This window comes from Ornithodoros turicata, chromosome 2 (assembly GCF_037126465.1).
Source record: "Ornithodoros turicata isolate Travis chromosome 2, ASM3712646v1, whole genome shotgun sequence".
NCBI classification, from domain to species: Eukaryota; Metazoa; Arthropoda; class Arachnida; order Ixodida; family Argasidae; genus Ornithodoros; species Ornithodoros turicata.
In genome coordinates this window covers 42,413,201-42,468,337 of record NC_088202.1, presented here as the reverse complement: position 1 = coordinate 42,468,337, position 55,137 = coordinate 42,413,201, and the positions used below count along the sequence as shown (strand labels likewise).

General features: G+C 47.0%; 1 protein-coding gene across 1 annotated transcript; it reads left to right on the top strand.

Annotated features, from left to right (window-relative positions):
* Nucleotides 1–1,870: 1,870 nt before the first annotated feature.
* LOC135383393 (sodium-coupled monocarboxylate transporter 2-like) lies at nucleotides 1,871–54,516 on the top strand. The gene is made up of 17 exons (XM_064612867.1): nucleotides 1,871–2,048; nucleotides 5,529–5,720; nucleotides 6,292–6,360; nucleotides 6,427–6,478; nucleotides 33,048–33,115; nucleotides 33,543–33,623; nucleotides 33,725–33,798; nucleotides 33,967–34,107; nucleotides 34,405–34,534; nucleotides 34,651–34,739; nucleotides 45,414–45,523; nucleotides 45,777–45,844; nucleotides 45,924–46,010; nucleotides 46,084–46,244; nucleotides 48,409–48,506; nucleotides 48,698–48,801; nucleotides 54,338–54,516. Exons 1-17 carry the CDS (start codon nucleotides 1,902–1,904, stop codon nucleotides 54,464–54,466), a joined length of 1,800 nt encoding a protein of 599 aa, XP_064468937.1. The 5' UTR covers nucleotides 1,871–1,901; the 3' UTR covers nucleotides 54,467–54,516.
* Nucleotides 54,517–55,137: the final 621 nt, after the last annotated feature.

Sequence of the window (55,137 nt, the reverse complement as noted above, 5' to 3'; positions counted from 1 at the left end):
AAGCTATATTCATTTGCACGTGTATCTGATCTGACACGTCTATCATGTATCTGACTCAACTGAAAGTCTGAAACTAAAGGGCTTACAGCGAACACATTTTAGTGTAGACAGCCTATGCTCACCGTACAAAAACATTTCTGCTACCTTGGTAATAGAAAAAGTTGCTCTCGGTGCCCTTTTAAGCCATCGCGCAATTGAAAATAGCCGCTCCACATCTCCCCAGCCTCCTTCGCAAACATTTTTTGTCACCTCACCTCACCTAACCCCAATCTCAATTTCGGAAAATTTTCCTCACTCACCCCACCTCAACTTCCTCGTCAAAAAATTTGCCTCACCTCATCTCAACCACCTTCTCAAAAATTTTCGTCATCTCACCTAGCCTCAACCTCCTTCTCGAAACATTTTCCTCGCCTCACCTCGCCTCAATTTCTCTTCTGAGAATTTTTCCTCATCTCACCTCAATATGCGTGAGGTGAGGGTGAGGGCACCCTCACCCTCATTTGCCCTCGTGAGGATACCCACCTCTGCAGTCGGCGCACACCTCTAGCTCGGCGGCGCGGCGCACGCCTCTATGGTGGTGATGGTGACGAAAACCGGCTTGCCTTTGTGCTGCAATGGCAGTAGAGGAGAAATGACCCAATCACAATACAAGATTGCCAGATTTTAGCACAAAATTTTGAAACAATACGGGACCTCCTTGTACAGTCATAAACATCTTTAGGTGGTTCCCGCAGCCCACGTATGAGTGCTGCATCATGGTGTATGTTAAGGTGTCTGAGTGGTATCTCCCTCTGTGTACAGAAGGAGGAAATATTCAAACATTCTAGTATGCTACATCTTTGGTCATTGCCTAACTCTAAATGGGGTAGCTTTATACGACTATCGCTGGCGGTCACGTGGTCGCTGTCACAAGCTACAGAAGGACAAACACGGCGGTTGGCCTTGTAAAGGTGGATCTTCTAGTTTCTCTTCTGATTATATATATATATTTTTTTTTTTTTGCGGGGGGGGGGGGAGGGGTAGTCGTTTTAGGAGTTTCCTCTCTGCCGTGGTGGGTGCAACAGCCTCCCTCTAAGGGCCAACGCTCTAAGTACTATATGCATTCAGTTAACACAAGTTCACAAATTTGTATTTGTCTATGTCGAGCAAATAGCTCAGTTAACGAGCAAAACAAATTCCGTCTTCTCCTACGGTCGCGCATCGCTCGCCTGAGGATTTCGGACTTTTCCCTAGCTACGCTGCTAGGCCCCACACAACATAGTCAGGTGACTAAGGCACTTGTTGAGTTTCTGCGGATCTGTGGCCTTCTGGGTGAACTGTGATCAATTTCGTGTTTGTTTTCCTTTTGTTTCTTTGTTTTTTCTTTTTGTTTGTCTTTCTTTTTCTTTTTTCCCTTTCTTTCCAGGGAATAGCAAGCCGCCGTAGCGGTGGCTAACCTTTCCCTCCTATTTTTTTTATATAATAAACATATCCCCCCCCCCAAATTCCTCAATATCTTATGGAGATTTACAATATCACAAGCACTTTTGACGAGGGAAGTATTTATGAATTGCGTGACGCATTCGTATTGACCGCATTCGTAGAGCGTGCAATTTGGCCAAGAACGCGGTTCTTGGGACATCAATGTTCAGCATATTCTTTGGTCTGCGCAAACAGAATGCGAAACGGAGCCCTTCCTGTAAGCGGTTTCAGAGTAACGAGAACCGGAGAAGCGAATCAGCCCAATGATGCTAACCTCTCCGTGACCCCATAACAAAGAAAGGACCGGAGCGTGCAATGCTCGTGGAGAGCAAGACGTGTAAAAGGGCAAGGGCGAAATAGCGCAGTTGTTGACACTATCAACACGCTCGGTGAAGGAGACCGCATTTTCTCCGGCACACAGACAGACGGATGAGCTTACGATGGCCGTCAAGCTGTTTTCCTTGGCCGATTATGCCGTTCTTGTGGCGCTTCTTGGAGCATCAGCTTTGATTGGGATCTTTTTCGCGTGGAAGGATCGCAGAAATGCCGACAGCAGACTGTTCCTCGTCGGAAATCGACAGCTGCAGGTAACATAGTTCCAGTTTGCGGATGAGATGTCACAGACAATAGTATAGTGTAAAGTAACTGTCGTGTGGTAACCCCGCTATACTTTCAATGCTTCGTGAAGTTCTTTCGCCATATCATCCGGTGGGTCTTCTAATCAGAAATGGAGCATGTGCCAAATCACAATGTTGCTGCTATAGCCTTCCTGTCAACTGTGTGTGTTTGAGGAAGGACTTGCTACTTGAGAATACATGTCCTTATTTGGCCCTTATGTCTTTGCGGAATAGCAAGCCGACGTCCCGTTTGGCTGACCTTTGCCCCGTTTTTTTCCCCTTTCGTCTAATAAATATACCCCCCCCCCCCTTATTTGGCTTTAGGGCAAGGACGGGTAGGCAAAGTATGGTGTTATGGACACATGAAGACCCTGCTCGTTTATAGCAGTGTGTGAAATACTTGATTACATCAGTCTTATCACGAACTACTTTGAAAAAAAAAAAAAAGAAAGAGGTAATTTTCTTAAATGTATAGCCATACCACGGTTCTACGAGCCAAGTTCTCGCAAGATCTTGATTGATCCAGGCGGGATCCGAACCGTGCAGGAAGGGTGGGGCACGAATAAATGTTCAACGTTCTAAGCATGTGCTGCGATGATACGTGAATACGTTTTGCACCCTGCCGCGTAGACACCACAGTAGACTTCCTTCGGAGACGGCTTTATGCCATGTAACCATGTTATTGTTTTCGGCCTTGAGTGTACAATGAAAACGTTCTGCAAGGCCGTTGCGTGTTCGTTGGTGGCAATGTTGCAAGCTGCAGTTCTCGGGAGCCTTCAGAGGTAGCAGAAGATGCAACGCAAATTGTTTTATTTTGACCGTTCAACTACCCATAGCTTATGGCTGTACACATATGGCAATACTATGCATACGCTATAGCTATACTACTACGGCATACGTTGTGCATATACCACACCATATAGAAGGCTTGAAGTGCCACTGCGGATAAAGCCTCATGTCTGCAGAGTCTACAGAATTAATCTCGTTGCAATGTGCGTGGTCTTACGTGATTCTCCAAAAATATTGTCTCTCCATGTGACACGGAAATATTACAAAATTAATCCGCCACTTGCGAAAAAGACACGGCGCATGCGCACATCCCCCTCTCCCCCGTGCTTCCCGCCAGGTTTCGAACTGGCTGGAAAACAAAGGCCATTTCGCCGCTGCTGCAAGCCATGCCTGTGAATTGCGTCTTTTACCGCTGTACGAATTGTTATATGCAGGGCAAGAAGTTGCGTTTTTTTAGGTTTCCGTGCGATATGTTATGTCCTCAAAAACCCGAATCGTGGGTTCGGGCTATGAAAAGACAGGAAGAATTGCGAGACATGACAGAATTTCCAGCCGTCCAGGAAACACAAGTTAATTTGCCCAAAGCTTTTCGCAAGCTTCCCAACACAAGATTAGTACTCGATGCGATTGAAGTCAGAATCGAAAGGCACAGAGACAAACTTTTTCGTGTCATCAACATTACAACACATATAAATCAGTTGTTGACTGTGACCCAGAAGGTTACATCAGCTTCGTTTCCCGGCTTCGGGGTGGATCCATATCTGATGTGGACATAATGCAGAGTAGAGGATTGTTAGATCGCCTCGAAGCTGGTGATGTCATATTGGTAGATAAGAGATTCAATGTTTGATGTCTCCCCCAAAGAATTGAAGTGTACAGTCCACCATTTAGGGTGAGAGGAGACGCCCAAATGTCCAAGGGCAATGTTCGAAGTACAAGAGAAATTGCCAGTGCAAAAGTGCATGTTGAACGCATGATCCGACGTGTGGAAGAATTACACATTCTTGATATTGCCTTTCCCATCATCATAGACATTGCCGAGCAGATATTTTATGTATGCTGTTACCTTAGTAATTTCAAAATCTCCTTAATAAATTAGGCCTAACATGACACGGGGAAGGAATTAAACAACTGTGCATGTGTTATCGTATTATCATAATGTAATATGTAAAGTTACCTTATGATGAACAAAGCAATATAAATGAGTCAGTCTTCATTGAGAACAGCATCCGGGAAAATGTTTGTAGCACTATATGCATTTACTACATTCATTATAAGCACTGACTATATACATTATATACATTCTGTACTTCATTATATTCTCATACTATATACATTACATTCTACACATTAAGACTATACGCATAAGACTAAGGCATTAAGGCTATATGTATTATATACATTCACTATATGCATTACAAGTTACATCATATACATTCATTTTGCACTTCACGACTGGCGCCTTCTTAGACGGAGCTTCAACTCCATGATACTGCCTACGACATTGTACCCATTTATATACTTTGTGTGTGGGATATAATTCGCCAAGGTTCCCAGGCGGCGAATGCGTTTGGTTTAGATCTTGGATGAGAGCATGCTAAAAAAAATAATGTCCAGCCGAACGCCAAGAACGGAAACGGGATGCCGTCCTCCTCGATGATGGAAAGAAATTCTCACTCTCCTCGATCAGACCGACAAACACCCAACGAAACAGTCAACAAGACGGCAAGAAACACACGAAACCGCTCGGATATTTCAAGAGCGTTCTAACCGAACACTCTCGGGCGAAGGGAGCCCTATAGTTCCTTCCGCATCCAACAGACGGCGCCAGTTTCTCCGCAAGTGGCGGATTTCTAGCTTTGAGCAGTACAACGCCATGGACGCCCAATCTACCTAAGCACACAAAAGAGCACACACAGCACACAGGTACGCAGGCACATCATAGGGTAGAGAGGAGACTAGTGTCCCGGAGAAAAATCTTGAAATACTCAAGAGCTTGGCGATGGTCGATCTGGTTAGACCAAGGGCCGAGAATGGTTGCCAATGTGAATGGTGCGGCCGTGATTGACTGCAGGTGACACTGTAGGGGGGTGGGGAGGGGGGTGGAGCTGCTCTTTGGGAGGTGTTAAGATTGCAGTCGTGAGCACATGCTTGGCATCCGAGCAAAACAGCACAACCCTGCGTTTGTATTTATGTTCTTTTCATTTTTACCTGTATTTGCATCCTTTCCATCACCCTGTTACCCTCTCATGCCGAAACTCCCCCGTCAACTGTATATATGCTTCTGTACCATGTTCATATTTTTGTAACCCGAAGAAGTGCTGTCTCGTGCAGGAAAGTCTCGTTACCATGTGTAAATAAATAAGTTGATCCTACCGTTTAATATCACTCATATCTCAAATGTAAAAATTTTCCCTTAACATCATCATTGCGGAGAGCCATTGAATTAGGGCTCCCTAACTGCCAGCGCGTGCGACCTAAGAAGGAAATAGCAGATCAAAGGGAAACTCGCGCTAGCTGTAGAATATTTACGCATTTTGGGTCACCTCTGGGGTGTGTTTAGGTTTTACAAAAAGAAAAAAAAAATGTACTGATATATGTATAATCCACTATGGTATCCTCCTCGAGTGCGTTCATATTCGATCTTGTTCGTCCTTGTAGTTGATACCAGTCACGCTGTCGATGATGTCCAACTTCCTGTCCTCTATCACAATCCTCGGCATTCCAGCAGAGACCTTCGTCCACGGCGCTCAGTTTACAGTCAGTACGTTTGCAGTCGCCGTGGCCATATTCCTGGCAGCTGAGGTTGTTCTGCCCGTGTTCTACAAAATGGACATGATCAGCGTAAATCAGGTAAATTCATACGCCTGCTGTGTGACAACCCACATAACATCCTGACGGTAAAGTTCCGGAAAAGCTATGCAGGGTGCCTGAATACTAGCTAGCTCCCTCTGTGTAGGGTGAAGACAACCGCGTCGTCTGTTACGAATTTCCGCGGTGACGCCCGTGCACAGCTCGCGATGCGCTCGCAAAAGTGTAGCTATATACTCGTAGCTACGCACTACATTTTGGAGCTAAGTAAATACATAGCAAAGGAGATTTGAAAAAGTGGGTAAAATCGGAACACAGCATTCATGCATGGTGAGAGTGGACTTCAAAATGGCGGCTTGGCGGCGTTCGCTTTCGCAAAGGGTAACTCCACTCTACACAGAGGCTGCTATAATATTTAGACACCCTTAGGAAACACTCGTTACCAGCGGCACCTTTTTGCTGGAAGATGGATTTAGTCGACTAATCTACATTACAAACTAACGGAGCATATTCACAACATTCACGACGTCTACTTAATGCTTGCTTTATATTTATGTTCGAGTGTTTACGTCCGAAGCGTGAACTAACGAAGCTTTCCACTGGGTTCTTACAGTATTTGCAGCAACGCTTCCAATCTGTACTCCTTCGTAAGGTTGCGTCGTGTCTAGTTATAATTCAAATGGTGAGCTATTTCTCAGATGATTTGATAATTGCCAACCTGTTTCTTTGATACGCCCATATTTGGCAGTGCTTTTTCCAGGGCGTTGTACTATATGGGCCGTCCTTAGCACTGGGTTCCGGTAAGTGAAAGAAAGTTGTATTTCACGCAGGTTAAATATAATCGTGCTGCTGCCTCTTTTCTTATTGCGAGAAAAACAATGTGACTTGCTCCTCGCATTAGCAAAAGATGCCACTAACAGCAATAAAAATCAACAAAGCGACCACCACGGCCGAAACAAAAAAGAGTGATATAACGCGCAAGTTTAATTGCTGACCTATATCACGAAAACGCACTGGTAATCACAGCAGGAAGCATCCTACCTCTCGCTAAACTTGAGCACCTTGCACTCTGGTGACATCTATATTTGTTGTTGGCGGTGTGACAAGTGCAGTTCCGCTTTTGTGCTTCATCCGAATATCTATCGCGGCTTTAAAAAATTTCTTTATTGCAACGGTTTGCGCGAGTTTAGTATATTCAAAGTAATATACCGGGAGAAGTCTCACGATCAATATTAATAGTTACAGAATAGAATAGAATAGAATAGAAATAGAAAAAAAAAAAAGGAAACGTAGGTCGCACTGGTGCGACCAGCTGTTCCAGTACGCTTGACGTGTGGAAGCACTGAATGAATTAAAATATTATACGAGGGGCGTTCAAGTCAAACCGGGACTTTTCATTTTTTTGCAAAAGTAAAATGAACTTACAGGCGAGAAATTAGTTTTATTTTTCAACGTAATTTCCAGCTGCACTAATGCACTTGTCCCAGCGTTTCACGAGGGCTTGGATGCCAGCAGCGTAGAAATCCTTACCGACGCGTAGCAGCCATGATCGGACCGCATTCGTGACCTCGTCGTCGCAGCTGAAGTGGCGGCCCCCAAGGAACGCCTTCAGTGGCCCGAAGAGTTAGAAATCGTTGGGGCCGAGGTCAGGACTGTAAGGGGGGTGTGGCAGCAACTCCCAGTCAAGTTCCTCTAAGGTGCGTATCGTGAGATGAGCGGTATGCGGGCGTGCATTGTCCTGTAGGAGGAGGACTCCTTTGGTGATGAGGCCCGGCCTTCCGAAACTGGAGGTGTTCATGAATGATAGTGTTCAACGTTCCCATGGAAAGGTCTGTCTTTCGAGCCAGTCCGAGACATGTTATCCGTCGGTCCTTGAGGATCAGGCGCTCCACAAGTTGGATGTTCTCAGGAACTCTGACACTGGGCCCTGAGCCGCCCAGGCCGGGATCGTCCTGCATTGATGTACGGCCGTCTCGGAACCGTTTGCACCACTCAAACGCTTTGCTGCGGCTAAGTGTATCGTGGCCATACTGAGCCTGAAGTCTTCTGTGAATTTCAGATGACTTTACGCCTTCATTCACGAGAAACTTCATGACAATTCGCTGTTCGATGTGCGCGCTCACCTCATTGTCGGCCATCTTGTCTAGTACCTGTCTTCTGTTTTGCACAAACTTTGGACCAATACGTGGTGAACGCGGAGGCCTGTCCCGTGTGAAAATGATGAAAAAGAAGTAGCGGGAGCCATTTGTACACTCAGGAGACAGAAAGTCCCGGTTTGACTTGAACGCACCTCGTATCAGCACGTATGTCCTTGATGTACACACGAAACTTTTTACACCCTTTTCAGTGTAAGGTGGGTGTACCATAACTCACACCCCTTTGAGTGTAAAGTTTGCAGATGTAATGAAATACACCTACTTCTGAGGGTGTATTTCACAACACACATACACATACACGCCTCTGAAAGGGTGTGACATCTACTTAGCGGGTGTGTGGCTTGTTGGTCTTCACTAGTAATTGGACGATACCCTATAACTGAAACTGATTCAATTTTTGGTGTGGTGTAATGTGTGCAGCGTTGGTTCCATAGTGAGTGTATCATGCATATCAACCAAAGTAAATGCATAACATGAACATGTAATGCATTGTGTTCCCTTAATATAGCAATTACGAACTGGTGCCATATTGGATCAATATACGGTGTGACGTACGGATAAGGATATACGCCCTTAAATTTAGATATAAATTTGAAAGATCACATAAATGAGATGACGAACCAAACGCTCACTTAGAAAGGCATTTCCTTTCTAAGAGCAAAACACATACTATATACATTAGAGAAAGAAGGGAGAGGGTGCAGGCAAGCTGGTATAGACTCATGGTAGGGGACCGAGAGACACGGAACAGGAAGGACGGACAACAAATTCTCAGACTCAGCAAAAGGTTTATTACAGAGACCCAACTATATACCCAAGAGTCGACGCAGAGGAGGGAGAAGACAAAACGACGGATTACTAATCACATTGCGACGTGTGGCTATCGCAACAGACTCTCGCAAAAGCCTCCGTCTTTTATCCCCTTCAACCGCAAGTACACTGGTCTCATGAAACAACGGGGCACACCCCCGTCCTTCTTGTTCCGTGTCTCTCGGTCCCCTACCATGAGACTATATACATTGCCTGTCTTGCGAGCGTCTGCAAGTTCGGTAGCCCTGCTCGCATTACAGTCAAAACCAAGGGTGAGATGTCTAAGTTTAATTTGATTATACACACACACACACACACACACACAAAATACAGTGAATTGAAGAATTTCTTGGTCTATCAACCCACCATGAAGATAACGCTTGTGTTTCTTACTTGTTTTGATATGAGGGAAAATGAAGAATCAGTGTACACGCCATTCATATTTCATGTGGCAATGTTAAACATCTTACAATAAGGCAAAACACCCTTGAACCATTGCACCCTTATTACACCCTCAGTACACCCTTAACACACCAATGTAGATGTGCACCCAATTCACACCCATCTATGAGAGGATGAGCCTCGAAGGGGTGTAATACGAGTGTGATCTGGGTGTATATTGCAAAATACACCCCTCTTACACTAACAGATGTGTAAAAGAGTTTAGTGCGTAGGTCGTCAGTGCACACAGCGCCTCTTGCTGGTGCTGCCTTGGCCAGCTCCCCAGTACCAATAGTTACAGTGGTGTACATAACGGCGTTATTAGTAGCGCCGCTACCGTATTCGCTACTTTTTTCGATAGCGGAGTAGCGATCCCGCTACATTTAAATTGATAACGGAAAAAATGTTTCCCCTATAAATATGGCTGGCGGCAGACTTTCTATCCGCTACTTCTCATAATATGGAAGACGTGGAACACTGAGAAAAAGCAGAAGCAGAATTTTTTCATTGTTGTTTCCTTCAGTTACTTGTTAGTCAGGCAGACGGATGTGACAATCTCCCTGAATTTCACTCTCATAAGCTAAGCGCAACAGGAAGTGGAACAGGAAACGAACGAAAATATATCAGAAGCGCAACGAGATATGGCCATAGTCATTGCACTCCAAACGTACCGCTGAGTTTGCTTTAAGGTGCTTGTGCCGTAGGTGAAGCACTGCCTGCAGAATAGAATTACCTTAGCTTACTTGCTTAGCTTAGCTTAGCTTAGCTTGCCTTGTTGTTAGCCTTGTTAGCTGCTTAGCTTGTTAGCTTAGTTATTTTCTCAGAGTAAATACGTTACACTGTAGGTATGTGAGCCACACAAAATGAAAAAGCAATAATATTATTCGGGAGTCAGTGTATACCAACATGTTTACGAATGCTCGTTGTACGCTTGCTTGGTGGTAGATTTCTCGATTAAAATACCGTTAGTGCAGAAAAACAGTCTTGTGTTTGAAACATTCTGACGGGACAATTATTAAATGCACATATGTGCTACGTGTATTGAATTAGGTCAAGGTCAAAATAAATATGAAATAATATATATTGGCTGTAGCCTGTAAGCAGCTTGGTATACTTTATGCTGCGTGCTGACTATGTGAGGGAACGCAAATATTGCACCGTCTTTAGACACATCCAGCAACAAGAGGCCTACGGTAAGGTGTTGCCTAGAAAATGGTACGGTAGCGGGAAAGTAGCGGCACAGTATTTGCGTTACCTTTATTTGGTACGGGTATCGCGTTACATTTTCGAATTTGTAGCCATGCGAGTATTGCGCTACCTGTTCGTGGAGTAGCGGGTAGCGGTATTCCGTTACTTCGTTTTGGTAGCTGGTATAACGCTACAGTGCTGTCACTGACGTTGGATATTGTGACTACAGTCGTCTTCTGGTTTTATCGCATTAAACTTGAGTAAACAAATGATACCAACCATTATTTCGACCCAATTGAGACCTTTATCTTCTCTTCAGTCGGCTGCTGAGGCAGCGAGGTATCGCCATCTTTCTTTGTTTCATTTGTTTCATTGCAAAGGCTGTTAGTTTCATAATCTAACCCTCCCTCGTGAAGGTGGGAAAATTAGGAAATAGAACAAAACAAGAAATACCCTGCGACCATCGTGATAGCTGCTGCTTTTGTGAAGCCGTCCGTGAGATTCTTCCCATCACGCAACATGCGGTTGGGTTTCGCTTTCCTGCAGTACGCGCATTTGCATGTGCATGACTTTATTTTCATCTCGCTTTCGAAGACTGCTCTAATGCAAGGTCTCTCAACATTGGGACGGCGGCAAATGTTGTAGTGTTCATTTAAACCTGTGCAAGGCAACAACCACTTACCGCTCTTACGTTGTCATTGCTAACGTTGTTAAGGTTGCGATCCCACTCCTTCCCCGAAAATGTGCGTTTCCGTAGCAAGATTCCACCGCTCGTGTTTGCCCGTTCTTAAAGAAACCGATATGATTAGAAGGCTGCTTCCCTTGGCTAGGCGTGTACGTTGTCCATTTTCTGGTAGGTCCTATGATAACGGTTTTATGAACGAACATGAACGAAATCATCGATAATTGCTGTTGTCCGTAGCGAGATTTGGCGGAAACAAATCAAGATGTCAGGGTCGCTTTTTTTGCATCGTGTAGCTTCATCATATCGAAAGGCACGTACGTTGCGATATTTTTGGTATACAATATTTATAATTTACAAGTGCTTGTTTTTGACGATGAAAAAACGCACTTCTGGCGTTCGTCATTTCAGACCCTTCTAACGCCCGGCGAAGCTCAAGCTGTCTCCTGGATACGCACAATTATGTGTTTAGCGGATCCTGAAAGCTGTAGCGCGACAAGAATATTAATAAGCAAGTTACGACGCTTTCAAATCACGGATGCAAAACGGAGTTCGGCGTCATCTACCGAGTCGGTTTGGAAGCGTTCGTGGTAGCAACTCCAAAGGTTCCCGAGGGTGGCACTATATGAAACCGGGACTGCATCATACAGTATATAGTGTACATACATAGTGTAGGTCTGCGGAGGCTGGTGTGCACGTCATTCTGTAATGGCTGTCGCGGCGTGTTCGTTTTGATCGTGCACGTTCAGGTTGAGAACTTGTTGTCGGCAATTTCCTTGTCGACTAGTGCTGCTTGTGAATTATACACCCTCGAAATCAGGCTGTGTACCTATTTCACCCGGGAACTGGTCCACTCGTCACAATCCCACTCATCACTGGAAGAATCGTCACAGGATAATCGGTCACACCGACCCTCTGGTACGAGGTCCTTTTGTCACCGGAACACTTGTCAAGGGGGCGGTTCGTCACCGGTACCCTGGTTGCAAGGTTGACCCTGTCCCAAAGGGAATGCGTTTCACCGTGTTTTACCAAAGGGATTAGTCCAGTGCACGACCAGCACTTCCGCGAACCCGGATTCCGAAGACCGCTGACCGTACAAATTTCACGTCTTTGCTAAGGGCACGGAGAGCATGGAAGTTCATGTAGAATATGCATCCGTCGAGACTGACGAAGGTTAGGTCAGGAGAGCCTTTTACGTATTTCACACGTTGGGGAGTGGGTCAGTTCATGTAGAATATGCACCCGTCGAGACTGACCAAGGTTAGGTCAAAAGAACCTTTTACTATTTCACACATTGGGGAGTGGGTCAGTTCATGTAGAATATGCACCCGTCGAGACTGACGAAGGTTAGGTCAGGAGAGCCTTTTACGTATTTCACACGTTGGGGAGTGGGCCAGTTCATGTAGAATATGCACCCGTCGAGACTGACCAAGGTTAGGTCAAAAGAACCTTTTACTATTTCACACATTGGGGAGCGGGTCAGTTCATGTAGAATATGCACCCGTCCAGACTGACGAAGGTTAGGTCAGGAGAGCCTTTTACGTATTTCACACGTTGGGGAGTGGGCCAGTTCATGTAGAATATGCACCCGTCGAGACTGACCAAGGTTAGGTCAAAAGAACCTTTTACTATTTCACACATTGGGGAGTGGGTCAGTTCATGTAGAATATGCACCCGTCGAGACTGACGAAGGTTAGGTCAGGAGAGCCTTTTACATATTTCACACGTTGGGGAGTGGGCTAGTTCATGTAGAATATGCACCCGTCGAGACTGACCAAGGTTAGGTCAAAAGAACCTTTTACTATTTCACACATTGGGGAGCGGGTCAGTTCATGTAGAATATGCACCCGTCGAGACTGACGAAGGTTAGGTCAGGAGAGCCTTTTACGTATTTCACACGTTGGGGAGTGGGCCAGTTCATGTAGAATATGCACCCGTCGAGACTGACCAAGGTTAGGTCAAAAGAACCTTTTACTATTTCACACATTGGGGAGTGGGTCAGTTCATGTAGAATATGCACCCGTCGAGACTGACGAAGGTTAGGTCAGGAGAGCCTTTGACGTATTTAACGCATTGGGGATTGGGTCAAATCATGTAGAATATGCACCCGTCGAGACTGACCAAGGTTAGGTCAAAAGAGCCTTTTACTATTTCACACGTTGGGGAGTGGGTCAGTTCATGTAGAATATGCACCCGTCGAGACTGACGAAGGTTAGGTCAGGAGAGCCTTTGGCGTATTTAACGCATTGGGGAGTGGGTCAAATCATGTAGAATATGCACCCGTCGAGACTGACCAAGGTTAGGTCAAAAGAACCTTTTACTATTTCACACGTTTGGGAGCGGGTCAGTTCATGTAGAATATGCACCCGTCGGGACTGACGAAGGTTAGGTCAGGAGAGACTTTGACGTATTTAACGCATTGGAGAGTGGGTCAAATCATGTAGAATATGCACCCGTCGAGACTGACCAAGGTTAGGTCAAAAGAGCCTTTTACTATTTCACACGTTGGGGAGTGGGTCAGTTCATGTAGAATATGCACCAGTTGAGACTGACAAAGGTTAGGTCAGGAGAGCCTTTTACGTATTTCGCATGTTGGGGAGTGGGTCAGTTCATGTAGAATATGCACCCGTCCAGACTGACCAAGGTTAGGTCAGGGGAGCCTTTGACGTATTTAACGCATTGGGGAGTGGATCAAATCATGTAGAATATGCACCCGTCGAGACTGACCAAGGTTAGGTCAAAAGAACATTTTACTATTTCACACATTGGGGAGTGGGTCAGTTCATGTAGAATATGCACCCGTCGAGACTGACGAAGGTTAGGTCAGGAGAGCCTTTGACGTATTTAGCGCATTGGGGAGTGGGGCAGTTCATGTAGAATATGCACCCGTCCAGACTGACCAAGGTAAGGTCAGGGGAGCCTTTGACGTATTTAACGCATTGGGGAGTGGATCAAATCATGTAGAATATGCACCCGTCGAGACTGACCAAGGTTAGGTCAAAAGAGCCTTTTACTATTTCACACGTTGGGGAGTGGGTCAGTTCATGTAGAATATGCACCAGTTGAGACTGACAAAGGTTAGGTCAGGAGAGCCTTTTACGTATTTCGCATGTTGGGGAGTGGGTCAGTTCATGTAGAATATGCACCCGTCCAGACTGACCAAGGTTAGGTCAGGGGAGCCTTTGACGTATTTAACGCACTGGGGAGTTGATCAAATCATGTAGAATATGCACCCGTCGAGACTGACCAAGGTTAGGTCAAAAGAGCCTTTTACTATTTCACACGTTGGGGAGTGGGTCAGTTTATGTAGAATATGCACCCGTCGACACTGACCAAGGTTAGGTCAGGGGAGCCTTTGACGTATTTAACGCATTGGGTAGTGGCTCAAATCATGTAGAATATGTACCCGTCGAGACTGACCAAGGTTAGGTCAAAAGAGCCTTTTACTATTTCACACGTTGGGGAGTGGGTCAGTTCATGTAGAATATGCACCAGTTGAGACTGACAAAGGTTAGGTCAGGAGAGCTTTTTACGTATTTCGCATGTTGGGGAGTGGGTCAGTTCATGTAGAGTATGCACCCGTCCAGACTGACCAAGGTTAGGTCAGGGGAGCCTTTGACGTATTTAACGCATTGGGGAGTGGGTCAAATCATGTAGAATATGCACCCGTCGAGACTGACCAAGGTTAGGTCAAAAGAGCCTTTTACTATTTCACACGTTGGGGAGTGGGTCAGTTCATGTAGAATATGCACCAGTTGAGACTGACAAAGGTTAGGTCAGGAGAGCCTTTTACGTATTTCGCATGTTGGGGAGTGGGTCAGTTCATGTAGAATATGCACCCGTCCAGACTGACCAAGGTTAGGTCAAAAGAGCCTTTTACTATTTCACACGTTGGGGAGTGGGACAGTTCATGTAGAATATGCACAAGTTGAGACTGACAAAGGTTAGGTCAGGAGAGCCTTTTACGTATTTCACATGTTGGGGAGTGGGTCAGTTCATGTAGAATATGCACCCGTCCAGACTGACCAAGGTGAGGTCAGGAGAGCCTTTTACGTATTTCACACGTTGTGGAGTACGGTGCAGTGAGCAGGTGGCAGGTTCACTGTGACGATTATTCCGGCGTGACGGCAGTTCCTCGTACGAGATGCCCTGCGACGAGTTGACCTCCTTGACGAGTTCACCTATGACTAGTTGGCCTGTGACGACCGGGCTTGTGACGAGTTCTCCTAAACCCATTTCACTCATATAACACCCCCCACGCAAACTTTTTTTGTCCAGAAGGGCGTAACAGGGGTGTGGAAAACGATTTACACCCTAATTACACACCATTTGCACCGAAAAGGGTGTTCAGAATTTAAGAGTGTAGTGTACGTACACCTTTCTTTTTTTTTTTTTTTTGCATCGTGAACGGCTTTGCCGATAATTATATTCACGGATGAGTTTTAGTACTCTATAGTTATTTGTGGTTGATACACCTAGAGAAACGAAACACCGATACTGCATATTGTCTTCTCTACTTTCTTCCATCGCAGTTTCGTGTCAGCGAGTTGAGGGGAAGCACTTTCCCGGCATTCGTTCTTTCTCGCAGATACTGCAATATTTTTTCCTATTCATTTTCTGAGGTCGTTTCAGTAAACATACGGGGCAGTCGGATATTTTTCGGAGAACTGCTTCTACTGCGACAAGTTTACTCTTTAGTTTGTGATTGGCATTTTCTCTCCGCCGCGCGTAACACTGATTCTTTTCTTCTGTATTTCTCGGTATTCGCGTATCCATACGGCATGATTCTATACCGTATTCATTCAGAGATTACAAATTCCCTCCTTGGTTGGACCTAGACAGCAAACACCTGGCTAAGAATGTATTATATTTCATAACTTCAATTAGCATTCATTGCATTATTCATTTTTATATTACGGTCGTTATATTACGCTACGTGTATTGTTGCAGGTATATCAATTCGTACGCAGATAGCAGCACACCTTCTCTAAACTCGTATGCGCATGCTGTTGTACCCTCCACACATCTTATTACAATAACAGAGGTTATTGCAGTGAAGTAATGCATCAGCAGATTAGCCATTTCAGCAGCACCTTCCCTTTGTTTGACAAGCATATCCCCCTTTCTTCAACAGTGACAGAAAAATGTGTGTGTGTGCTAATGGAGCGAGCACTAAACCTGATTCAGCGCTTCAATGATGAGCAATTGTCGAGCATGTACGCGCATGTTGCCGGCCAATTGTTTTGCGCGGTCTTTCCTATGGAACAAGTGTGCACCACATAAACACAGTGTTTCAGTGGAAACGAGGACGACGATCACGCAGTGTAGCCGGATAATTTTGACTGCTCTTCATTTCTAAGCCTAACGTATTCCCAACTCCTTTTCAGCCACAGGAACACTTAGACAAGGTTTGTGTTACCTTCTTTGCGACTAACTCCCAGTGCCTCCCGATATACTGCCTGGCTATCGGGCAAAGGTGCGCTCCACGCGCACCGGCCTGTGCGCCTGTGCACTCTACAGTATGGAATCGGGAAACGATGAAGACATGTCGAGCACAGAAACGATAAGTAATTCATATTCCGCGGACAGCGATAACACTATTGATGATAACATACAAAAGTGCAATATGAAGAGGCCAGCGACAGGCTTCGATCCGTCAAGAACCCTCAATACCACTTCAGATGAAGAAGGTGGGTTCGCCGAGATTAAGAAGAAACGTCCACGCAAAGCGACCCTGGGGAATGACAGAAGGATACTCTCAGTAGAAGGAACGACTGTCATCTTTGCACCTATTCAACGGGATGCGGAACTAGCGAAGATGGACCACTTGAAGTTGTCCGAGTATCTTACCTCAGAACTTCCAGGAAGAATAAAAAAAATTCGTCGAAACCCATCAAGGAACATCATAGCAGTTGACGTCGTCAATCCAACTGCAAGGATTAGCCTGCTGAAACCGACGAGCATATGCACAATACCTGTGCGTGCCTACGAGCCACGCCCCCAGAACTCCTCTTTTGGGGTACTGAAAGATATCGACATCTCTCTCGATGATGCCCAAATTTTAAAAAGCATCAAAAGTGACACCCCAGTCCTTGCAGCACGCCATATCAAAAGAGGCGCCGGAGCTGTAAGGACTACTTTTCTTGGCGACAACCCGCAAATCACCTTCCAGCTGGTCAGCATGCATGTCTACCGCTACTAGCCACTAGCGCTACAATGTGATAAATGTTACCGCTATGGACATATCGCGACGTGCTGCAACAACAGACAACTTTGCGCCAATTCCGGCGCAAACCACGGAGATGAGGAACGTAGGACTAAGGAACCGATTCGTGTAAACTGCGGAGGGAACCACCCTGCTACTGCGAAAGAATGCCCTAAGCTCAGGATGCAGCGGCGCATCGCAAGGGAGAGGTCCCGCTCAAATAGCTCTACAGGCAGGCGAAGCAAACAGTGAACGGAAAAAATAAGGATAAAAATAGGTCAGAGAACGCAACGCATCAGCGGACCCACATGTCGCACAAGACACACAGACAGCTCACACAACCAGTAGCACTGCCAGCAATGGCGGTAGCAAATGAACAGCGGGATGTAATATCAGATTTCCCTTGCTTGTCTGAAACTACAGAGAGATGAAGACATAAGGATGCACGCAATCATGCTCCTCTCCAGCAAATACAATATCAGACATCTACTGAACGAGAGCACGAGACTAAGCCATATTCACAGGCGGTATGGCAACAGGTGGAAGATTCACCCAGCGTACTCGTAGCACCCGTCCCGCACTCAGTAATAACTGAGTGCATGCCACACAAAGTCCCACGAACCCACATAATGGCTAAAGTGAATAAGTCTGCCACTATATTCCAATGGAACTGTAATAGTCTACAGCAGAAAATGGGCGACTTCCGCGATTTCGTTCGTCGTAATCGTTTTCCAGTACTGGCCCTAAGTGAACCTAGGGTAAACGACAGGTTCAGGCTGTCAGGCTATGAGACATACCACTCTCGCTCGATGAATCACCCCAGCAGAGCCATGTTATGTGTGAGGAAAGACATACCATGTGCTCTCCTACGTGCGTCCACCGACGAAGACTTCGAATACGTGACGTGCCGCATCAGACTGAACAATGCCTTCGTTACGGTGACTAGTGCATATATAGTGTCCAACGCAAAAGTCACAGTGGAACAGGTAGGAAACTGGCGGAGTGGTGTTTCTTCTGTCATCGTGTGTGGCGATATGAACGCCCATAGTGTATTGTGGGGAAGCAGGCACACTGACGCTCGTGGCAAAATTTTTGAAACACTATTAGAAGAATTACACCTCACCTCCGTCAACGATGGGTCACCCACTTTCTTCCGCGGACCGCGTTGTCACAGCTCAATAGATGTTACGATCTGCTCCACGGATATTGCACGCCAGATCGAATGATCTACGCACGTTGACTCCTTGGGGAGCGACCATATGCCCATTATCGTTAGACATCGTATGCTCGGCTCTGAGAAACGACATCACCGCGTCACCAGCTCCGGTGGCGCAGCGGTAACGCGTGCGCTTGGAGACTGGGAGGTCCGCGGTTCGAATCCGCGGGTCGGCTGTGCCGTCTGGGGTTTTTCCTGGGTTTCCCTCAGATGTGTAATAGGCGTATGCCGGCACAGTTCCCCTGAAGTCGGCCCATGGACGCAGCTATCCTCCCCCCGAGCGGATTCCGCTCGGTCTTCCACTTCACCCTTTCCTCTCCTCCTCTCCACCACCTTTCCCTTCCCGAGAAACATGCCGCCTAATCAGGCAGGCAGCCCTCTCGGGTTCCTCCCAACGACACTCCTCCTCCTCCACATCACCGCGTCCGTGTAGTGCATGGAGGCTTTATAAAACCAAATCAGCTATAGATGTCGCAGATGGGTAGTTTCATTTTAAATCGAACAACGTGTGAAAGTCGTATTTTTTAATTCGGCTAGAAAAAAATATATGTTAGATGACAGCCCAAACGACGCAAATCGCGCCACGTGCGACGCTCGTGCGTTGAGTAGTTTCCGCGTGGGAGAGAAGGAAAGTCCGAGGCTGCTTGAGCGCGCTTTCTTCTGGACCGACTTTGACGGGATCTAGCACCGCTGTTTTTTTGCGTATCAGTGCGAAGTTTTTTGTGATTATAGGCTGCACTATAGACACTATCGACAGCCACCCACAGAATTCTGAGGGCCACAGATTTTCTGTAAAAAAATGCCAAACTTGGCGTAAACGTTCAAAAAGGCCAAACTTTGTTACCAATTTGCTTCATGACGGTACGTCTGAGGACAGCGAGCTTAGTGCCATTCGATAGGACGTTGAAAGAACTTTCGTGCTGTATAAAGTTCATGTTTCTCAGTCCAATGCTTTCTGTGTTATTAGCTTGAGAATCGCACATGGTAGGCGAAAATTGCCAATGTTGCATCTCAGTTTTCCCAAAAATGCCACCTTCGATTTCCTTGATTATTTTTGAAAAGGTGGCGTCATGTCTCTACTTTAGACCCCAAGTGAGACAATCTTTTATTTTTACCTGAGAGACGCGCAGCGATTTTTTTGGTCAGGCATGGTCCACGAGACTGCGGCCTTGCGCGCGCCATCCACGAGCACGCGGCCTTCAACCTCTTCTTTGCTACAGGTCTCCCGCTGACGGAGTAATCAATGACCGCACTGCGTGAGATTGTTGTAGTATCTACCGAGCATTACTTTACGTTTACCCAATGGTCCCCCAGTTCTGTCAGGCGCATTCAAACCGTGGGAGAGTACAAGAGTTGCCTGTGCGCCCTTGACGAGAAGCCCCAGTCCGTGAACATACCGACAAAGTAGTGAGAAGAAACGAAGTGCTTCGTAAAGATCTTTATCCAGTGGTAACATCGTAGCTTTTGTTTCAAGTTGCCGCCAGTAGCCCAGGCAGTGTGAATGTCACATCCTTTTCATTGGTAAAAGAACGTTATTGAAGTTTCGAAAAACGTAAAATGTGCCCATTGCAAGATCTCTGCAGATGATGGCTGGCACCATTGGATTAGTATCATCCGAAAGCTTTACAGGACCTTTCACATGATATAAGGTGACTGGATTCAAGCGCATTTTTCGTCCGCCTAGTATCGCAAAACCACGAGCGGTACGCGAAAGTTTTGCATGTTCGATCTTGATTATTTCTAAAACGCCAGAATATTTTTCACGATTTATTCCACAGGGGCAGAATTATGCCTGTACTTTGCGCTGCTGGTAGGGTAGGTACCTTTTCTCTTTTTGATTGAGACGCTGGACTAACTTTCCGTGGAGCGATTTTGCCACACAAAGGCGCCCCTCGTATGTTTACGAGCGCGCTTTGCTTCGTAGTCTTTGCTTTGTAATTTATTGCCCAAATGTTGCATTCTGTACTTATTTTGCACTTATGGTACGTACGTTTATTTTTTCCTTTGGAGACGCAGGGCAATACTTTCGTGGGCGCATTGAACTTGCTATTACGCACTTTCACGGGAGTCGCACGCTCGACGTGTGCGTATGCACGTGCGCATATTCACTATTCTCCCGCACATGTGCTTGAGGCAATGCACATACGAACGCTATGAGGCTGTCGTGCGAGTTAATATTAGGAAGGCAGAACTACGGACACAGGGGACAGAAAGTTACAACACGTGAGAATACAAATTTGTGGCCGCCTAGTTGCAGCCGTCTCTTAGCTTGAGCGCAATAAGTGATAGTTCCGAAGCTGTGTATGCTACCTTTAATTAGTTTTATGCCCCATAGCGTTATTTCGGAACCACGACGAGTACTATATACAAAGCCCGTAAAACCGCTGTGATGACAGTATGTTGCTGCTCTCAAGTATAACACGTTCACCCTCCACGAGCTGTGTCAGTGCCACCGTGGGAATCAAAATTTCCAACAGAACAACGCACAACTAAAATCCCTCGTTCCCGGTAGCCGTAGGTACCTTAAACCCTCGGTGTGGTCGTCAGTAATCCTTTTGGAATCCATGCGCTTGAACCCAGTCACTATATATCATGTGAAAGGTCATATCTAAACCTATCGGATGATGCTAATCCAATGGTTGCATCCATCAACTGCAGGGGTCTCGCAATGGGCACATTTTACGTTTTTCGAAACTTCCACAACGTTCTTTTACCAATGAAAAGGGTATGACTTTCACACTGCCTGGGGGACTGGTGGCAAACCTGAAACAAAAGCTACGATGTTACCACTGGAAGATCTTTACGAAGCGCTTCGTTTCTTCTCACTACTTTGTCGGTATGTTCGAGGACTGGGGCTTCTCGTCAAGGGCGCACAGGCAACTCATGTACTCTCCCACGGTTTGAATGAGCCTGACGGAACTGGGAGATCATTGGGTAAACGTAAAGTGATGCTCTGGGGACACTACAACAAGATCACGCAGTGTGGTCATTCATTTCTCCGTCAGCGGGAGACCTATAGCAAAGAAGAGGTTGAAGTTCGCGTGCTCGTAGGTGGGGCGCGCAAGGCCGCAGCCTCGTGGACTCTGCCTGACAAAAAAAATCGCTGCGCGTCTCTCGGGTAAAAATAAAAGATTGTCTCACTTGGCGGCGTATAAAGTAGAGGCATTACGCCACCTTTTCAAAAATAATCAAGGAAATCGAAGATGGCATTTTTGAGAAAATTGAGATACAACATTGGCAATTTTCGCCTACCATGTGCGATTCTGAAGCTAATAACACAGAAAGCACTGGACTGAGAAAAATGAACTTTATACAGCACGAAAGTTCTTTCAGCGTCCTATCGAATGACACTAAGTTCGATGTCCTCAGACGTTCCGTCATGACGCAAATTGGTAACAAAGTTAGGCCTTTTTGAACGTTTACGCCATGTTTGGCAATTTTTAGCAGAAAATCTGTGACCCTCAGAGTCCTGTGGGTGGCTGTCGACAGTGTCTATGGTGCAGCCTATCATCAGGAAAAAAAACTCCAGTTCCTAGACATAAAATCAGCGGTGCTAGATCCCGTCAAAGTCGGTCCAGAAGAAAGCGCGCTGAAGCAGCCTCGGACTTTCCTTCTCTCCCACGCGGAAACTACTCAACGCACGAGCGTCGCACGTGGCGCGATTTGCGTCGTTTGAGCTGTCATCTAACATATGTTTTTTCTAGCCGAATTAAAAAATACGACTTTCACACGTTGTTCGATTTAAAATAAAACTACCCAGATACAACTACAGAGGAAGAGCCCGTCGCTGCTGTGAAGAAAACAGCAGACGGAGCCTCAAAGGTCGTCATAGCTCCTAACACGCACACGCGCGTAGACGCAGAGTATGAGAGGCTACGAGCGATTCGACGCAGAGCAGAGAGGAGGTTTCGCCGAACAGGAAATCAAGTCGATTATCGGGAAGCATGTCGGCTGCAGCGTCTCGACTACAGTGGTGATCGTTCTGTTCATCACTATCACCATTCACACCTACGACACGCCTATGGCAGGTAGTGCAGACACTCGGAACAGTAAACACTACGCAATCGTACCCTTTCAGGGCGCTGTCTGTTCACCTCAATACCGATGAGAGGTCTATTGCAAATGAGTTTTGTAGCCTACGGACAAAGCCATCTACCTCCTCTCTGACACGTGCATACAAGGCATCTGTGGAAAATGCTACAAGGAGCACTGTGCTAACTAATAGCGCCCCGTGTACGTCCTTCGACAATGATTTCAGTTAATCAGTTATTTCAGTAGCCCCGCTATCTCGCGCACATCGTAAGCAACAGCCGGCGGTACGTACAGTGAGACGGCGGTGAACACAACCTCACCCAAGCGAACGCTGCAGCAGGCGTACTCGCCCACTTCTGTGCAAGGAACAGCTCTCTTTACTGGCGGTATGTTGGACCGGTCGAAGAGCGCGGCACGGCTTGTCCTGTCTGGGGGGCGCGAGGTGAAGGTAATATAGTTCGACAGGCGGAAATGTCCATTGATGTCACACTCCGAGATACACATTAAAGGAAACTTGTGCCGCCATGCGAACTGGCGAAAATCAGACGTTTTAGAACGAAGGCTTCTTGCGTTCGACTGGAAGACTGTGGTCGTTCGCAAGCCAATTGCGGCTACTTCTCCTCTTGCGCTCGGTCTTGCGGACCCTCTCTTTTGCCTCTTTGTAGCTGCTGTTCGAGCGCGAATGCACTCGTGCGATGCGCATTTGCTTTCTGAATCTGGGACAGTCTTTCGACGTAGCCGTGTCGTTACCCCTGCAGTTAATGCAGGTGGGGTCGCTCGCCGGGCACGCTGAGCCTTCATGGGACTTTCCACAGTTCGGACAGGCCATCTCCCGGGTGCAGCACGCGGCGACGTGCCCACGCCTGAGGCATTTCTCACACTGGAGTACGCGCGGAACGTAGCCTCGGACCGACATGGACAGGAGGTGGAAGCTTACGTGCAACGGGGGTTTCGGACCGAGGAAGGTCAACCTAACAGCCCCAGCATCCGTCCGTATCCTCCTCGCCGCGGGGAGCGGGGGATCTGACGCTGGCTTCTGTGATTTGCTGATCCGACAGAGACGTGTCAATTCCAAGGATGATACCATAGCTGGAGTTCGACGTGCGAGGCTCGGAGGCACGGACTGGAACGTTGCAGACCCTGTCCAGTCTCAGGAGAGACGCTCTCGCAGATGCGGTAGCCACGTCGACTGCAATAATATTCTTTGCGTAGTTGGGCCGGATTTCCTTTATCCTGCCTGGGAGTTCAGATGTCAGGAACTGAGAAAGCTTCAGGTGGTTAATCTTAGCGAGGTTCGAAGATCGGTCCAGGGGCGTGAGGAGCACAGTGAAGCCCTCCAGGGGGCTCACTCGCGCACCGCCGCGCAGGTTGACCTTTCGGGCCCGCTTGACGACGTCCTGGAAAGGTCGTTCATCGTCGGAGGACGTTAGCGTTCAGCGGCTCATTGACCTTTTACGAGAGATGACGGTGGCACGGCTCGCAGACGAGTCCGTTTCGAAGCCACTAGCCATTTCCGTTGAGGACCCGCTGAGGGGGTCATCTGCCCCCTCCATGGCCAGGAGGACACTGATGGGCCTCCCAGTAAGGTGATGCGAAGCGTCTGTGGATCTCAGACAAGCGGTTTCCCAAAGAAGACGCGAGACAAGAAAAATGAGGGGTAATGCTGAGAATCAATCAAGGACGGCGGAGCAGAAGAATTGTGCGTGCGCGCACAACAGAACTTCGTCCTTTAGGACAGGGCATCGCTACTATGGATGGTGTTTTGGACCTCGTCACTTTTGTTGAACACGAACGCGCCCAAAACCGAACTACTCTGGCAGCTTTCCATGATATTAAACACGCATATGATACGTTGAGCTACGGCCACGTGCTACATGGTCTGTACATTCGGGAGATGAGGGGTCAGGCTCAGGGGTGGATTGCTGACTATCTTCAAGGAAGGTCTGTGTACATACAGACCGAGGACGGGAACAGTGATTATCACGACCTCGGTAGCAGAGTGCCGCAAGATGGGGTCCTGAGCTCTCTGCTGTTCAATGTAATCATTTATCGCACCGTTTACCCAAGAACGTCTACATCAGCATTTACGCTGACGATATACGTCTGGGACGCAATTGCCTGCTTTGCAACAGCGACTCCAGAATGCGTTAGATTGCACGGTATCCTTCCTCTTGGACAGAGGCATGGACGAATCTGTCGAGAAGACTGTATTTCTCCCGTTTACTCGGAAAAGAATGAATGGTCTACCAATTCAGAGGGTGTCTCATCACCGCTTCTTGGGAGTCGTTATTGACGCACGACTATCATGGTCTGCTCACATAAAACATCTTCAGGAGCGGTCTGACGCACGGGTCAACGTGCTTCGTCGTCTCTCCGGCCCCCGTTCGGGAATGTCAACGAAGTCCCTACTTACGGTACACCGGGCGCTTATTTGGCAAATGGTGGCTTACCATCTACCTGTACTATATGGGATAAGCAACACAGCAGAGAGGACACTACAGAGAGTTTTAACAAGGGGTCTGAAAATCTGCCTCGGGGTACCTCGAGCCACCTCCAATGTTTTGGCAACAGCAGAAGTTAGAGAACTGCCTGTAGAGGTGCTGAGAACGCAAGAAATAGTGCGCCACTATCTGTGCCATGACAAGCACCCCCTGGCACGGAAATTGAGATGCCGAAATTCTGACTTCTACAAAGCCATTGCTCCTTACCAGAGAAACTTCCCAAAAACACAGCCTCCAAGAGCGACTCTGCATCCCGCTTGGACTCTAGAGCTACCGCGGATCTCCGTGCATGCATCTCTGTGCCTGGAGGACACCACCCCAAGTCCACTTTGCCAACGACAGTGCTGAGACAGCATTGTCGATCTATGATGGAGCGTCACTGTAGCAGCTTTGCTATTTTCACTGACGGATCGACGACGGCATCAGACTCAGCCTCTGCTTTTGTGGTTCCACTGCACAGGAAAGAGGGAATGGCACCAACAGCAGAATTGGTAGCCATCCAGCTGGTAATGCAGTACGTAGTAGCACAACAGTCACCTGCCGAGTGGGTGGTATACAGTGATTGAAAAGCTGGACCCTAAGCCATGCTTTCATTCTTGTGAAATGGCTGCATGACACCAACAGTTCGCCAAATACTGCATGAATACAACAAATATAGAGTCGCTGGCCACAAAGTAACTCTGCAGTGGATTCCTGGACATGTGGGTATAGGAGGGAATCAAGCAGCAGACGAACTAGCGGACATAGCACACCTATCTTCAACACTACATCCGGTGACAGTCAGATGTTACATCTTCATTAAGGTAATTGTCGCAGGAAACGTGCCGACAGCGATGGGTGCAATTGCAGAGTGATTCGTCGCTGCTACATCGCATAGATCTGGAGCTGAAGTTCTGTGTTCCGTCTACGTTATCGCGCTCTGTTCAGACGTTTTTACACCGGTGTCGCTTGAATGTGCCTTATGGTCGTCATTTTCTTCATAAAGTTGGAAGAGCCAACTCACCGAATTGTTCGGTTTGTGCAACGGTGGAGGATAGTGAGCATATTATAATGCACTGCAGTAGGTATGCATCTCAAAGAGCTACACTGAAAGCTACACTTGCTCGGCTACACTTTGGGCACCGAACACGAGGGATGCTGCCTTGGCGGCACTTGTGAAATTTGTCCAGAGCTGTGGGATGGATACAACTAGCATCCTCTGTGCATGATCTTGGGATAATTGTGAATAGTGTGTAATTGTGGACTTCTAATGAACATGTGGATAGCGGACTTCTGAATAGTGAATAGCGAACTTGTGAGTAGAGCACCTGAGCAGTAGTTTTTGGGGGTTGGGGGTGTGATGGGGTGAGAATTTTTGTTAGGAGTAGCAGAACAAGTCGGGAGACGAGTTCAATTTCTCCGTGTTTTTTTTTTTCGTTACAAACAAACAATGTAACAATGTCAATTTTTCACGTGAACATGTCTTATGCAGTTTTAACCACAGGGAATGGGCTTTTGTAGCTTTTGGACTTTCCAGTGAAACAGTTGATTTTGTTGGCTCAACTTGTGGTAACCTTGATGGAGGTCGAGCTCTCTAGAAGGCAAAAATGGTACCGTGGTATTTTAAGTAAGTTCCGCGCACATTGTCCACTGAATTCAATGGCTTTCCAAACCTTTGTCATGTTTGAGAAAATGAAAAAGAAAGACACCGGGGGGAAGATGTGGGGCCTTACAAAGTATCCTGATTTAACGCGCCGCACAACAAGGAATAAAGAAGGTGCGGTGGGGCAGCCAAATAAATATGCCGACAATTATTTGCCGTAATCAAGTCAGCTCCGTTGTCATATGTTATCCATGACACTGACTCAGTGAAGGAACCTTGCATTTAGCCGTGCTTTACCTCCATCCAAGGCACAATGAGGCCTAGGTCTCTGGGCTATTACAACCGTTGAGTGTATATGTAGTTTACTCGGGACACCGGAACCGGCAAGTCGTACTAATGTGACACTTCGGTTTTCTTCCCCCATTTGATTTCTAAAATACCCTGAAAAAGCGATTTTCCAGCAAATTTTCGGGAAAATTTTCATCTTAACATTTACACGTACGTATTTGCCATGTGGCCTACTGAGACGTAACCACAACGTTATTAACATTATTCAGGCAGTCAACGTTAGCTGGCGTTTACGAAATTATTTTAATTACTAAATCGTTCGGTTGGTTAAAGTAGAAGGTTATAGAGTCAATGAGAGGCCACGTGAGCTTGGAAGGGAGTCACCTCGATGTGCGCCTTTCCTACCTACAAGTATCGTGAGCACAAAAATAAATTCCTTTGTCTAGAATATAGGTTGTTTTGAGCAGATAAGAAATGAAACCGTGTCATCTGACTGCGTGCGCGGCCCGAGGTGCAAAGATTACAGCAGTACACATCATCCTTTTTTTTTATTACTTGAAGGTTGGCTATTTTATCATTTACCTTACATATCAGGTCTGAGATGTAGAGATGGTTGGAAGCTTGCTATGGACTATACATACGACTACAATGCATAATCATGCTAATACAGAGATGTAGAAGTTTGAGTTTTATGAGGTTTTATGAGGTAGATTTTGTATGCCAAAAAATCGCTACACTTAGCAAGGGAGGCCCGATGTAGCTTCGTATTTTGCGCGTAATTACTGAGTACTAGCTCTATTTCCTCTGTTCGTTCTGTAATGTTTAGAAAATGCAATTTCATTTCGTCTTGATTCAGTGTTATCTTCCGCAATGTTTCTGAAAAAAAAAAAAGTGGACTCTCTTTTCCATTGTTTGTTCGCCACATTAGACTAAGACGTAACTCTGTAAGTAATGGTGTTCTAGGCATCGATGCATATAGAACCGCACTGGGATGCGATGGTGAGCGGCAAGACGGTCATGTACTTCATGCCGATGTTCCGGCTGGAATCGCCAATGAACTTCACAACGAAGAGCATGATGAAGTATGCATTGAGGGCGCGAGTAGCACATGGTGGCATGTAGCATGAAAGGCACAAAATGGGCTGACTACAGGTTCGTCTTGATCCCCCAAGGAGAGATTGAGACCTTTCAGAGCGAATCCTCGATATTTGCTCCCCCCTCCCCCAAGAAAAGCTCCGTTATTGGAAATGAATGAATGGCTCTACTTGCAAAATCTAAGTGCATCTGACGCGGAACTTGCTTCTTGAAGCTCGTTTCAATTCGTGTCTGTATACAAATGCAAGTACAGTTGTACACGCTTAGTACAAACGACGATTGCCATCTTTTACGTATTGTTGCGCATATGCATACTGAATATTTTTTGTTTGTTTCATGCACATCATGTTTTCTTCAGCACGGGTGTACGGTGAGTAGCTTATTTGGGTAGCCCTTTTTCTCAATTTTTTTTTCAACATGAACATAAACGAGATGATTTCATCGCTTATTCATACGGTTATTTTATTGTATTGATTTGATTTTACGGTTACTCATAAGCGCAAATTCCTGGGTCGTTGAATCTGAGAAAGTCAAGTAAACTAAATGAAGTGTCCACGCGTCTATGAGTGTACCTTCATTTATCCGGCGTTTCTTTTTTTTTTATTCTTATTTTATTTCGGTATGCCTCCCATTCGTCGCTCTATTACGTAGGTATATCGTCTCTTTTACACGTAGGTGCAGGTGGCGCAGACTATGTCGCCGGGGCGGGGATAATACTTATTCCTCCCTATTTATGTTCCATTTTTGTCGTTGTTGTTTCTTGGAGTGGAGGATTTCGTCTTCAGGCGAATATGTCCACTTTCTTCCAATCCAAATCTGTGCGAAAACTGTTGTCATCCTGAGTCCCAGGTGCAAAATGTCTGCAGTTCCAAATGATTTATGAAACAATTCCCACTTGCAAACCATCTACGTACAAGGGGGTTCAAAAGTAGAAATTGTTTCATAAACCACTTGTAATTGCAACATTTTTCACCTAGGCCACCAGGTATCGCCTCGCTCATGCGCTCTGGCGCCGGTAAAACCTAACTCATCATCATCATCACAAGGTATGCCCCACCAACCTGATTTCGACCCGGTGTCATGCACTTGCATGCTCTCTCATTTGGAACTGTACAAATAACAGCCGACCCTGTTGCGGACTTCGCTCATCTTGATCACGTGACATTCAAACAGGGACAGTGCAAACGAATTTCAGTATGCAAAGCCTCAGAGTTTCACTATCCGAATGCCCAGCTATCCAGACATTCTCTCCAGGAACCGTGGTTGCCACGTAAACGAGAGTCGACTGTAAATCCGCTTTTGCTGCGAGCGACCTTCATTATAAAAAGTGATAAGAGATTAGCTGGATTAGCTGGGAGAACCTTTAGGAGAACGGGCGCGAGGGTCTTCGAGGCCGAGTCACTCACCAGAGCCTGTCACTCACGAGGAGGTGGCGCCCCCGCAAACCAGATATAGAATTACGACAGGAAAGGGAAGAGTGGAACCAAAGCCTTAACTTGGCGCATAGGTTATAAAGTCCGCCCAACCGAGTTAAACTTGGTTCGAGTGTCGGGAGGAAAAAGAGTCCATCCGGGGGGAAAAGGTACTGCGGACACGTTACATGAAGACTAAACGACGATTTACTTACAGAAACAGGCTGTATTCGAATCGCCGTTTAGATTCGAAAAGCTCGATCTTCGAGAACGATAGAGGTTAGACCTGCCAATTTGTCGGAGGAAGGCAGATAGGCGAGCGGGAGACACAGGAAACGATTTCTTTAAACAAAACGGTTTACTCTGAGGGTACGATACTACATTCAATGCACAGACGGTAATCCAAAACAATATTGAAGAGCAAATACACCACACGTTACATATGTGAAAATCAAACAAATATACACGCTACACTGGTGATAATCGAGTTAACACTTAAAACGGTCACACAGGCAATGCTCGAAACAACACTTCAAACGGCCACACAGACAATACGTGAAATCACTCTTGGAACGACCACACAGGTAATGCTCCCAGTAACTCTTACACGGCCACACAGGCAACACTCGCGGTAACTCTTACAACGGCCACACAGGCAACTCTCGCGGAAACTCTTACAAAGGCGACATAGGCAACACTCGTGGTAACCCATACAACGGTCACACAAGCATCACTCGCGGAACTCTTTCAACGGCCACTCAGGTATTACTCGCAATAACTCTTACAACGGCCACACAGGCATTACTCGCAATATCTCTTACGACGGCCACACAGCAACACTCGTGGTAACTCTTACAACGGCCACACAGGCAACACTCTCAGTAACTCTTTCAACGGCCACACAGGCATCACTCGTGGTAACTCTTACAACGGCCACACAGGCAACACTCTCAGTAACTCTTTCAACGGCCACACAGGCATCACTCGTGGTAACTCTTACAACGGCCATACAGGCAACACTCGTGGTAACTCTTACAACGGCTACACAGACAACACTCGCAATAACTCTTACAACGGCCACACAGGCAACACTCGTCGTAACTCTTACAACGGCCACACAGGCAACACTTGCGGTAACTCTTTCAACGGCCACACAGGCATTACTCGCGATAACTCTTACAACGGCCACACAGGCAACACTCGCAATAACTCTTACAACGGCAACATAGGCAACATTCGTGGTAACTCTTACAACGGCCACACAGGCATTACTCGCGGTAACTCTTTCAACAGTCACACAGACATTACTCGCGGTAATTCTTACAACGGCCACACAGGCATTACTCGCAATAACTCTTACAATGGCCACACAGGCATTACTCGCAATATCTCTTACAACGGCCACACAGGCAACACTCGCGGTAACTCTTACAACGGCCACACAGGCAACACTCGTGGTAACTCTTACAACGGCTACACAGGCAACACTCGTGGTAACTCTTACAACGGCCACACAGACAACACTCGTGGTAACTCTTCCAACGGCCACACAGGCAACACTTGCGGTAACTCTTTCAACAGCCACACAGGCATTACTCGCGATAACTCTTACAATGGCCACACGGGCAACACTCGCAATAACTCTTACAACGGCCACACAGGCAACACTCGTGGTAACCCTTACAACGGCCACACAGGCAACATTTGCGGTAACTCTTACAACTGGAACACAGGCATTACTCGCGGTAACTCTTACAATGACAGTCAATCAAAACCAAAAGTTCTTATCTGGCAGGGCGGGAAGTCCTCGGAGTTGGGGAGTTGCTCGATGCTCACAAAAGTTTAGTTACGGCGGAGAGACCCGACGAATCTCACGTCGATACCAGGTCTGTTCCACACAGAGCACGACACTTCACGCACAGGTGAAACTGAAGAATACCTTCTTTTTCCTTAACTGGACGAACTTGCATGGTTGATCTTAGCTGTACTAACTCCTAGCTTAGTCCCCATACCCGTCAGCCCACCCCTGACGGATTGCCGCCAAAACCCTCCTGTCACGACCCGAGGGGCCGTGCTCCGGCTCACGGACTGCTCGACTTCTTTCTCTGAGCTCTGAACACGGTCTACCCCGAAAACAACGCGCGCTTCAAAGCCAAACAGAGAAGGCTGTTTGTTCAAGAACAAACAGCCATCCCGAACTGTTATCATAAAAAAAAAGAAAAAGAAAAAACATTTCACGTGGTCCAGTGTCTGCCCGCTCACAGAACCCTTCTGTTCGCAGCTGCCGCTGCGTTAATTAGTTATGACCGATTCCCGGGACACGGGGAAACGTCGCACGTTCTGAGAAATGGTGTCCCCGCTTTACATGTTTGCGTGTCCTCTGTCTTCGACACTCCCCTTCTTTATTGCCTTTCTCCCCTACTTTTCTTTTACAGAAGTGGTCAATTCTGAGCCTGGGTGCTTTCTCCTGTCTCAATTTCTTTCCCCACCAAAACACAGCTGCAAACGACAAAATTCTGGGAAACGACTGTCTAAAAGAAGTGAAAACGCACGTAAATATTTGTCGTACATTGACACGCGTCAAGCACAGGTCACATAGCAGCTAGTGGCCAGAAGCGTCTGTCCGTACTGGCTGCGGTACGCTAATAAGACCTCCTCAATGGGGATGCGACCTTGTGGAAATATGCCCAGTGGGCAAGCGTCCTTCGGTGATCGTGGGAGCCAACTTGACAAACCGCTATGTTGGAATTGCCATAGCTACAGTTCGCAAAGCAACTCTAACAAAACCCATAACGCACCTTTGATTCAATACCGTTATGCAACTGCTATACTTTTCTGGTGCGACAATACGCTAGTTCCTAGAGGAATCTTCCCAGCACCCCGACACCACCAGCACCCTCCATGTATACTACAACGCCCCTCTCCCACGCAAATAAATAAATAATTAATTAAATTAAACTAAAACAAAGAGAAAACTAACACGAGTAGTCCTTACGCGAATGTAAACCTCACTAACCAGCTGTAATGAAATGTGTCAAAGGGAATACCAGGACCCTCCAAGACGAAAAATATCCTGCGCAACTCCCACTCAACAAGGAATGAAAAATTAGGAACCGCACATTTGGCTCGCAATTTGAATCCTAAAGCGCATTTCACAGGTAACGCAGCTATTAAATCCCAGGAAAGTAGCTTCCCTCGCTTTCTATTCCAGGCGATCATGGGGGTAGCCGTGTTTCGGTGGTACATCCATTAGGAAAGTGGACGTAGACGTGGACTGGTGGACGTAGGCATGCTCGCTCCTAGACGAATGAAGAACTAGTGGCGGTAATTTTTCTCCTTAGGAAACTGCGGTCTGTCTGTTTCTGCTCTGTGGTCCTGCATAACGGTGTACTGTAGATTGCTCTGATTAGAATTTGTCCATCGGCGAACACTGAAGAACACTCTCGCGAAACTTGACAACCGACATTTTAGTGTTGAGAAGGTACTGGGGAGCTGGCCAAGGCAGCACCAGCAACCTGGGCTGTGTGCACTGAAGGCCTACCTCAAGGACACACGTGCTGAAATAATCTTTTAAATCATTCAGTGTTTTCAAACGTCAAGCGTCCTGGTACAGCTGGTCGCACCAGTGCGACCTACGTTTCCATTTTTTTCTTTCTGTTTCTATTTTCTATAGACCGTGTGCGATATACCTTCTTCTTCTTTTTTTCTGTTGCATTGGCATCGCTCTGTGAGAAACAGCATAGTTTTCTTTTGTGATCCAGTGACGGGACTGCCCGTCTGGTTATCCATCGTGTTAAATGGGACAGTATGTGCCTTCTACACCACAATAGTGAGTATACCTCTTCTGAGACTTAGAGTCACGTTTCATCTCGTGACCTAACTCATGCTTCAAGGCGCCATTTAGGGCTTCAATTGGGTTCATCAAACTGCAGCCGCATGCGTCGTCATCATGGATCTTATGTTATCTTATCTATCTTATGAATCATTGTCATTATGGAGCTTACGGATATTACGAACCCCTTTCGCTCTGCGCAGTTCGGCAGTTGTTTAGTATAAAATGGGAATGTCTCAAAAGAGTGATGGGACAGAAAGCTTTCAACGCAGTTCTTTGAAACGATCTCGCGTTGTTGTTATTGCTTCTTCTTTTTTTACTGCCGAAACTCTCACTGTGATTTGTAAAAGCAAAAAAAAAGAAAAAAAAGGTGTTGGTGCTTGCAAACTGGTTCCTTTGTGTCTGTCGCATAACCTAATTGCAGGGAGGCATCAAAGCTGTTGTATGGACGGACGTCCTTCAAATGGTCCTTATGATATCAGGATTCCTTCTCGTAATCGTAAAGGTACAGACTCTTGCATGACGTTGTGGCATTTGTGTAATCCAGTTGTCGGTGAGGCTGTTTTCCACTTTCTGCCAAAATGCCCTTTCATAATTTATATGCAGGGAAGTCTCCTGGTTGGAGGGATTGCGGAAGTCTTTGAAATAGCGAAACGAGAAGAACAGCTGGGAATCTTTGAGTGAGTACCACGCAAGGACCGCATTAGAAAATGCTAGAAATATGGACAGCTTACGAGTTGAAGGAAGTCATGGGAAGCATGATTTTCAAAAATATTTTGCCTGCACAGAATTTTCATCGAGAGTTTTGCAAATTTCAAGTGGTTTGTCAATGCTAACATTCTTTGCAGCTTGAGTCTCGATTTTCAGAAGACATTTACCTTTTGGAGTGTATTCTTTGGTTCCGGTATCTTCTGGACGATGGGATACTGCATAAATCAAGCCATGGTTCAGAGGTTCTGCGGGCTGTCAACACTGTCACGTGCCAGACAGTAAGTCTGACAGAGTGCAACTACTGCAACTTCTCATTTCGTAAATAGTTTCGTATTTTTAAAAAAGGCTCGATTTCCCGTTTCCCTATGCCCCTGATTTCTGATTAGTTTCTTTTGCTCTGAGTATATAAAGAAAGTTCTCTGGGTCAAATGTGTGCGTTTAATGATTTGTTAAGGCGTTAATGATTTGCGTTAATGCGTTAATTGCGTTAATGCGTCGATGATTTGTTAGTGCGTGTAATCATGCGTGCGTTTTGGAGGTGACGCTAAATGCTGAAGCTACACATTCTCTTTCAGAGCACTATATTTAAATATGGCTGGCGTCATTATGACTATGCTGATGTCCTGCTTCTCTGGACTCGTTCTGTACGCTGTATATTACAAGTGCGATCCCTTGAAGACTTCTCGCATCAGGAAATACGATCAGGTGCGTTTTCACGTCTGGAACATTAGCGAATGCCTTCAAATCTTATGCCTGCGTCAGAAAGATACACTGTTTATAAGCATCTTCAGTGTGCTTCTAATGGAAATGTTATTCACTAGTTGATGCCACTACTCATCACAGATACCTTCCATCATGTTCCGGGTGTATCAGGACTCTTCGTTGCAGCAGTGTACAGTAGCTCCCTGAGGTATAGTTCACGCTTTATACAATACACGTTCTTCTACCGATGATCGTACATACCAGAGATTGCGATTGACGATGTATTCTGCAGGGTATTGTGTTCATCTAGATGGAGTTGTGTAAAATATTGCAAAAGGCTGTACGTAAGTCCGTGCCTGTCAGGAATGAAACTGAGGCAAACATTTTCATTTCATCGTCTTCTGTGTAAGACATCACGGAGAACGCTATTTAATATTTATTAGGATATATTTGTTATGGGGATATATTTATTAGGACAAACAGAGAAAGGGGGGAGGAAAGCTCAGCCAAACGGCATGTCGGCCTGCTACCCGAAAAAAATAAATAAATAAAAGAGCAATAGTAAATTAAATAAAAGTAAAATAAAAGTAAATTAAAAGAAAATAAAAGAACTGGGTAATAAAGGATAACCTAACAAAAGGTTAAAGCAAGATCAGATAGATTAAAGATAAAGATGACTTATACCCTTGTCACACGGGCACATTTAGGGCCTTTTATCGCAACTGTTTTATTAGATAGGGCAACAAGTTCGATGCCGCAGAGAGCGCGAAACAGTGCTGCGTGAATGCTTTCTATTTCAATTGTGGAATTTCCAAAAGGCCTTGAGATAAGAGGTCCTGAATATGCCCGTGTGTCAGGGGTATTAAAGAAGAAGATGAGAGTAATTCGTATGAGGATAAGAAGTGAGGTTGGGACACTGAAGAATGAGGACTTGAGTTCGCATGTTGTTCATGAGGCCAGTGTCGCTGAGGAACATCAAAACTGCTTTTGTCACAGACCGCTGCGTGCCCTGTACGGCAACTCGAGACAGCTGCATACAGGTTCAGTGTCTCCAATAAAGTCCCGATCAACGCGGCTCGGAAAGCAATGCAACAGAGGAACGTTCAGCAACCTTTTGTGCAACTTTGGGCAAAGAACAGCCCAGAAGTGTCGGGGCACCGTCCGGCCGATTCGTCGCATTCAGGCTCCTACGCTGCCGGTCTGGCCTCCAAGCGACCGCCTGATACACAGGCACATGGCATAACCAGAAAGAAAACTTCAGACCAGAAAATTTCAGGCCAGACGCACGAGTGCCAACTTCCCTCCAGCACCAATACCAGCAACGACGCGCCTATACTCAAGGGGAGCCCAGACCCAGCGGAGGCTATACAGCGAACGGACATCAGGAAGGGACTACATGCATAATCTCGTCCACACATCTCGCCCGTCTGTGGTAATCACGATAATGAACTTCGCCTTCACAGCGATACAGCACCTCTCCCAGTGCACTTGGATCCCAAAAGGCATCCGGGATTTCCTAACACTATTGGCTCCACTGCTGCACACCCTGGCTTTTCTCTTCACGGTGTAGCGGCATGTTTCATCTACAACTGCATCAATACTCAGTTTCTTCCCTCATTGGGGTTCTTGTCAGACAACGCTCAGTGTCATTTTAAACCGGCATGACAGGATATCACAAGATATTACAATGGATCTGTGCTGGGCTACGACCCAGGCTGTCGGAACTTAAACTTCGGGTCCAGAAATCTCATTACAGCATCCTCGCGGTTCAAGAAGCCAACATTTCACACACGTGCAACATCGGGGGGTTCACAGCCACTATTCACACTTTTCAACATGGCAATGCCGCAATATTCGTTCTCCAAAGCCTCCCGCACCAACAACTATCGTCCCAGCACCTCTATGACGAAGTCACGGAGTGCTTAGCAGTGCATGTTCTTATTGATCAGCACAAGATCACTGTAGTCTCTGTCTACATGAGGGTACACGCGACGGGACGGCACGTCGTCTCCTTATACATAACAAGGATACGGAAAGCTTTCCCTGGACCTCTGATAATATGCGGAGACCTCAATGGCCACCGTCCTTTCTGGGGCGCAAAGTCCACAGACAGACGCGGCGACGACATAGCTGCCTGTCTCGCAGACTCTAACCTAGTGGTTGCCAATACAGGCGAAGACACATTCTTTAGACACCAACACTCCGGTGCTAGTGACGTCACACTCCTTTCCACTGATGTCCCAGCGCATTGGTCTATCCTCTTCGACACCTGGGGAAGCGACGACTTCCCGATTGAGGTCACGTTAGCGTACAAGGAAAAACATTTAAAAAAAACAGTGCACAGTAGTTATCTGGGACAGGTATCGCGCCGGATTTTCCACGGACCACTATGACATTTCCAGTATCATAAGGCTGTGCCTTGCCTCCGCGTCTGTGACCATCGCCGTCCCTTGCAACAGTCCTAAGCAGGACCTCAAATACTTGCGCCTCTGCGCAGCCAAAGAGCACAACGCATCTTGCGACGCCACCCCTCTGCAGCGAACAGGACCGAGTATCAACGGGTCTCAGCTGTACTGCGGCGCTATGCAAATAACTTACGCCGAGCCCAGTTGAGATCTTTCTCCGCATCCCTAAATGAACACATGAAAAATATGAGGCGTGGCAAACGCACTTATGGGCCATTCCAAAAGCGGAAATCCTTTCGCTTCATAAGCCGTGGCTAAGAACACTTCGGTGGAGGAGCTCGCCGAGGACTTTGCAAGCAAGTTCAGCGAAGGCAGAGACGTACCTGCAACCACCTTCCAACCGCAACCTGCACAACGTGCACACATGCACACCTCGCAACCGCAAAGTATGCCGTCAGACCTGAGACCTGCCCTTTACGAAGTGCGACCTACAACACCCACTATGTCACCTAAAGGCAAAATCGGCCCTGGGAGCCGATGGCATAACCTACCAAGCTTTGAGAAACCTCCCCCCGCGTGGTACTCAGGCCACGCCCCGCGTGGTACAACGTATGGGTATCGGGTAACGTACCTGCCAAGTGGCAAGAATGCGTCGTAGTTCCCATTCTCAAGAGGAGCAAACAGGTCAACGACATACGATCCTATCGTCCCGTGTCCCTCACCTCATGTATCGCCAAACACACAGAGCGCATGCTGCTCAGGCGACTGTCGTGGTACCTAGAAGCCAAAGCTATCCTTCCAGACCAAATGACCGGATTCAGAACACAACTCGGTGGTGCTGACGCACTATTAGAATTCATCTCCGACGTGGACAATGCTACAAAGTGCAAAAAGAGCACTGCAGTGGTTTACTTCAACGTCGAATGAGTCTTTGACACGGTGTCAACCAGCTTGTGTGTGTCAATCAACTAGTGATGCAGGCCCTCGATTCAGCAAACATCGGAGGGAGGCCCGCCGTTTTCATTCATGGTTTCCTCAGTGACCGTACATTTATGGTCCGCCTGGGAACGACTCTCAGCTTACCGAGACGCCAGAATCTTGGGGTACCTCAGGGATGCGTACTGAGCCCCATTCTTTTTAACTTTGTCCTCTCTGGTCTCCACAAATCCTTAGCGAGGTCAGTGCCGGAGCTGAACAATTCTGTTTACGCAGACGACTCATGCTTATGGGCATCGAGGAAAAAGCCAGGTCAGCTCAGAAAAGCCACCCAAGACGGCATTACTGCGGTTGATAAATATGTTAGCGCCCGCGGGCTGCGACTTTCTCAAGACAAAACATGCTTTATGCTCCCGGTGCCTGGGAAAGGTTGGTCTCATTTGCCCACGCTTTCCCTAAATGGAAGACCCTTGTCCAGGGTGAAGACGCAGCGGTGCCTCGGCCTTGTGATCTACAGCCGTATGTCGTGGGCGCCACTTACAAAAGACAAAAAATAAAAAATAAAAAAAATAAATGTCTGTCGTCACAGAACCTTGTTCGACGGCTGGGAGGCCCTACATCTGGATGCCCACAACGCACAGTGCTAGCCATTCACCAGGCTACGACCGTCGCCAAGATATTTTATGGATTCCCATTCACTTGTCACAGCGGGTCCGCACTGCAAGGATTGGAGCAGCTCCTGGCTAGTTCCATCTCAAATCGAACAATCCGGTACACTTGATGTCTCGAATGAACGGGAAAAAAATATATGTTGAAGCCATCGGTGAGTTAGGAGAAATAAACGCTTTCCGAATTATCTGCGCTGCGCGGTTCGGGAAATAGGAGAGGAGGAAAAAACTGCCTCTCATAAGGCGACGTCGTCGCGAGCGGGTTTGAGCGTTCGCTACAAGGCCATTTCTTCTCGCATTATAGTAATTTCTTGATCTGGCTTTAGACCACTTAGGGCACAATAGGATCCTTCGTTGGCAGTGCTGCACCGGTTTTTGTTTGTCTGCAAAAAAATATCAAAGTTGACTCAAAGTGCCGAAAAACACCATATTCACTGCAGCTTTGCGGACGATGTACAAAACGGATAAGACTGAGCTTTATGCCGTTTAATTTGTCATTCATAGGGCTATCGAATGATGTATAATTTGTTGCACTACTCTGTACGGAACGTAAGCGATACCTCTTTTAGTAGCACCATACCACCGAAAAATGACGAATTTCGGAAGCCTTTATCTAAAAAACCCCACCAAAAACTTACCTCGAAAATTCTATATGTTGTAGATAGTTCCTTAGACTATGCACAGAAGCAAAATCAAAATTCGGACTTGATCGGTAGGCGCACTGGGAATTTTTTGCCAGCCCTATACGCGGAGCGCATTCAAGGGGAAGCACCGTGTCCCACGTGTTGCAAAATCGAATTTTCCAAAGGGACTTTCAACTTCTGTCTTCATATAAAAAGTAATTGCTGTCATTTGAAACCAATCTGAGGTTTCAAGGTTTCCTTTTCAAGGTTCTGAGCATTTGCGTTCATAACAATGGTGTAATCGCTGAACCTAGATTGTGGAGCAACCAGATGTGCTCGCATTTTTTGCGGGATGTCACACATGTATTGCAAGTGCTGGGAGCAAGGGAAGAACATAATGATTTTACATCTTTGTAAGAGGCATATCTGTTCAGGGTTATTCTAAAAAAGCATATTTACTGTACGCATTATGGCAGGAGGGACGCAGTGACTTCCAGTATTCTTTGAAACATTTCCTTTCCTACGGCCTCATGACCTCGGATGGGGGAAATCGCACTGAGGAAAATGTTGTAGTGTCATACGCACACACTCAAGGCTAATTCATGGTGCCTTTTGTGAACCTTGCCGAAACAGCCCGACCGGCGCCGCTGTCCAATATGTCATTCGGTTCGACATGCTGCGACCATGGGAATGTCCTGATCGCATATACTCTCTGAAGACACCTTGCCCAAAGCTTCGCCTACACACAGAAGACGCTTCACTCACTTCTCGACTACAGATGTGCATGGAGTGCCCTTATACAGAGTGTGCGACGACATCTGCATTACTGTAGTGTGTCGTTCTGGTATCACACCTACCTCAATGACCTCTTCGTTGTACAGTGCTGATCGTGTGGATTCCGCTGACTACCGCCTCATACACAAAAAAAAAAGTGCTATAGACAAAGGGTTTTCGCTTTGCTTCGGAGATCGGCGTAGCTGCCATAAACACTGTGGTTCCAGCAGATCAAGCCGAAGGCGTAACAGAAGTGGGTCTGCTATGCAGAAGCTGCTTCAAGTACTTCACAGCAAAGGTGGCTGAATCACAACACGCAGCAATGTTGCCCACATTTGAACGAAAATCTAACAAGAACCTGCCATCAAAAGTAACCTTAAGGAAAGTGGCTTCCACAACGGCCTAAAGCAGTTCATGACACGAGCACTCTCATCCACCCAGAATGTTCTGCATAACTTACGTTACCTTCTTACCTTCGTCACCTTGTCTTCTTCGCTGTCAAGTTATTTTTATTCTGTGCACTGTAAATATGCTTCGATGTGATCACCGTGGACAAATATACCTCTTATAAAGACGCAAAAGTATTCTAAAGCATTCTGTTCTTGACGGGCTCCCAGCACTTGCAATGCATGTGTGTCATCCCGCAAAAAATGTGAGCACATATGGTTGCTCCACAATCTACATTCAGCGAGTACAACACTATTATGAACGCAAGCGCTCAGAACGGTTTCAAATGATAACAATTACTTTTTATGTGAAGACAGAAGTTGAAAGTCCCTTTGGAAAATTCAATTTTGCAACACGCGGGACACGGTGCCAAGGCTTGAATGCGCTCCGCGTATAGGGCTGGCGAAAAATTCACAGTGCGCCTACCGATAAAGTCCGACTTTTGATTTTTCTTCTGTGCATAGTATAAGGAACTACCTACAACATATAAAATTTCCGAGGCAAGTTTTTGGTGGGGTTTTTTAGATAAAGGCTTCCGAAATTCGTCAGTTTTCGGTGGTGTGGTGTTACTGAAAGAGGTATCGCTTACGTTCCTGACAGGGTAGAGCAACAAATTATACATCATTCTATAGCCACATGAATGACAAATTAAACGGCATAAAGCTCAATCTTATCCGTTTTGTACATCGTCCGCAAAGTTGCAGTGAATATGGGGCTTTTCGGCACTTTGAGTCAACTTTGATATTTTTTTGTAGACAAACAAAAACGGAGACAGCACTGCCAACGCAGGATCCTATTGTGCCCTAAGTGGTCTAAAGCCAGATCAAGAAATTTCTATAATGCGACAAGAAATAGCCTTGTAGCGAACGCTCAAACCCGAGCGCGACGACATCGTCTTATGAGAGGCAGTTTTTTCCTCCTCTCCTACTTCCCGAACCGCGCAGCGCAGAGAATTCGGAAAGCGTTTATTTCTCCTAACTCACCGATGGCTTCATCATATATTTTTTTCCCGTTCATTCGAGACATCAAGTGTACCGGATTGTTCGATTTGAGATGGAACTAGCCTCGACTGAGAAAGGGATTAAAGAATGCCCTCGGCATCTCAGTCTTTGCACGAAACGAGGCTTCCCGATTACCGATTGTGGAGGCCCCAGCCTTGCCCCTTCTCCCACTGGTCACTCAACAACTCCTGAGACAGCTCACCAGACTCCACAAGACCGTCACTGGTAAATCCCTCATCGCCAGGGTACAGAGTCACGCACACTCCCGCTTTGCGTCCACTATCAGCACCTTCACAGAGGTGGTGCCCACACCCCCTGCAATACAACGCAATGCAATGCCTCGCAAAGAACCTCCCTGGACATACTGGACATACATCGAAGTTCGGGACGAACTATGCTTAGCCGGTGTCAAGAACAAAAGTCAGCTTTCTGACACGGTCGTTCAGTGCCTCGTTGCGGAGTGCCTCCGCAACAACCATAATCAAGCCTGCACATTTACACAGATGACAGTGTAGACAAACATGCAAGAGTAAATGCTACCGCATATTGCGTCCCGTGGCTCAAGCTCAACTGGGCAGAAAGTCTACTCGGGGAGCTAACATCGACAAACGCGGAATTGCTAGCAATAACAGAAGTGCTGAAGGCTGCAGAAGGCCAGAACTTACTCAACAATGTCATCATCACGGACTCACAGGGCGCTATTTCTCGCATCAAACACCACTACGAAAGATGCTCTTCGCAGGAGAGACTCGGATGCACATAGTACAGCGTGAATCGCGGGGCACTGCGGTATCGCTACAGTGGATGCCTTCCCACAAGGGCATACCGGGCAATGACCACGCTGACTCTCTGGCAAAAGCAGCCGCGAGAACCAGGCCGAAAGTCAAAGCTCCCCCAAGCCATTTCTGCTGCTCGAAACCAATCAGGGGGTATGTGTGGACGCTGCACCCTGACAAGCGCACGAGAGACGGATCTGCACCACCACTCTGTGCTCCTGGTGACGTCTCCAGGGTCAAGGCTTCCCGCCTTCTCCGCATCCGTTCTCGCAGTGCCTACACACGGGCCCACGTCTTCAAGCTCGGCATACCCCCAGCCCTGGATGCCCAATGGGGAAACAGGAACGGAGGAGCACGTTATTATGGACTGCCCAGCCACATCGGATGCAAGACGCTGCAAGCTCTGCAGCCCACCGGCAAACCTGAATTCGAGGAGATTGTCTATCCTCGTGGCAGCCTCCATCGTCGGAAGCTCATCGAAAGAGCTCTTCTGGTCTTTTTCAAGGTCATCGACCCACAAGGGGACTATAGGAACACGCGATGCCTAGCAGCAACTAACTGTTCTTCCCTTACCCTCCCTCCCTTTCCCTCTCCCCCGAGCAAGATGCCACCGGCATAGGCAGGCAGACCGCTCGTCTACCCAACGTCACCCCCCGCTCTGTGAGATGTCGTACTGGGTCGAGCAGAGTGGCCAAAGAAAAGTCTTTGCACCGCAGATCGAGTATAGACGTCGCCTGACACTATTGCGATCGGGAGCTAACCTAATCAGGACCCCGACACGGTGATATGGTCAGTGCTCTCACCGAGTGTGCCGCTTCTTGTCACAAAACGATGCTGCCTTGATTTTGGAGTAGCTTCGAGGTTGTAGCGTTTGAACACGATGTATGGTCGTAGTGGGGTCCAGGACATCACCAAAAGATGGGATGCTCATCCGAGAATTCTCCGTCCGGGGCTGTGATGCCTTTGGGACTTTGAGGCGATGGCCGATACAGAAGAAAACTTCCGCAACTTACTGGCCGTTGAACCTCGGTTCCGGCGATCAGTCGCAGCGTTTTCTATGCTTCCTCCTCGTGGCCGATACCATCACCAACTGTCCCCTTCGCTTCTTTTTTTGGGGTTTTTCTTTCGCTTTTCTTTTTAAGCACTGTCCGTGGACGTTGTGTTGTAACAGGACACCGGCAGAGTGCCGGTGAGGCTGTGCTACACGAAAAGATGTGGCCGAACATTTGCCGAATGAGTCCTCATGACCCCCTTCGAACCGCAACTTCGCGCAAGGCGGGTCGTATCTAGTTACAGCTGCCTCGCTCGGGAAAGCCATTTCACTTTTCAGAGAAGTCAATCCTCAAACCGTCACAACGGGGGTTCAAATCCCCACACCCGCCGTGCTGTCTGAGGTTCTCCCTTGGTTTCCGGTAGACTTCCCGGACGAATGTCAGCATAGTTCCCCATGATGTCGGCCCAGGACACATACTAACCCCTGTCTCCCACTCCTCCCTGATGTCCTCTCTGTGTCTGTACACGTCGGTACGCCGCTCATAACCACAGTTACTTAGCGGCGAAAAAGAAAAAGAAGAAGAAGAACGAGGGGCGCGCAGTAGAAAACACAATTAATTCGGGACGATAGATGACTTGAAGTTCTCGTCAACAAGCATTCGGACTCGAACACTTCTGGTACACTCTACTGGAAGTGCACAAGACGCCACTCAAGGATGATGAAAAACACAGAGCTCTGCATATCTGCGGCAGTTGCTATATAAACTTAGAAGGCGTGCATGGTATCTTAATCTGAAGAACACTGATATGGCCGAATGCGTCGTGGTTCCCTGAACTTCTACAGTTGGTTCTTATTGTGACTCCATAATGCACTACCTTCGGGAATGCTCTCTTTGTTCCTACCTGGTACCTGTAAAAGCCGCCAGGAAATTGTACCCACTTGCTTTCTCACCTGATTGGCTAGTCAGAATATCACAGGAAGCCTTGGAGGAAGTATGGTAGGGGACGTAGAGTGCACCACACAATCTCCAAAAAGTGCCATCCCAAAACTAACGCGGGTCTCCACAGTATCAGTCACTGAGTATCTAAGTACCAAGTACTACTTCCAGTACATTAGTGAGCTCCTGAATTACATTACAAATTATGTACTTTGTTTATTGCACTTTTTTCTACTACTTCCCCGTCAAGTACCTAACAGGTATTCCAGATGCGTGCATCTGTGGGAGATTTTTTTTTTTTTTTCGTTCTTAACCAACTCTGTGTAAGTGTACCGGGGCAGTTAGCCCGGCTTTGTCGCGACTTACGTCCCTATTATTGCCTTTCTGTACCATCATAATCGTTAACAAAACCTCCTCAGCACGCCACACACTGGTGTAGACATTTAAGCTTTAGAACGCTCACAACCCGCTTCACGAAATGCATTGGACCGTTACATGCAGTTAAATTAAATAGCGAGTTGTAATACATCGGAAGAACTTTACGAAAACGATACGATAAAACAAGTTATCAAATCCAAGCTTGGCTACGTGATGTCACTAGCTCAAAAGAAAGAAGGTGATCGGCTTATCATGTTTTTCCGAACTGTTATCGTGAACACCTTCCCATGTACTAAAACTCCCTAATAGGGAACACGACACAGTTTGAAAGGCCAGACATGCGCACCCTCGATGCAGGGGTTCGACTGACGGAAGGCTGCGGAAGTTAAACGCTATGTAGTTGAACCAGTACTCAACGGGCCGTCTACTCGGAACGATCCAGTGACCCATAATAGCTCGGTATACCTAGAGTCACGAAATAGGGGTACAGAGTCTCGCATTCCTTTTCCACGCCGAAGCCGCCGTTCTGTGTCCGCGATTGGGCCCATTGTGTCACGTGGTTTCTCCTTACAAGAACTCACCGTTTATATTGAGTCACCTCCATCCAACACCCCTTTCCTGGGTTCCGAGCTCGCTGGACTGCGGGTTGTCCTCCACCGCAGAGAGGAGGGAAACTGGCGTTCCATTGCTAGGCAACGCAGCCGCGCCTGACTCAAGATGGCGGGCTCGCTAGTCGGCGTGGCTGAGTGTCGCTACTCTACTACCTATTTAGTAACTCTAGGTAAACCAAGTGACGAAAGTTACAGCCCCTCTTAACCTTGACAAACATGTTGACCCAAGTTTCAGGAACACATCTTCCTTGTCTCTGCCTGTGACGTTGCTAGCTCATCCGATGATCGCTACGGTTATAGAATGCTAGGTGACATGCTGTGTTTGATAACAGCACCATGTCGTCCGGATTCAATGCCCTCGCTGCTCTCACTTGGGAGGACTTCCTCAAGGCCAAAATCAGAATGTCGCCGTCTCGCTCATTGTTATTTACAAAAGCAATTGGTGAGTAAATAAAGGAAACATAATTTACGCACGCAATGAAACGTTGTGTAGTTCACATTAAGGTCACATTTACCTTAAGGACATCTGACAAGTCGACAACATGTTATTTTAAAGTGATCGGAAGCAGCACAGAGAAACGAAACAAGGGATTATAAACAAGTAGCTGCAGTACTTATAATATTTCATAAATTCGCAAAGCCAATTCAATTCAAGATGTCGTGCACCACAGTAATGATTGTTTGCTTTTCCCCAGCGGCGTTTTACGGATTTGTGACAATGGCCATAGCATTCATGGCTGGAAGCCTAACGTCCATCCTGCAGGTAATAATAATAATAATAAAGAATGCTCCTTGAGCTAGACTTTGGAGAAACCGACGCGACAGTACTATGTTTATCGCAGGCTGCAGCGACCACGACTGGTGCCTTTAACGGTGCGCTTGGTGCGATATTCTTTATTGGACTAGCTTTTCCATGGTGCGGAAAAAAGGCACGTTATGTTGGCCATACAGTGCATTGTGCTTTCATCGCAACTGTTTCATTTGCGGCTATCCTTCTTTCAGACAGCGCTCGCGTCCTTGATAGCCGGATTGACAACGTCGTTGTGGGTAGCTGCAGGAACTCTTATTTACCCAACGATGCCTCCTGTACCGCGGACAACGGTGGTCGGTTGTACCTACAACTTTACTGTCACGGAAGCTGTACCTAAGCGATACGCCTCAGGGTCAGTAGAGCTAAAGCACTTACCCAAGCAGCACAATGTACCGAAAGTCGAGTGCAATAGGGGTGGACGGTATGTGTCTTATCAGTGTTCTTTAGCTGCAAGAGCGTGTTCAAGGCCTTCCACCTACCCGTCCACCCCTATTGCACTCGACTTTCAGTACATTGTGCTGCATGGGTTGTTACACGACCGGGAAAACAATGACATGTGGAAAGCGGGGCTCGCTTGCGTTGTACTTTCCGTCTTAGCCTGATGAAGACTACGTGCTTCACTGCCTTTTGTTATTTTCATTATGTGAGTTGTGTTGTTTCCTCTTTCTCTTCGACACAGTTGAATGCCGTCACTATCACGGCTATGTAACGGTGCCAATTTTCATTTACGTGGCTTATTGCATTCTGTAAGATTTGTTGTTGGCGGAGTAGCTACATCGGCTAACCTAACAGTATAGGTAGTAAAGGTAATCGACTAACAGTATTGGTATGTATTATCATCAGCGTTCAACAAGCTGTCTCTACTGCCTATGTCATGAGTGAAGTGCAAGGGTAAAATTCATTCATGTGTTCTGTCTCTGAGTAGTAATCTGTATGTATATCCGTTTACATCGGGCCTTCCTATAAGTTCTTTGCCTGTCCCAGGAGGAAGTGTAGGAGGTGAATGAAATAACGTCTATTTTATTACTAACATAGCCCCGCAAACGTCAAAACACTTTGCAAAACGGTGCTCCAGTGCTTGGACTCACGTCGGAAAAGGTATTAGAAGTTTGACCATAAAAAAAAAGGGAAGAAAAACAAGAACTGAAAAACAGGTCACGGCGTCAATGATGTCATCATCACCCACACGAGACACCACACCAGTGGAGACCAGAGCGATCCTTTTTCATGTTTAGGAAGAGATGGAAGTTCGATGTGGCGGCCACAAGCCGCAGGAGTGGATGACAGGTGTGAAGACAGGCGACAGCCAAGACATCGCCAGCGGAGGCGCATTGCTTGTGATGGAACAGGACCCCCTTCCGGAAAATACAGCGTCGTTTGGCAAATATGGCGGCCCTCATGAATCAGGGTTGCGTAGTGGTCCCCGGTGACGGTTTACCCTCCCTTGAAGGAGCTGCGACACCTCGTCTCAAGTTATTCCGGATAAATGTAAAATGCAATTATTTGCATCGATGTGGACCTGTATTCCAAGTCTTACAGCAAAAGGGGTAACACAAGCGTAAAGAACCGGCACCGCGTTTACCGAAACTCACGCGTCTCTGACGTCACAGCGGGCGTCTCCTGCAGTGAGGAGATGAAAATCCTGGGAATATCCCTGAGGCTATGGACTGGGAAAGCCAGTTGGAAGTCACTGGAAAGCATATGCTCTGCAGTAGGTCGAACATCAAGGAAAATCAGTGTGACAACTCAGCGCCGAAGATGGCAGATACAATAGCGTTCTCTAAGGACTTGTCTTTGCTCATCATGTAGGGTCATCACGCAATAATGACAGCCACGGTTGTCCCGAAAGCAGTTATATTGCTTGTGAGGGCGTCACGCTTGTCGAAATATTGTTTGTTTCCGCTGTGTGCCGCCTGTGTCGTTATTTTTTTGGAATTTGGTCAGGAAATTATTTTCCACCTCGTTATGAACACGACAAGACTGATCGTACTGGTATCCTAAGGAACACAGCTTTTCGTTTAGTAAAATATATTTCCAAGCAGCACAATGTGCTGAAAGGGCGAGTGCATAGGAGTGGCCGGGTATATCATTGTTGTTTGCCTTCATGGGCAGCTCTGCAAAATGAAGCACCGCACTGATAAGATACCTGACAGCCACCCCTATGTATAGGGACCGTGCAGTAATGTTTCGGAGCGAAGAAAGAAGGCGCTAAGCGATCGTGCCGCAAACGAACGCCCACGAACATGCAGCGGCCGTGTTTTGATCGCAAGAGTCGTCACATTTCGTTTGCTTCCCTTGTCTTTTTTTTTTTTTTTCTGAATGGCAGTGAAGTTGGTAGTGATGAAAAGGTGACGCAGGGAGCGACCGGTGGATTAAAATTCTACCACTTTGGCGCTGTCCACATAGTGTTCGGCGCGCCACCTGGAGAAGCACACGTCATTGTGTTGCTTGATTTGTGGGAGGCACAAAGTAGTGCATGCTGCTGGAACACATATTGCATCACTTTACTTTTACAGGGGAATAATCGAACTGTACCACATTTCCTATCTGTGGGTTCCTGTTATCAGCTTCGTCGTGACCTCCTTCAGTGCAATCGCCGTAACCGTAATGACAGGTATGTGAGGCTGATTAATATAGCAAACAATTATTTAGTGAAGAAATACGAGCTTCACTAAATGTGGCACGCATAAAACGAAACGAAATGGGTCATCCTGAGCAGGTTGGGTCTCCTCCTTCGATTTTTTTGTCCCTCTTAAACGCCATTTTGTTTAAAAAAATTATCGGTACATTTTCTTTTTCTTTCAGGTCTGCGCAGCGCAAACCCTGAGCCAGAACTAGTAACACCATGCATGAGAGGATTGTACAAACGGTCTTCGAAAAAAGCTACATCTACAGAGTCTGCAGACATGGTATACGAGGTTCTGAATTTACTACGTTCGGAGTTGGGCTGCTTTGAGCCGCGCTAAAGTGATGCCAACACGTATAAACGTAACTTTGGTTACATAAGGCTTACTTTGTAGACAGGCAGATCCCCCCTGCACTAGATGCGCGCGTGGAAGGGACCGGGAATCGAGGAGGCGAATTTCAGCAGGCGCAGGCGTTGCCCGACGGCTTATACCGGCTAGCGCTTGTTTGCGTTCTCGACTGTGCCAGGTGTACCGCTTGGGCCTCATGCAACTCCCACTTCATGCGGATCTGATCCATCACATGAGTTGGAGTTATATATTAGCGAGGAGAACCTATCATACCGCCACCACGCGGCGCTTAGCGGAAACCGTCAACAGTGTGGATCGGCGCGGGCAGTTCCCTTTACATGCTTTACGTTCGGTGCGTTCCCTCTGCTTTGTGGTTTTCGGTATCAACATGGTAACAGAAAATGAACACTCTGTGAGAGGTAAGACGCTATACAGTAAGACGCTGTACAGACATACGAATTGCTATTGTGTCGTTACCAGAAATAACGCGTCCTGTTGACCGCGCGAAATTGTAACATCGTAGCGTTCGTTTGCAAGCTACTTTGAGTGCGTGAATGACGATGACCGTGGTTATTCCTCCTCTCAATGAATTTTTCGAAGCCTTTATAGCGCATTAATTCGGTACATGAAGTCCGAACGATTAAGCAAAACAACGAGTCTGGTTCTGTGATTGCCTCGCAAAATACATCGGGCAATCGTCTCAGGGATTCGTTGAACGTTTCATGCTGTCGAAGAATCTAAAAACTTATTATTCACTTTGCTGTTACTTTCATTGCCCCTTTCATTGCTCACTGTAATGGAGCTGTTGGGAACAGCAGCTTCTGGCGGCAGGTCACATTGTCGATTGTAGCGTGTGCAGTGTTCTGTGTATGTTATCCAAACGAGCACGTTGGGAACAGCAGCTTCTGGTGGCAGGTCACATTATAGATTGTAGCGTGCAGTATGCTGTGTATGTTATCCAAACGTCCGGGGTCCTGGGTGCCCCTTATTTACTTAGCCTCCACTTGACTAGTACCGGTGAAATACGTATTGAAGCACGTGTACACTTGTCCCGAATGATCCTTATCCCAAGCAGTGCAGGCTGATTACATTGAGTAACCGTACGTGAGGTGCCATCACGCGGCTACCTAGATAACACAAACAAAAAGGATGTCATGTGAGAAAAACCCATCAATACGATAAATTCTATCACAAACTTTGTGCTTTGCGGCGACTTCCTATGCAGTCATGCGCAAGAACCGGAAGACTGCACCAGTGATTTATCCGAACCCCCTACACCCCACTAACACCTCACAAATGGTCGGCAACACCCCCTAACTTTTTTAACGGTGTACACCTTACAGGGGTGCCCTTGCTATTTCAGCTTTAGACAAATGTTGGCAATGATATGCTGAGCTGCTACGACGTAACTAGAACAATGACCTCTCCCACCATTTTCTTGCAACGTCCCTCCGTACTTGGGATTCTGGATAAACCACTGGGTTGCGCGTATAGGGATTGCTTGTGTCATATGCATCCGTCGAATGCAAACCTAATACTATATTAACAATTGAAATATGGCAGTCGTCGATAAAGCCAGACCGCGGCGGGATTTGAACCATGCATCTCTCGACTGCCGATCTCTCCTTGTGTTAGGTTCGTTTGTTTGTGTGTTTCAGTCTAACTCAACAGTTACTTTCCTTTGTGTTTTCACCTGATGAAGTGCTGGTTCTGCAAGAAACCTTGTGAATATTAAAGTTCTCTTCCCAAGAGTGCTTCATTCCCTGGCCTTATTGTGGTTTTACTACTGCCGGACTGCACTGTGTCTTTTTTTTTTTACTTCATCGCCCATCGTGCTAATAGTAACAACTGAGTAACACCAGACGATATCAGGATTTCTACGAGCCGTTAGATTAGGTTAGATTAGAAGTAGAAAGAAAAAAAAAATGGAAACGTACGTCGGGCACTGGTGCGACCGCTGTTCCATGACGCTTGATGTGTGAAAGCATTGACTGATCCAAGTTATTTAAAAGATTACTTCAGCACGTATCTCCATGCAGTAGTTCGCCAGGGCACACAGCGCAGGTTGTTGGGTCTGGTTTGGTCAGCTCATCGTACCTTGTCAACGCTAAAAGGTCGATTGTCAAGTTTAGCAAGGGCGTTCTTCGGTGTTTGCCCACTAGAGTCGAAGGCAGGTGACCAGCACGTTCTCCGTGTTCCCACAATTCCGCAAGTTGAACAGTTCGGCGATCCAACGACACCTATCTTATGAAGGAATGCTGCTGCGAACGGGACGTTGAGTCACAGGCGATAGATGACGCACTCTAATGACTTTTGCATCTTCGATGGGAGGCAGTAGGTGCAGTTGGAGTCGATTCGCGCGAGGAACGAGTTATTCAGGACGTCGCCTGTTCACATGGTCTTAGAGAGGCGAATACGTAGGGAGACGAGCAAGTACTTTGCGTGAGATTGTGTGAAGTAGATTTCATGAGTAGTTCTGTTATGGTGAGCAATTCAAGCAGCCTGGTCCGCCTTCTCATTTCCACGGGTACCGCAGTGCCCTGGGATCCACTGGAAGATGATGTTGTGGCCCTTTGTTTCTCCAGAGTTGTATGCAACGATAACACTGTAGACGACCGGCGCAAGCGAGGATGTTGTCGAACCCTGCATTGCTTTGAGGCCACATTTTGAGTCAGAGAAAATAACCCATGAAGTCGGGGTTTCTTTTGACGCTATGTGCAGGCTTCCTCGATGGCGTAGAGCCCTGCAGCAGTTGATGACGTCGTGTTAGACAGACGGATCGCACTGTGCTCTCCCGAGGACGGAACGACGAATGCGCATGTCGACGACTCTTGTGGTGTGGACGCATCTGTAAATATCTGTAAGAGTTCGGAGTACTGAGCAACCACATCCCGTGCGAGCTGCATTACAACAGCCCCTGGAGTGTCCTCTTTGACTTGAGGCCTGGAGCCTCTGGTGACACTGTAGGTAGTTTCAGCGTCCAGTAGGGAATGGGAGCTGTATGCAGAGGCTTGAACTGTGGTATTTCATGGAAGTAGGGCGCCAGAGCTTCGTGAATGCTCGACCTTGATCGCCTATGAATCCAGTGGGTCAACGGGTGCTTGACATGTCGAGAGATCAAACGTGTATAATGCTTGAGGGATTCAGTCACTTGCAAAACAGATATAGGCGGCTGTCTAGCTTCAGCAGTAGCTGCGCGGTTGGAAGTTGCCCGCGAGACGCCTAGGGAGAGCTTAACACTTTTCGCTAGTGCACACTGTAGGGAAGTCTCCGAAGTTGCGCATACGCTATGAAGGACGGGTACGTGGTATGCAAGCATTTGCCGCACCAGAGAGGAATGAAGACCAAACATGGAGTGTCATGTCGTGCCCCGTCGGCACGAGCCGTTATGTATGCTGTCTTCCTTTAGTTACCGCCCTGAAATGTTCGTTGGTCATCATCGCATATTTCGTGAGCTGTTTTCCAATCCTGAGTTTGACACACCGAACTCTTTGTTGTTTCTTGTCCTTCGGGAAGGCATGAAATCTAATTCCTGGATCAGTGCAATATGTTTAGCATTAAGGAACGTCTCATCGCTACGATTGGCTTTTTTAACGTCACTCATCTTTCTGTATTTAATGTTTTGAGATAACCTGATGTTTTCCTGTGTCCATCCTTCCGTGTTCCAGCCTCAGAACGGCTTTCCATCAAGCGGAATACAGCAACAACGGTCAATTTTACCACAATCGCTAACGCTATGCAGATCTAACGCGCCATCCACACTATCCGAAGCGCCCGTAGCGCCACCCATAGGCCGTTGTCCTCGTCAACAGCACACACAAACGAAACACAAAGCCCCAAGGCCAATGAAAATAAGATAAAGCGAGAGAGAAAGAACGATGCCGTGCACGGGGTCATAGTCGTAGAGGTTTGACGTAGAACTACATGTGATGTTTAATATTTATAAGTGCTCAATGTCGCCATACCCAGCACTGGACAGCTGTTTCGACCTTATTGGGCCATCGTGGGCAGTGCGCAGGCAAGCGACGTTTGAGTGACTGGCGTCGGAACGTTACGTTGCACGTGATGTCCTCTCGTCAGGGTGAGCGACTCACCACTGAGAGCCCAGTGCAAAGCGAGTAAAATATTAAAGGAAGAAAATCAGCCGAGGCACTTTGGCTGCACGTGAAGTATTTATTTATAAGTCCTCAACGTTGCCATACCTGCACTGGGCAGCTGTTTCGGCCTTATCGGGTCATCGTCAGCAGTGCGCAGGCAGGCGACGTGTCGCCTCGCTCTCGCTCAAACGTCGCCTGCTTGCGCACTGCTGACGATGGCCCAATAAAGCTGAAACAGCTATCCAGTGCTGGGTATGGCGACGTTGAGCACTTATAAATAAGTACTCCACGTGCAGCCAAAGAGCCTCTGGCTAATTTTCTTCCTGTGATGGTTAATGCCATTTTGACTCATTCTGTAGCTATATCAACCGACGTCTACGCATAACCTTGGTGATGTAGAATCGCTGTTAGCGCAAGCAGCTTCCTTTGTCTTTCTCTGTCTAGAACGTTCTGCAGCAGTGAGTGGCGAACCTTCTTACCGTCATTACAGTCTGCTCTTTCCTGTACGACACACCACCAACAACAACATCTTTATTTTATGATCATGACTGTGGAGTTTTATCGCCACGGGCCCGTAGGGCACGTTTTCTTTCATAGCTGTATTTTCGTGTCGTATACACCGACGTAGTAAAAAAAATGTACACTTCGGTGCACTATTTCCTGTATAACTTCCGAATGAGAAATGTTTGTGTTTTATATGGCTACGGTTAGAGCTCGTCAAGACCAATCGTTTGACAACTCCCAAGCAGCAAAATGTACTGAAAGTCGAGTGCAATAGGGGTGGACGGGTAGGTGGAAGGCCTTGAACAGACTCGTGAAACTAAAGAACAATGATAAAACACATACCGTCCACCCCTATTGCACTCGACTTTCAGTACATTGTGCTGCTTGGGCTCATTCGGTTTGCTGCGACACACGGAACGTGTGCTACGCGCGGTGATTTTTGGGCGACCGTGACAACATTTGCGATAACATTCGTGACAACATTGACGATGACGCGTGTATTATCACATGGAACTTTTACCTGTTATCTAGACAACGCCATCTCATTCATATCTATGCGTCGAATAGTTTCGAAATGTGAGTTTTAAATTACTTCCAATTTCGTGGCGCAGCCGCGCCGGTCTTAACGCCCCATACGTACAGCAAAGAAAGACGTAGTTCTACTTCAATAAGGTAGTCGTCAAGAAAGCCCCATGACGGGATTCGTACCTCAATTTCTTAATTGCCGGTTAAGTGTGCCATCTAGTACACTACGCTGAAACAACTTTCCAACGACCTTGCCATGTAGCCTTTCTTTCCTTCTCTTGTTGAAAAGGACGTGAGACACTATAAAGCCACAGCTATAAAGTCACTTTCGTTCTGCTTTCTAGGTGCAGAAATCGAGTCACAGGGACACCACAAAGGAATTACAAAATGGCTACAGCAACTGTACTCCGACTGAAAATGAACCTGAAAACAACTCAGAAACGTTATCCACAAATGTGTCAACGTACCTGTGAATATGCTGCTGCCCTCACGATGGGGTTTCATATACCAATAAAGATGTTAATCGGAGTCACTGACAGTGTCAGATACTCTTCTCTGCTAAAACCCTGAAAGCAAGACGGGGTCCAGCCGTGCTATGTTGTGCACTATAAAGGATGTTGCTAGCAGCCTCTTGTGCACCTCTAACGATGGGGACTTCAAGTTTGTTGTCTGCAGTGTTCTCTTCCGCACGCGTAGGATTGTTGTGGCTAGTGTATACATCGCCCCCTCTGTTCGCATCTCAGAAGATAGTGTGAGGGAGTTCGTCCAGTGACTTCCTTCCAGTTTTATCATGTGTGGCGACTTCAACGCGCACGGCGACAGCTGGGAAGTCAACATGCCGATTCCAGTGGGCGACTACTTCAACGCTGTATCGAACATTCCAGCACGGTTGTCCTAAATGACAGCTCACTGGACTCACATGCACTGGAGGATTTAGATTTAGATACATTAGGAAGTGATCACGTGCCTTCACCCATCTCTCACTCCCCAATGGTTGTCGGATCGCGACAAGAAAGAGTGACAGACTGGAACGTATTCAAAACCAGGACAGAGGAGCCTCTGCAAAATGTCGCTACTTTCGACTATTTCAACGACGCGCTCTCATCTAGCATTCCAGCTGCAGCAAAAAAGGTACCGTGCCCGA

Bases quoted from the DNA above. Each gene is read 5' to 3' on its own strand.
- LOC135383393 (XM_064612867.1), top strand. From the start codon at position 1,902: ATGGCCGTCAAGCTGTTTTCCTTGGCCGATTATGCCGTTCTTGTGGCG. The intron at 45,845-45,923 runs GTAATAATAATA...TGTTTATCGCAG, and splicing joins GCCTAACGTCCATCCTGCAG to GCTGCAGCGACCACGACTGG. The intron at 46,245-48,408 runs GTCAGTAGAGCT...TTACTTTTACAG, and splicing joins CCTAAGCGATACGCCTCAGG to GGGAATAATCGAACTGTACC.